This window comes from Aegilops tauschii, chromosome 6 (genome assembly GCF_002575655.3).
Source record: "Aegilops tauschii subsp. strangulata cultivar AL8/78 chromosome 6, Aet v6.0, whole genome shotgun sequence".
In the NCBI taxonomy this organism is placed as follows: Eukaryota; Viridiplantae; Streptophyta; class Magnoliopsida; order Poales; family Poaceae; genus Aegilops; species Aegilops tauschii.
The window spans coordinates 62832003-62904091 of NC_053040.3; the positions used below are offsets into that span (position 1 = coordinate 62832003).

Genomic DNA, 72089 nt, shown 5'->3' on the forward strand with positions numbered 1-72089 from the left:
GTCTTCTTCATGGACTCGTTCTTCTTCCTTGCGGGATTTCAGGCAAGATTTCCATACCCACGAAATCACTTCTATCTTTGCTTGCTAGTTGTTCGCTCTATTGCTTTGCCGCGCTACCTACCACTTGTTATATCATGCCTCCCATATTGCCATGTCAAGCCTCTAACCAACCTTTCCTAGCAAGCCGTTGCTTGGCTATGTTACCGCTTTGCTCAGCCCCTCTTATAGCGTTGCTAGTTGCAGGTGAAGATTAAGTTTGTTCCTTGTTGGAACATGGATATCATGAACTTTGTTGGGATATCACAATATCTCTTATTTAATTAATGCATCTATATACTTGGTAAAGGGTGGAAGGCTCAGCCTTATGCCTGGTGTTTTGTTCCACTCTTGCCGCCCTAGTTTCCGTCATACCGGTGTTATATTCCTTGATTTTTGCGTTCCTTACGCGGTTGGGTGATTTATGGGACCCCCTTGACAGTTCGCTTTGAATAAAACTCCTCCAGCAAGGCCCAACCTTGGTTTTACCATTTGCCTACCTAAGCCTTTTTCCCTTGGGTTCTGCAAACTCAAGGGTCATCTTTATTTTAAACCCCCAGGCCAGTGCTCCTCTGAGTGTTGGTCCAACCCGTCAGTCACCGGTGGCCACCAGGGGCAACTCTGGGCTCGCCTATCGGAAGCTTGGACAATCCGGTGTGCCCTGAGAACGAGATATGTGCAGCTCCTATCGGGATTTGTCGGCACATTCGGGTGGCTTTGCTGGTCTTGTTTTACCATTGTCGAAATGTCTTGTAAACCGGGATTCCGAGACTGATCGGGTCTTCCCGGGAGAAGGAATATCCTTCGTTGACCGTGAGAGCTTATAATGGGCTAAGTTGGGACACCCCTGCAGGGTATTAACTTTCGAGAGCCGTGCCCGCGGTTATGTGGCAGATGGGAATTTGATAGTGTCCGGTTGTAGAGAACTTGACACTTGACTTAATTAAAATACATCAACCGTGTGTGTAGCCGTGATGGTCTCTTCTCGGCGGAGTCCGGGAAGTCAACACAGTTTTGGGTTATGTTTGACGTAAGTAGGAGTTCAGGATCACTTCTTGATCATTACTAGTTGACGACCGTTCCGTTGCTCCTCTTCTCGCTCTTATTTGCGTATGTTAGCCACCATATATGCTTAGTGCTTGCTGCAGCTCCACCTCACTACCTTCTCCTACCCATAAGCTTAAATAGTCTTGATCTCGCGGGTGTGAGATTGCTGAGTCCTCGTGACTCACAGATACTTCCAAACAGTTGCAGGTGCCGATGATACCAGTGCAGGCGATGCTACCCAGCTCAAGTGGGAGTTCGACGAGGACCTTGGTTGTTACTATGTTTCGTTTCCTGATGATCAGTAGTGGAGCCCAGTTGGGACGATCGGGGATCTAGCATTTGGGGTTGTCTTCTTTTCTTTTGGTTCCGTAGTCGGACCTATGTGTGTACTCTGATTGATGTATGATTTATTTATGTATTGTGTGAAGTGGCGATTGTAAGCCAACTCTTTATCCCATTCTTGTTCATTACATGGGATTGTGTGAAGATGACCCTTCTTGCGACAAAACCACAATGCGGTTATGCCTCTAAGTCGTGCCTCGACACGTGGGAGATATAGCCACATCGTGGGTGTTACAAGTTGGTAATCAGAGCCATCCCCGACTTAGGAGCCCCCTGCTTGATCGAATCGCTGACATTGTTGAGTCTAGAACAAAAATGTTTTGAGTCTTAGGATTATATATATCGGAGAGTAGGATTCTTTTTACTCCTCAGTCCCTTCATCGCTCTGGTGAGGTCTACTGACGTAGAAGTTTTGACTTTTCTCTCCTCAAATTTCACTAAAAAAAAATTAGGATCACGCGGGTATCTTGGAATCGTTCTGATGGTTTTGTGACGAGAACATTGTTCTTGGTGCCTCCTGACATTTAGGGGTTGCGGCAGTGTCCCGGGGAGTTGAGCTCCAAGGTGTTGTCGTCACAATTTTATCGTTGCAGTTCTGGAATACCTGAGTTTCGCCGACATCGAAAATCTCTTTTATGCAGTTGTTGGTGAGATCACCTCGACGCCACCTAGTACTGGGGCGGGAGTTCGGGAGTATTGCCATAACTCGTATAACGGATGCTTTTCGAAGGTTGAGGTAAATGATTTCCGAAGGTTTCTTGGTTATGTGTTGAAGGATGGATACAGCTGGATCTAGGTATTGTTAGTTTGGGTGAGATATATTGTGTCCCCTGTATCCCCAACACCTGATTGCATAACCAGAAAGTTTTGGGAGTTTATAAGTGGGAATTCAAGTAGCTCCTAGGATATCTTTCCGACAGATGCATGATATGAGATTGGGGTTCGACGTCTAGTGGTCCGCCTTTCCACGGTTGGTTTTACAGTGGTCTCGTAGTGTCTTAAAGAGTCCTTGGCTATGCCGACTCGGGGACGCTTCGTATGTCATGTGCACTGCCTTGTACATGATGGTGCTATATGATCGAGCCTGTGTGGGCCCCACCACGAAAACTTCGAACGAAATCTCTATCATATGTTTGTTTCGGCTTATTTTGCAGGCCAAATCCTTTGTTTTTTGTTTTGTTTTGTGGTATTCGAGTTGCTTCAATGCGAGGTGTTGATTCCATACCTTCCCTAAACGGTGTTCTCATATTTCTATGTGAATACTAATCCTTCTTGATCATCAAGGTTGCCATGTTAATTCCTTTCCAACCGACGTGCTCTTTTTCAAGTGCATCCGATCATTTCAACATTCGCGAGATCAATTCTTACTTCTTTGCAACGGTGTTTGCTTCATCCGTCCCAAGTTGTCTTTGTTTTCCCGCCCTCCCACCCTTTTCTTCAAGGACTCGGATTTCTTAATCAAGTATCCTTTTTATTGATGCGAAGTCTCTTTTTTTCTCTCAATGTTCTTATCCGGTGATTCTCAGGAAGATACTAACGGAGCCTTAACTTCATCATTATTCGTTCTCTTTCTTCTCCAGTGGACTAAATTCAAGCCTTCAATGTTGGTCATATTCATTTCCTTGTTTCAAATGCTTTCTCATGCCAATGCAGCTCGTAATCATTCAGCTCTCGCTATTCATTTGTTCCGGAGTATTGAACATATCTCAAAAGATTCGTGCTTTCCATTCTCAATCCGTTCAAGGGATTTTGAGGTTGTTATATCATTCAAGCCATTTAATTCAACCGGTGTAATCTCTCTTTCAAGCAATTCTTTCCAACGGTGTATCTTTGAGTGGGCCATAACCCACATGTCTTTTCCCAGGATCTTACCTAACTCTTCTAATTCTTTCCAGAGTTATTCTCAAATTCATTGCAAAGTTTGACGTGAGAATGAATTATCATCAGTCAAATGTCTTTCTCCAAGATCTTTCAAATTCTTTTCATTGTTGGTTCAACCTTTCTAATTTTCATCCCGGAGTATCTCAACAATTCATGGTGGTGTTTCTCGTCATCATTCTCAACATTTGAAGACTGAAGAAGAGTTTCTCTTAAATCTTGCTCCATTCTCTTCAAGATTCATGGTTCTAGCTTCATGCCATCCTCTCATAATTGTTTTCGATTGTGAGAATTCTTTTCACCCATCCGGAGCATTTCAGGAGTCTTTTCAGTTTGATTCTCCGGAGCTCATCATCTCAGAATTATTCATTCAAGCTTTCAGCTCTCGTTCTCCAAATCATACCGGTCATCATTCAAGTATTATCTAATCAGCTCGGGATCTCTGCGTTCACTTGTATCTAAATTCTCTCAAGTATCTTCGTTCATTTTCTAATTCGTCCCGATGTTTCTTTATCTTTTCTTCGTTCATTTTCAATTCTTACGGTGGTTCGTTCAAGATGCCTATTCCTTTATTATCGTATCATTTCATTCGTTCTTTCCAACCCTCCCGGTGATTCGGCGAAGAATTCTTCAAGTTGGCGCTATATCCCTCTTCAATCCTTGCAAAAGAAATAAGTGGCATGCCAAATCCGTTGCTTGTCATCAATTTAAATTGGTGAAGGATATGCATAACATAATTCTTATTCTTGTTTCATCGAGTAAATTCAATTCCTTATTCCGGAGGTTCATCAAAATTCTTGTTTTCATTTGTTCATCTTTCTTTCCGGAGTTCCAAGTTTTCTCGGTTATATCATTTCAAAGCTCCACCCAAATCATTGCAAGGCTTCACCTTGTGTTATCAACTTCTCTTTCTTTTTATCATCCTTTTATTACCGGAGTTCTTCATGGAGGCTCTACATGGTGCTTCTTCAAGGATTCCTTTCATTCTTCAATTGTTCTTCAAGATTTCTCTCGGAGTCAAGATCCGTCAAGCTATACTCTAAAATAAACATGGTGTTCAACACATGTTCTGTTTTGAGGAGTTCAAGCATTCTTCATCTTGCATTCTAAAGTGCAATTCGTTCTACCTTATCTTTTGAGATGGTGTTATGTCATTCTTGATAATTTTCCCTTCGCGTTTCATGATTCACAAGTTTTCAAGAGTGACATATTTAAATCCATCATTTTCTGTTTGTTCAAGAGATCTTTTCAACCAATCAATCTTTTTGTTGGAGTTATATTGGGTTATATTTCACCTACAGCCTTCCCTAAGGAATGTAGCTATTTGTGGTGCTTATCTATGATCCAATTTTCTCCTTCTCATCTCGATGAAGAAGTTTTTCATCTCTTTGGTGCTCTCAATCAAATCAATGGTTTCCATTAGTGGCCGGCTGTCACCTCATAGTCTTGAGATGTTTTTCCATAAGTCCACTACAAGCTTACTCGTTTCGTTGTTGGTTTTCCATCAACTCCATTATAACCTTCTTGGAAGGGTGCTTTCCAAGCTTAGTTGTGGCAGAAGTTGGCATTTTCTTCTCCATTCTGTTATTCCAATGATCTATCTTCTATTTTTTTCCGGAGGCATTGTGATGTTGCTCTCTTCACTCATCATCTCGATTTGTGAGGATCGTGTTCTTTTCATGCTAACCATTTAACCGGAGTGTTGTGTCATCTCCTCAATTTCCTTTCATCTTATCAAGTTTTCCTTCTCGTTTTCAATAGTTCCGAAGGCAGAGTGTTGTTGATTTCATCAAGTATCATCCCATCTTCTCAAGCTCATGTTAATTCCTTCCATTTTCTATCGGAGTGCTGTCCAAATTATGTCATTCTTGTTCCTTGTTTCTCTTTTCTACCGGTGTGCTTTCATATTAATTTTGATCCGTTAAGCTCTTATTTCCATGTTTTTCAACCTACAAGGTTCTTGTAATGGTCCTTGTTCCTCTTGCTGAACGGAGTGTTTTAAATTTTGTTCACCTCTGTCGTGTCATTTCTTCAAGCTTTGCGACCTCTCAAGGTTCTTCGGTTTCACTCGTTTGTCAAAGAAGCAACTTTGTTTTACCTCTTCCTCTTCCGCTTCTCTCCGGTGCCATCCTAGATCTCGGGACGAGATCCTCTTGTAGTGGTGGAGTGTTGTAACGCCCCGAGACCGACGCTCCAGACACTTTCCATGTTTTGCATTGTTGCCGCGTGTTATTTTTGTTTGTTGCGTTCATCATAGCATCATCCGCATTGCATCGTTGCCGTCATTGTTTTTAAAACTTGCATCCGCTCATAGTTGCCGCGTCCCCCCTTGCTATCGTTGACCGTTTCGAGACCAACCACACTTGCAACGTTGCTCCTCATTTTCTCTCTTGTCTTCTCCGGGGCCTTTTGTCAGAGACTTTGTCTTGGTCGACCCCTCTCAGACCACCCCTCGCGCGCGTCCGAAAATTGTCCCGAACCCGACCCGGGTTGTTGTTACCGATGGGTCCGGATCATCCCCTAACATCTATAAAACATCACCGTTTTCTTTGTTGGACTCTCCTAGCTTATTTTTCTTGACCGTCCGATTTAAATCGAAGGGACCAAATATCCCCTAACCTAAATTCATCTGCTATATATATTAGTCTAACCCGAGACCAAATCCCTAATTTCTAGTGATCCTCCTAGCCGCCGCCATTCTCTCCCGCATCTTCCTCGGGATCCCCCCGATCCACCCACCTGCCCGATCCACCCAACCAGCGCCGCCACCTTCCCTCTGCTCCATGTCGCCACTCCCGCGCCTCCATGCGCCCGCATCCACCAGAGGAGCCCGAGTTCCCCTGCCCTGAGACCGCGCTGCCTCCACCTCGTCCTCAACCCCGCACCGAGCGCCGAGTTCCACCCTGCGCCACCCGTCGGCGAGCCGTCCGCCAGGAACTGCGTCACGCCCTCGCCTCTTCTTTCTCTCCTACTTCCTTCCTCCTCCTAAGCATCTCTCTCTCTTTCTCGCAGGCACCTGTCGCCTGCCATGGCCGCCGAACCCTGAAGCCGAGCCGCCATGAACAGCTCGCTCCGGACCAGCAGCAGGTCCATGCCGCCCCGCCCCAGCTTCTCCTCCTTCCTTCCTTTCTTTTCTTCTATGCGTCCCCAACTCCCTCTCGACTCTCTCTGTACAGGAAACCACCATGGCCACCGACCCCCTGCCTCGCCTTGGATCTCGCCGGGTTGCCGCCTCGCTGCCTGGACCCGCCGTCCCCGCGCCTTCTGGCCTCCTCCGCGCCCGATTCTCGCCGTTCCCGAGTTCCCCTGCTGCCATGGACGCCAAGCCGACCTTCTTCGAGCCCTGCTTCCCCTGTAGGCGGCCCCGTTCGTCTCTAGCCGTGCGCCTGCATCGATGGGGGCAACGCTCCCGAGCGCGTTGACTACGCCCTGCCTCGCCCCGATCTGCCTGCGTGGCCCACAGCCAGCGCCAGGCCTCCTCTGTTTCCAGTCGAGCCTCAGCCCATGGGTGGGCAGCCCCCGGCCTTTTCCCTCTGTTGGGCTTCGTGTCCAGATTCGGCCCAGAGTCTTTTTTTTTAGGCTCTGCGATTTTGTCCATTATCCAGAGTATTGCAGATTTGCAGAAAAACCCCTATATGTTCATGCATCTAATAACTAATTAACCGTGCATCGGTTTAAAATGATTTTAATATGTAAAATGCTTAGAATTCTGTCTAGTTTCACAATATGCTGCTCTCATCCATGTTTAAAATGTTTAAATTGCTGTTTGATTAAATTTGCTCAAATGCCATGCTAAAATGATTTATTTCATAACTAAATAACCGTAGCTCGGATTTTAATAAACTTTATATGTAAATGGGGTAGAAAAATGCCTAGTTTAACATGGTGCACTTTATTTTTCTGTTTAACAACATTAAAATTGTTTTTAGGGCAGAACAGTACCAAATCTAAAATATGCATATGAGGATTTTCCGGAATTGTTGTTTATTGTTTCCGGCCTCTTTTAACTTGCTTAAATAGTTAGTTTTGTTATGCTTCACCCCTTGCCATGTTTAACAACATTTAATATTGTTGGGTACATAACCAAGAGAGAACTAAATAATCGTATGTGGTGTTTCGTCAATATGCAACTCGTTGCATATTGAGCTCCACTTAATTTGTAGTGTTGTTTGTTGCATTTGCCATGCCATGAATCATTAAACCGGACATGCATCATACTTGATTGTGCATCATGCCATGCTTATGTGTTGGTGGTTTACTATGTTGTTTGTTTCTTTCCGGGTTGCTTCTCTCGTTAGCTTCGGTTTCGTTCCGGAGTTGTGAGGATTCGTTCGACTACATCCGTTTGTCTTCTTCATGGAGTCGTTCTTCTTCCTTGCGGGATTTCAGGCAAGATGACCATACCCACGAAATCACTTCTATCTTTGCTTGCTAGTTGTTCGCTCTATTGCTTTGCCGCGCTACCTACCACTTGTTATATCATGCCTCCCATATTGCCATGTCAAGCCTCTAACCCACCTTTCCTAGCAAGCCGTTGCTTGGCTATGTTACCGCTTTGCTCAGCCCCTCTTATAGCGTTGCTGGTTGCAGGTGAAGATTAAGTTTGTTCCTTGTTGGAACATGGATATCATGAACTTTGTTGGGATATCACAATATCTCTTATTTAATTAATGCATCTATATACTTGGTAAAGGGTGGAAGGCTCAGCCTTATGCCTGGTGTTTTGTTCCACTCTTGCCGCCCTAGTTTCCGTCATATCGGTGTTATATTCCTTGATTTTTGCGTTCCTTACGCGGTTGGGTGATTTATGGGACCCCCTTGACAGTTCGCTTTGAATAAAACTCCTCCAGCAAGGCCCAACCTTGGTTTTACCATTTGCCTACCTAAGCCTTTTTCCCTTGGGTTCTGCAGACTCAAGGGTCATCTTTATTTTAAACCCCCGGGCCAGTGCTCCTCTGAGTGTTGGTCCAACCCGTCAGTCGCCGGTGGCCACCAGGGGCAACTCTGGGCTCGCCTATCGGAAGCTTGGACAATCCGGTGTGCCCTGAGAACGAGATATGTGCAGCTCCTATCGGGATTTGTCGGCACATTCGGGTGGCTTTGTTGGTCTTGTTTTACCATTGTCGAAATGTCTTGTAAACCGGGAATCCGAGACTGATCGGGTCTTCCCGGGAGAAGGAATATCCTTCGTTGACCGTGAGAGCTTATAATGGGCTAAGTTGGGACACCCCTGCAGGGTATTAACTTTCAAGAGCCGTGCCCGCGGTTATGTGGCAGATGGGAATTTGTTAATGTCCGGTTGTAGAGAACTTGACACTTGACTTAATTAAAATACATCAACCGTGTGTGTAGCCGTGATGGTCTCTTCTCGGCGGAGTCCGGGAAGTGAACACGGTTTTGGGTTATGTTTGACGTAAGTAGGAGTTCAGGATCACTTCTTGATCATTACTAGTTGACGACCGTTCCGTTGCTCCTCTTCTCGCTCTTATTTGCGTATGTTAGCCACCATATATGCTTAGTGCTTGCTGCAGCTCCACCTCACTACCTTCTCCTACCCATAACTTAAATAGTCTTGATCTCGCGGGTGTGAGATTGCTGAGTCCTCGTGACTCACAGATACTTCCAAACAGTTGCAGGTGTCGATGATACCAGTGCAGGCGATGCTACCCAGCTCAAGTGGGAGTTCGACGAGGACCTTGGTCGTTACTATGTTTCGTTTCCTGATGATCAGTAGTGGAGCCCAGTTGGGACGATCGGGGATCTAGCATTTGGGGTTGTCTTCTTTTCTTTTGGTTCCGTAGTCGGACCTATGTGTGTACTCTGATTGATGTATGATTTATTTATGTATTGTGTGAAGTGGCGATTGTAAGCCAACTCTTTATCCCATTCTTGTTCATTACATGGGATTGTGTGAAGATGACCCTTCTTGCGACAAAACCACAATGCGGTTATGCCTCTAAGTCGTGCCTCGACACGTGGGAGATATAGCCACATCGTGGGTGTTACATGACCATCTTCCTAATCCCACTCGCTATCGTCACCTCGTTGGCAGCCTTGTCTATCTTACTGTTACGCGTCCTGACATCTCCTATCATGTTCACATCCTGAGTCAGTTTGTTTCAGCCCCCACCTCTGTCCACTATAGTCATCTCCTCCGTGTTCTACGATACCTTCGTGGCACGATCTCTCAGCGCCTTTTCTTTCCCCGCTCCAGCTCACTTGAGTTCCAGGCCTACTCTGATGCTACCTGGGCTAGTGATCCCACTGATCGACGCTCGTTGTCTGCTTACTGTGTCTTTCTTGGTGGCTCTCTTATTGCCTGGAAGACAAAGAAACAGACTGCAGTTTCTCGCTCGAGTACAGATGCTGAGTTGCGAGCCATGCCTATGCTGACGGCTGAGGTGATCTGGTTACGGTGGTTACTTGAGGATTTTGGTGTGTCTGCTACCACCTCGACTCCCTTACTGTCTGACAGTACCGGTGCTATCAGTATTGTCCGTGACCCGGTGAAGCATGAGCTTACCAAGCACATTGGAGTGGATGCCCACTTTGTGCGTGCTGCTGTGTAGGATCAGACTCTCGCTCTTCACTATGTGCCCTCTGAGTTACAGTTGGCGGACTTCTTCACGAAGGCACAAACTCGAGCGCAGCATAGTTTTCTTCTCTCCAAACTCAGTGTTGTTGATCCACCATGAGTTTGAGGGGGGTGTTAGATGTGTATAAGTCCTTTTAGTGCATCCCCATTGTATAAGGGGTCTTTCTGCACTTTACCATACATGTATATGTTCTGGCCTTTGGCCCTCAATAAAGCAAGTTGTTGTTTATCCAACAGAAACATCATGAATTAAAGATCATACCAGGAAGGGAGAGTAGGAAGGGAAACCCCCGCCTGATCAGATCGAGCACCACCTCCCCGCCCTCTCAATGCACCAGGCCTGAAAGAATTGACTACTGATATTTCTGGACATTTTTTTTATTTACTGCCGACCATAGTACATGTCATTAACATCACCATGGACAATTACTTGTGATGATGAAGCAAGCAATGTCATGACTACCCTTTGCACATATAGCAATGTCTCTATGACTAACTGAATCTCTGCTGAAATAGATGTGTGGTGCACCAATATTGTTCAGGGCACTACTTGGGTCTCCTGTTGGAGCAAAACTTGCTCGCTGTAAATGCACCGTGAGCAACACACAAATCAATCATACATGCTGATGATTTTAAACAAGAAATGGTAAAAGTAATTTTTTTTTATATAGCCGAGATACAATATCAAATAAAAATATATAATGGATGGTAATAAAGGAAATACAGGCAAACGAGACATGCGACTGATTTTACCCACCACACCACACCAGCATGGAAGCAATCAATAAAGTCAAGTAGTATCTGACTCCTCCATCTCAATTTGCCTGCAGTATGGTATGCTAGCAGTAGTTAGCTCGAAAAGATGTCCTGCGCTGAAATCATCTTTCATGAGGCTGATACTGCGCTCCACGTCTCCAGTACGCCGATGCGCCATGAGCAGCCAAACAAAGGTAATGAGCTCTCCCCCAGTGCTCAGCCACCGGGCATGCTCTTCGGGGCGGGACTTTCCAGCTGCGTACACGAGCATCCGCACCCACACCTTCTCGAGTCTCGCCAGCTCGGCATTGATGCCCTGTTGATTTGCGAGCACCACCCTTTGCTCCTCCCAGAAATCCAGGCCAGGACCCTTATACTCTGAAGCCAACCACTCAAGAAAATACTCCTTTCTGGAGGCAACATCAGCTGCTACCATAAAATCCTGCACCTTGCTGCCAGAGGAGGAGACACCCCTGGACCAGTCTGAGGCAGCCGCTGCTACCATAAAATCCTGCACGTTCCTGCTCACAGGTAGCATGGCAGGTTGCGCCAACAGCAGGTACAACATGTACTCAGATAGCCTCTTGCAGTTATCCATAAGACGCCGCCGCCTCTGTGCTGCCTCTTGGTCTTGCTCTTGGGCGGCCATGTCAATCGGGAGCCGACCACTGCTGCTCACCATCATCGACTTCGCCACCTTGTGCATCACCACATCTGTCCAAATGTGTAGCGACAGCAAGGCCTTCTCGAAGGGGAGGACAAGTAGTGATCTATAAGCACTTGGAACGCAGATGTGCTCAGGAAGCCACCCCCTATCATGACCTATTGTTTCGTGGATAAGCTCCTTCATCTCCCTTGTGACGTGGGCATGTTTGGTGTTGCTTATCTTGTTCCACAGCTCACTAGCTCCAAATACGCCTGCCATCTTTGACATGATGACGGTGTTACTCCACCTTCTGTCCGTGCTTCTGCTTTTGTTGCAGCAGGAGCTCAAGAAGTTGTACTGTCCCATTGAGTTTGACCACCATGGCTTGGTCTCTGGTTGGATCCTCATGAACATAGGCCAGGCCACTCGAGTGAGCAGCACACGACACCATCCAGCTCGAGCTTCCAACAATGGCCACTCCAACGGTGACATGATCATCACAACGAAGAATGAGCAAGCTTCCAAGCAAACTGCTCCAATGAATAATATGTAGGTGATGGCAGCATCAACTCTACTTCTTCTGTAGTCGACGCTGTTGTATACTGATGTTGTTTGCTCGGCATAGGCACTACTACTCACCATCATCTTGACATAGAGCACAAAGGCAACCACTATGGAGGCGAAGGAGACACACCGAAGGATGGCGCCAGACCTTGTTTGAATCACCCGAGATTTTGTGTAGAGGCTGTCGTACATTATGCTAAGCTCGATCTCCGCCCTCTTGAAATTCAGTTGTGCATCCCCTCTCGGAACCTCCCGATCGTATTGATACAGAAAGTACTCGCGAGTTAAATCGTCCATGTCGAAGAGTTTCCGTCCAGCGAATATATCCCGCACGCCTCGCTCCCTGAGAAGAGCATACCTAACAATTTCTTGATAGGTCTGCTCTTTTCTTTCAGTACTGAATCCTAGTCCAAATTGAAGGGATGCTTTCTTAGCTTCTGTGCTAGTGGAACTCCTTAGGCCTTCCTGGCTCCCCAACTTGAGTGCCCAAATCCTCTCCCCATACTTGATGATCCCATCAACGAACAACAATGCAGCCGAGATTAAAAGTTGGTAGTATGACAGTGTCACCCATTTCCACAGCACATAGACAACTAGGCATGCTTGGCCTAGCAGCATCAGCAGGTGCCTCAACCACAGCTCATTGTCCTCCAATGAAAAAGCAGTCACAGTGTCCTGTCCTCCAAGATGGATAAGAAGGAATGGTGCCCACAATACCATGAGCTGATGAGGGGTTTCACTGGGCATTGATTTATGATGATCATCATTGTTGTCTGTGGTGGAAGTGGTAGCAACCTCGCGTGAAAGAAGGCCCAGAGCATATGCTGCAGTGAAATCAGCTGATAGGTAAGACAACCATGTCATGATCCTAAGCAGCCTATGGTCGTGGCGGCGCCGAAGGCTGCCGGAGAAGAAGAGGAATAGTTGCAGGCAAAAGCTCAAGAGAATCAATACATGGATTTCCCAGTCGCTGAATAGTTGCATAATGGTAATGAACTTTGAAGCTTCTGCCATGGATCGACTTACGTACTCTTGGCAATGCTAGTTAGCCGGCTCTCTCTTGATTTGCAACTGCATGGACATCAGCGGTTTCTGATAATTAGATACAATCAGGGTATGTTCTGCATCTAGCTAGCTAGACTAACTAAGCAAGAAAATAACATCAGATAGCAGAGAATTCATGACTCATGACTAAAGTACTTTCGTCAAACTACATATCAAGTATGTTGACCGTGTCGTATGCATGATGTGGGTAGGTAGGTAGATGATGTCTTCCATCTAGTATATTTTTTAGATTTTTATCCAAAATTTATTTTTCTGGGAAATTCTTGCAGTTTTTTTAGGAGCTGTTTGGACATACATATATGCAGTTGAACGGATATATCCCAATCCCACATTTCTACTCTTCATATCTACCTCTTAATCCAAACGGCGCCTTAATTTAGTAGTATCAGCATGACGTTGCAATGCAAACATAGCCTCTAATTACGTGATGCTCAGCAAAAACCTAGCAATATATAATATATGTGAAAATTGGAATTGGTGTATCAAGGCATACCTGTTGGCTGAGACACTGAATACTCCAGTAATTCCGTATTTAGCACCCAGCTCACATGCACCACCTTTAACTGGACATATGTGTACCTAGCGTATGATCATATCTATTGAATGTTATAGGTGGGATGATTTCCTCTGTGTCATCATTATATACATGTGCTCAAATATCTCAAGATACCTAGCAGGTGTTGCAAGCTAGGGTCTTTATTCCTTTCTCTTTTTTGGATAATGATTCCCTTCTCTTTTTAGACAGTGGAAGCATTTATTGATTCTATTCCTTTCTTGTACTAGAAGCCATAGAAAAGTCAGCGTACAGTGCTGGGGCACAATTATCTGCATAAATTAAATGAACTCTCACTAACAAAAGTAAGCCTTCAAATCTGTGCAGTATTCTGTAACCCCTATTTTCGAAACATACCCTTGACCCAACTGTAGTTTGATCTAATATATTTTTTATTTGTTTGGATGAGAATAATATTAAAGCATAAACGAAGAGCAAAATTAGATTGGTATTTCTATGATCTGGAGCAGAAGATCAATAGATTGTTTGCATAAGCCTACTGAAGATGTAAGAAAATGTTGTGATAATAAATAGTAGCACCGACTATGATAGGTATTCCAGATCTTGTAGCTTTGCCTTCCTTGGATGCCTTAGCAAGTTGATTCTTGCTCAAAGCAAGAGAATTATTGATCTAGCCTTCTTTCCCATCATCCTTATTGCAAATCCTTTTCTTTTACCTTAGACCCAGGTTTCCTCTCCACTTATTTAACATCCATTGACTTTTTCTTTGCAGGAGATTCATCGGGTTCTTCACTCCAAGCATGGCATTTCAGTCTCATCAATTTCCTCTCCCAACGATAAATTCTCAGAACCAGACAACTAGTGTTGTCTTGATCATCATTCCTTTCTCAGACTCAAGTGCTTGCTTCCATCTCCCACTCCTTTTCTGATTATAAACCAAACATCAGTATTCTGGTAGGTCATACAACTATACAAGAGTTAAAAGGACTGTCGTGAGACACCACTGTTTTGATCATTGGATAGTACCAATCTGTTATTGGAAATATAGGTGAAATTTACCATGATATGCTATTGTCAACAATAGACAGAATATCCAGTCAATATATCAAAAAGATTAGGGGTCTACTATTCGTGTTCCCTTTTCAGAAAGTTATTTTTTCTCTTTGTCCGAAAAGTACGTATAATTATGAAGTACAGAAAGAGAAGGTGAGAAATAGAAAGGGATAGATAAGTAGAATGGAAATGGAAAAAGGCGAGGCAAGAAAAAAGGTGTTCAGCTACAGTACAACAGAATAAGCTAACATGTCGCTTGTTACATATACAAAATTTCAGGTGCTCATATTCTAGTAGATGAAAATGCATTACTCCTTAAACACAGTTTCCAAAACAATTGACAAGGTGGTGTGAGAGCATCATCTCAAGAGGTAGCAACATCAACTTCACGGCGAAGTTGGAAATGTTCCTAGAGTCCCAACGGAAGGTAGCAAACACACACTGCGAGGAGTTAGTTTGTGGCAATGTCCAGTTAGTAATTTCTAGACACATGAAGGTAATAGATATGAATGACAACAATGCAAAAAAAGGAAGCACGAGTGCTCAGTGTTCTCCAACTAGTTGGATGTGCTAAACATGTACTCAGAGTCATATACTCAGCCCAACTGAGCTAAGTACTCTTTATTTTGGGTTCAGGCCACAACGACAAACAGCTTCAATTAATATTCAGGTCACAAATGACACAAAGCTTCAATTAACCCAAAAAAGAAATATACAAAAATAAATGTATTATTATTACTTTATGTTCTATTATTTTCGAACGTTCTGATTAATATTTGGAACCAGATCAAAGGGTAGCATATGGTTCAAATATAAAATGGTTCATTTTTTGAAGTGGGATCCTGAACCCATTTCTGTTATGATAAACGAAAGTAACAGTGTCTTGCAGTCTTACAACTTGGAACAAATACATAACAGAGTGACCACACATACAGCTTTTGGAGAAAACATACACCCTACTGCTGATCTGTAACAGCATGTAGAGTTTCTATACTAGACAATGAAAAAAATAGCGTGCTACAGTAAAATAGCGCCGAGCTCAAAATATGCTATTAGCGTGCTATTAGCGAGACGTTGTACATCAATATATTTAGCGAGACGATTCTCAATATGCTATAGCGTGCTATTAGCGACGCTATAGCGCGCTATTTTTTTCAGTGATACTAGATAGTGTAAACTTAAAATTCTAACTACACTGAGTCACCTCTAGCTCTTTCCTGCCAAGAGACATTTAAATAAAGTACCATAAAGACCAGTCAGTACCTCTATAGCCCCGGTATTCATCTCTTCATTGATGGCTTCTGTCAGGCGGGCTGCACCACCCCGTCGACAGCAAAACCACCAACGGCCAGTTCTTTCTGCTTATTCCACTCTCAGCCTATTCACAATAGAGTAAGCTTGAAGGTATTCTGGCAGAGCTGTCACCTGCAGATAGAGTAGAATAAACCCAGGGCTTGAGATCTCTATACAGTTTGAACAACAATGACAGTAAACATCAAATCTATAACTGGTAATCTTGTAAGAATTAGTATCAATAAACCAGATACTGCAAAGATATTATTTCCGATAAACCACAAAGGGGATGAGAATATCTGTTTGCCTGTGTAATTTATGTGATCATGCAACAATGGTAGCTACTGTATTTACTTTTGTGAAGAAAGAAATATCAAGATAGCAGGTGGGAGGGCGAGTCGGAACCGGAGAGCAGGAGGAGGTGGCAGAGGTAGAGTTGACAGTTTAGGCAGGAGAGCAGCAAGGCGCGGAGGACCAGGCGAACACCAGACTGCAGCATTTCGTAAGAACAAAGACTGCGGCATTTCATCAAACAGGACGCGGGCAAGGTTGAGCTGATGAATGTTGACAAGAGAGAACGGTACGTGAGAAGCAGAATATTGGTCCGGAGTGATTCTGGCGGGTAGTGACAGGTGAAGGACGGCGGCGGAGGCGGAAGTAAGAGGAGGCGAGAAGCCGAAGCGTGGCAGCGGCGGCGGTGGCGGCCGGTGGGAAGGAGGAGAGGGATGAAGCGTGCGACAGGGACGAGAATGAGGACGCGGACTGGGAGGAGGATGCGAGGAGAACGAGAGGGAGGCGCCGTGCGGGGAGGAGGACGGCGAAGCGGAGAGCGAGGAGAGCGCGAGGAGGGAGACTGGGAGAGGCGGAGCGGGTAGACGGGGTGTTGGGCAGGAGGAGGAGAAGCGAGGGCACGCGGTGGGGGCACGGCGGCGGCCGACAGGTGGAGGGCCGGGTGTGGTGCCGGCGCGGCGGAGGGGCCATCGGGCCGGCGGTGAGAGTCGCCGGAGTACGTGACGGACGCGGCGGGTGCGAGGTGTGAACTGTGTGGCCGATGCGTTCAGCGCTGTAGAATGTAGTGTGTTCTGTGTTGACGACTCGAGGACTCCCCGCTGGCCGTTGGATCAGGAATCAACGCTTTAGATTGAATCTTCGGATCATTCGTTGAGTGATGAAACCATGTCTGCGGCCTGCGGGCGCCCAAATGTGAATTGGATTAATCATCTGAATTTTTTGGTTGAGAAGATGGTGGGGGATGATCAGCTTGCATGCGAGGTAAAAAAGGTCGCTCGAAATGCTTCCTGCAAAGGTGCAGGGCTTTCATGTTGGCGAGTTGTTTGTTTCTCAGCTACGGCTTCCGCTCGATATTTTCCAGATTTCTCAGCTGCTGCGAGGAGCAAACCGGTCATTCGTCATTTTAGAGCCGGCTGCGAGAAGCAAAAGCAAGATTTCCCAACTGCGGCTTCCGCTCGATATTTTCGGAGCGCTCCACGAAAGGGCTGCATGGAGCTCGAAATGCTTCCTGTAAAGGGCTTTCATGTTGGCCAGCTCTTTTTGCCAGCTTCTACAGCTTCTGGGCCAAAAAAGCTGGAGCCCAAACAAACAGGCCGTTTCAGTACCAGCTCCATGCAGCCCTTCTGTGGAGCGCTCCGAAAATATCGAGCGGAAGATGCAGCTGGAAAATCTGGCTTTTGCTCCTCGCAGCCGGCTCCAAAGTGACGAATGACCGGTTTACCCTCCCGCAAAAGCACATACTACGGCACAAATGCCCTTACCGGTTCGGCCTGTTCCCATCGACCCGAGCAGTTTTCCTCCCCCTCTCTCTTTGTTTGTGGTGTCCCTGAACAAAGTCGCCGCCGCTGCAGAGACGGCGACTCCCTCCCGGTGCCAACTGTGACGCCCGGATAATTAAGCTACAGTAATCTCTGCTAATGATGCCACGTCACCTCTGTTACTGTTGCTAACCCTCGCATTAGATCAAAACGTTTCAAAATCAAATTATATTTTTGACAAACAATAAAAGGTTTTCAAATATCAAAACAAAAATGTTCGAAATGTGACATAATTAAGTTTACTAAATTAGGTGCAACCTATGCATTTTTCCAAAACTATAATGTTTAGGAGATATGAGAAAACAGGAAAAAAAATAAAGAAAAAGAGAAAGAACAAAAACAGAAAATAAAACTAACAAAAAAAATGAAAAAGAGAACCCCCCGCTGGGCCAGTCGGCCCAGCTGGCCACCCACGCGACCCAGCCGGCCCATCCCGGCTGTATAACCCCCGCACACCAGAAACCCTAGCCCGATCCATTCCCCACTCTCCCCTCTCGGTCCACTCCCCCTCCCCCCACGACCTCGCTCTCTTCCCCCTCCCCCGATCTGGATCGAGATCGGGGGCTCGCCCTTTGCTCGGTGCCGAAGCCCCCTCGCCAGCGCTGCCTGTCTCCGACCCCGTCGCCCTTCGCTCGAGCCGACCGCGTCGCCCACTGCCCCCCGACGCTGCTGGACCCCGCCGTCGTCGGAGCCACCTCGCAGAGCTGCCCGGCCGTCCTCCTCCTCGACTCCTCCTCGCCGGACTCCATCGTCGCTGTCGTCTTCGTCCACGCGACCGTCCCCGTCTTCCTCCCCGAGCACTGCTGCCCCGAACCCTACGGCCCCCGTGAGCTCCCCCTCTCCTCCTCTTCCCCTGTCCTTGTGCCCACGCACACGCAGCCGCCCCGCACCACCGGGCCGAGGCCACGACGCCGCACCCCAACCCTGCACGGCCCGCTCCGACCGCGGCTGACAGCGCGCGCTCGAGCCCACACTCCCCGCTGCCGCTCTCGCTCATGCATCTGCCGCGCAGTTGCGCCCCCTCCGCCCGCTTCCTGCATCGCCGTGGCCCGCGTTGGCGCATGGCCTGGCCGCGCCCAGCTCCCTCTGCAGTGCGCCCCGCCTCCGTCGCCGCTTCGCTCCCGCGCCGTCCCCCCTGCATCCTGCCGCGCGCGCGCATGCCCATCCGGCCCGCTGCGGAGCCCCTCACCGCCGAACCGCCACCGGTCGTGCCCTTGGCCGCCGGCGCTCCGCCAGCGTCGCCCCGCGGCTGGTCTGGGCGAGCTCCCTGTCGGGCGGGCTGGCGCCCGTCGCCCAGCAACGCCCGCTGCCCGCCAGCGCCGCAACCGCCCCGTAACCGCTAGCTCGTGCGCCCGCTAAGGCCAGCCCTTGGCCAATGACAGGGGGCCCAGCCCCAGAACATTTATTTTAAAAAAAAGGAATTAAAAATAAATAAATTAATAAATAATAATTACAATATTAATTAATTAATTAAAGAATTAACTTAATTAATTCTGATTAGATTAACCTAATCACTGGTTAATTTAATTAAACCTAATTATCTAATTACTAAGCTAATTAATCTGTTAATTAGGTTAATAGTCAATGAAAGAGCGGACCCACGCGTCAGTTTGACCAAGTCAACTGACTGTTGACTCCTGACATCACCTTGATGTCATGTTGATGTCATAATGGCAGTTCCTAGTTAAACTAATTCTGTTAATTCTAAAAATGAATTAAAACTTTGAAAAATAATATAAAATAAACCGTAGCTCGGATGAAAATACTTCGTACATGAAAGTTGCTCAGAACGACGAGACGAATCCGAATATGCAGCCCGTTCGTCCGCCACACATCCCTAGCATAGCAAACACGCAACTTTCCCCCTCCGGTTCATTTGTCCGAAAATGCGAAGCGCCGGGGATACTTTCCCAGATGTTTCCCCCCTTCGCCGGTATCACCTCCTACTGCGTTCAGGCACTCCTAGCACCGTTACTTGTCATGTCATGCATCGATATGCGTCTGTTTGCATTGTATTCATTGTTTCTTCCCCCTCTTCTTTTCGGTAGACTTCGAGACTGACGCCGCTGCTGGTGCCCCGATCGACTACTGTGTGGACGACCCCTCCTTCTCAGCTGAGCTTCCAGGCAAGCCCTCCCCTTGGTCACTAGATATCGCATATTCCTTCTCTCTACTGCTTGCATTAGAGTAGTGTAGCATGTTACTGCTTTCGTTTAATCATATTCTGCTGCATAGCCTGTCATTGTTGCTACAGTTGTTACCCTTACCTGCAATCCTAAATGCTTAGCATAGGATGCTAGTATTCCATCAGTGGCCCTACACTCTTGTCCGTCTGCCATGCTATACTACTAGGCCGTGATCACTTCGGGAGGTGATCACGGGCATATGCTATATACTTTATATTGTTACATTACTTATGATACTGTTCAGAGATGGGGGCTGAAGGGGCAGGTGGCTCCATCCCGGTAGAGGTGGGCCTGGGTTCCTGACGGCCCCCGACTGTTACTTTGTGGCGGAGCGACAGGGCAGGTTGAGACCACCTAGGAGAGAGGTGGGCCTGGCCCTGGTCGGCGTTCGCTGATACTTCAGTTAACACGCTTAACGAGATCTTGGTATTTGATCTGAGTCTGGCCACTGACCTATACGCACTAACCAACTACGCGGAACAGTTATGGGCACTCGACGTCGTGGTATCAGCCGAAGCCTTCGTGACGTCAGCGACTGAGCGGCGCGCGCCGGGTTGGACCGCGTAACGCAACTTCCTTTGTAATGGAGGTTGCTAGGTCTGCTCTCCGGCCGCCCACGCAACGTGCAGGTGTGCAATGGGCGATGGGCCCAGACCCCTGCGCGCATAGGATTTAGACCGGCGTGCTGACCTCTCTGTTGTGCCTAGGTGGGGCTGCGACGTGTTGATCTTCCGAGGCCGGGCATGACCCAGGAAAGTGTGTCCGGCCAAAGGGGATCGAGCGTGTTGGGTAATGTGGTGCACCCCTGCAGGGAAGTGTATCTATTCGAATAGCCGTGTCCCTCGGTAAAAGGACGACCCGGAGTTGTACCTTGACCTTATGACAACTAGAACCGGATACTTAATAAAACACACCCTTTCAAGTGTCAGATATAACCCGGTGATCACTCTCTCACAGGGCGACGAGGAGGGGATCGCCGGGTAGGATTATGCTATGCGTTGATACTTGGTGAACTTACCATCTACTCTCTTCTAGATGCTGCAAGATGGAGGCTGCCGGAAGCGTAGTCTTCGACAGGACCAGCTATCCCCCTCTTATTCTGGCATTCTGCAGTTCAGTCCACCGATATTGCCCCTTTACACTGTAGGGTAACGCAGCAGAAAACAAAAAATTTCCGACCTACGCACCAGCCCAGGACCACTATGGAGACTGCATACATGGTTTGATCTTTTTCGTTACCGACTCGTAGCGCAGCGGGAAGTAGAGTCGATGACGATCGGCGGTGCAGATCCCCGCAGCTAGGATTTACAACCTCCCAACCGCGAGGATGTATACCCTCATCTGCTCCTCAGACAGCCCTCCGGGAGGCGGTCGAACAGCCCCCCGGACGGTGTCGCGGACAGCCCTTCGGGAGGACCTTCGAAACTCGAACGGTCACTCGGACAGCCCTTCGAGAGGACCTTCGAAACTCGGACGGTCACACGGACAGCCCTTCGGGAGGCACTCACGAACTAAGACCGGAACTACAATCTCTCTACAGAGTTGCACACATACGGTGTCATCTATCCAGCAGGGCTTCGCCGTCCAGAACTAGTTCCCACCGGAACCCAGACAACCTTTCGGCTCTACGAAACTATTTCGCTGGGAGGGAGAGAGAAGCCAGATCATGCATGGCACTTGTATGTGAGAAGGGATGAGTGTGGAGGGCTGCCCCTCCACCTCTATTTATAGGAAATCCCAAGGGGGTAGGGTAGTTTCACAAAAAACCCAAAATGCACATGAATGAAGTCCTTCCACAAGGACCTAGGAGTGAAACCAAGGAACAAGAGGGTCCCCAAGGGGGGAATACCCCATGTGGCCGGCCACACCCCCATGAGGGGCCCAAAAAATGGCTCCTATCCATCCATGTCATCCCCAAGATCTTTTGGAGCAAAGCCCCAAAAGGTGGCTTTCCATAAAGTAACCATAAAGCTGATTTTCACTATTCACGACGACTTTTTTCAGCGTCTGATCGAACTGAAAATATTTATGTGGGCTAAGAACATTTCATGTACCCACTAAAATGATTTTCAACGCGTTCCGAAACAATTCCGGTTTTAGTGATTTTCATCTGCGAAACGCATCTGAAGTGGCTCCGGCAGCTCCGGAACATTTCCGGTTTTTATCTCAGAAAATTCCAAAAAGCTTCCAGAATGATTCTGGCATCCTCCAAGAATTATCAGGCATGTGCCGAAACCAATTTGACTTAATGGTGTATCCCGAAACAACTTTTCGGTATCATCAAAACTTATCCGATGACCTCTCTCTGCGGTACGATTCCGCTGTCCGAAACTTTTCGGTGTCCGAAACTTTTTCGGTGATTTTCTCTCAGACTCCCTGTCTAGTATTCAGCAGATAGATGACCCTTAAGCGTGTGACCCTATAGGTTCGGTGAAGTATAGACATGACCCGGAACCCCTTCCGATCAATGATCAACATCGGAGCCGTGGACACCCATATTGACCCCTATACCCACACGAATAAATATTCAAGTGAACCTCCAGTTGCCGTGTGCTATTCCTGTTGCTTCGCGATATGTTACAAATACCCGAGGTGAGACATGTTGGCATTCCCGTGGATCAACAACTTGTCCACTATGCTAGTTACCTCGTTACCGGTATTGTTCTCTTTTCTCGTTATCGTGTTCCGGCATCCCCGTGATCAAATCACAAAGTGTCTGGCCAGACGATGATGGATACCGTAACACCGAGAGGGCCCAGAGATATCTCTCCATCGTCGGAGGAGCAAATCCCAATCTTGAGCTATCAAGTTACTTGACACACTTTTCCATGAACCCGTAAGCCGCCGTAATAGCCACCCATTTACGGATGACGTTTAACAAACCCCAAAGTTCATGAAGCAAGCATGAAGAAACTCGATACTCTCATGGTCTAAGGAATCATGCAAATGTTAACCATCTTTGTGTTATGTACCAATAAACTTGTGACGAATGAATCTCATAGCATAACATCAATCCGGGTCGATTCAACACAAATGTTCTCTTAACATTGTACCCTCAAGGTTGCTGACATAGACATGCCCATGATCAGGAAAACATAACCATCATGCAACACTTGAGCTAGTCTTAGAGGCCAGACTAGGAATACATTTTACCGTTTATTATTCCACACGTGCATATGAGTCTTCCTCCGAGCCTCGTGGTTATTGCAGACTCGAGAACCATAGCAGTTATAGCATGGAACATAAACATAATTATGAACTCGGAGATAAATAATATCATCTATTATTGCCTCTAGGGCATATCTCCTACATACACTCATACCCATGCATATGTAGTGTAGATCCTTGCTTGCGAGTACTTTGGATGAGTACTCACGGTTGCTTTTCTCCCTCTTTTTCCCCTTTCCATTTCTTTCTGGTTGTCGCAACCAGTTGCTGGAGCCAAGGAGCCAAACGCCATCGTCGACGACGACTCCTACTACACCGGAGGTGCCTACTACTACGTGCATGCCGTTGACGATGACCAGGAATAGTTTAGGAGGATCCCAGGCAGGAGGCCTGCACCTCTTTCGATTTGTATCCCAGTTTGTGCTAGCCTTCTTAAGGCAAACTTGTTTAACTTATGTCTGTACTCAGATATTGTTGCCTCCGCTGACTCGTCTATGATCGAGCACTTGTATTCGAGCCCTCGAGGCCCCTGGCTTGTATTATGATGCTTGTATGACTTATTTTATTTTTAGAGTTGTGTTGTGATATCTTTCCGTGAGTCCCTGATCTTGATCGTACACGTTTGCGTGTACGATTAGTGTATGATTGAATCGGGGGCGTCACACCAACCCCGCTGGCCGCCACCACGGAGACGGCGACTCCCTCCTGCCGCTGACCATTCTGGCCTCGAACCCCGTGACTTCCTCACTCCCGTGCCCCGAGTCCCTCGCCAACAGTGCCGCCGTGACGAGTTGCCTCGGCAATCACGGCCGCCGCCATGAGATTCCTCTCCTCCGTGCCGAATCGAGCCAAGGTGGCTGGATCGATGGTGGTCCACCTCGGGTCAATGCCGGACACGCACAGCTGCTGGTGAGCCGCTGGGCGTTCCTATGCTTGCCGACAACGCACGTCGTCCCGGTGCAGGCTCCACCTTGTCTTTCCCGGGCCAACGTCTGTGTGCGTTAATGCGTGCGTGATCTGTGCGTGTGCTACATCTACACGTGCTGTCTGTTGAACATGTGTACATGTACGTAGGTCTGGGTTTTGTATGCCGCACCTGTAGTGTCTCTCTCCCTCTGTATTTACTTGTATCTTGGGAGACAAGACACCGGTCGCACCCCTTATACCTATATATATATGTGCCTAGTGCACGATTAATCAATTATCGATGCACCAAATCATTCTCTACATGGTATCAGACGCAAGTCGATCCTCCCGCTTCCGCTAACCCTAGCCGCTGCCTCGGGCCGCCGCCCCTCCTCCCCGCGCGCCTTCTCCTCCCCGCGCGCCCTCCCCTCCACGCCACGCCGCCCGTCCTCCACCACCGCGCCGCTTCTCCCCAAGCCGCGCCGCCTCCCTCCCCACGACCTCGCAGCCATGTCGTCCAACGCCTCCACCTACTCCAACCCCTTCGCCGTCGACCCTGCTAAGATCCGCGACATCAACGTCCATGCACGCGTCCCCGTGGTCCTCGACGCCTCCAACTCCACGTACTTCGCGTGGAAGACGTACTTCTCGTTGCTCTTCCGCGAGAACAACCTCGTGGATCATGTGGATGGCACCGTGGACTCCCGCGCCATGGTGGACGACGCCGAGTGGACCGCGATCGACGCCACGATCATCCAGTGGTTCTTCACCACCATCTCCAAGGACTTGTTCCACACGGTCGTGAGCGCCGGCGACGACGCCCGTGCCATGTGGGTCAAGCTGAACGACCTCTTCACCGACAACAAGCTTCAGCGCCGCGTTTTTTTGCAGCATGAATTTTTTGACTGTCACCAGGATGAACAGTCCATTGATGACTACTGCCGCCGCCTGAAGACGTTGGCGGATGAGCTCCGTGACATTGGAGCCAAGGTGGATGACGACCTCCTCCTCAGCACGCTCACCGCCGGCCTCAACGAGGACTTCGGCAACGCCGCCTCCAACCTCACCTTGATGCCGGAGCCCTCCTTCCCCCAAGTTTGTGGCGTACTTGCGGTTGGAGGAGCGCCGGATGAAGGGGGTCAAGAAGCGTGTGTAGCATCACGCCCTCGCCGCTGGCACATCACGTGGTGCCCCTCCACAGGCCGCCCCACCCGTGCCGCGCCAGCAGCCGCCGTCCCCCGCGCCTCCGGGGTATTTCCCCCTCCCGCGCGCCTCCCGCCCCTCCCGCCGCCCCCCAGCAGCCGGGCGGCGGACGCCGCGGCAACCGCCGCGGGGGCGGCCGCAAGAAGCAACAGACGTCGGGGGGGGGGCCTCGTCAGCAGCAGCAGCAGGTGACTCCCCCATGGACATACGGCACCAACCCGTGGACCGGCGTCGTCCACGCGTACTCGATGCCGGTTCCTCGGGCTCCTGCTCCGGGCATCCTTGGGCCTCGCCCGGCGGGCCACCAGGCTCTCCTCGCCGTGCAGAACGCCACTCCCTACAGCGGCTACGGTGTCCCCCCCCCCCGCCTGCGCCCGCCTACGGCGCCACCGCCGCGTCGGCCTTCCGTGCAGCTCCCGCGCCGGCCTATGGAGGGTTTTACTCTCCTCAGGTGCCTCCGCCGTGGGACTCGGCCCTGCTCGCCGCCCTGCACTCTGCCCCGTCACCGAGCTCCTATGGTGGCGGTGGTGACTGGTACATGGATTCGGGCGCCACCGCTCCCATGACTGCTCATCCCGGTAACCTCACGTCTGCCACTCCCGTTCATACTCCCACCCGTATCACCGTTGGTAACGGTTCCTCCCTACCCATTACACATGTCGGTCATATGTCTTTTCCGTCTACTCCTGTCCATATGTCTAATGTTCTTGTGTCTCCTGACTTAGTTACTAATCTTGTTTCTGTTCGTCGCCTTGATCGTGAGAACCCTATCACTGTTGAATTTGACGATATCGGTTTTTCTGTGAAGGACACCCGTACACGGATGGTACTCCACCGATGTGACAGCCCGGACGAGCTTTACCCAGTGCACCCCTCCGGCGCCACCACTACCCGTCGTCCCGTCGCCCTCGCCGCCAGTGTCGATCTTTGGCATGCCCGTCTTGGTCATCCCAACTCCACCGTTATGCGTCAGATTCTTCAGAGTTTTTCTTTCTCATGTAATAAGGTCGACGATCATACTTGTGAGGCTTGCCGTCTTGGCAAGCACATTCGTATTCCCTTTAGCGAGTCTACAAACATTTCCACCTTTCTGTTTCAGTTATTACATAGTGATGTTTGGACGTCCCCGGTTGCTAGCAACACGAGCTATTTATACTATCTGGTGATATTGGATGATTTTTCTCATTATGTGTGGACATTCCCTCTCCGTCGCAAGTCCGACGCTCGTGCCACACTCACAGCCTTTTATTCATATGTCACCACACAGTTCGGTCGTCCTATTCTCGCCTTGTAAACTGACAACGGCAAGGAGTTTGACAACGTCGTCGTCCGCAATTTACTTGCGTCCCACGGCACCATCTTTCGCCTCACATGCCCCTACACGTCTCAGCAGAATGGCCGCGCCGAGCGCGTCCTTCGCACTCTTAATGACTGTGTCCGCACGTTGCTCTTCCACTCCTACGTGCCTCCTCGGTTCTGGCCGGACGCGCTCGCGACCGCCAGCCTCCCCATTAACATTCGCCCCTGTCGTTCCCGCTGGAACTACACTCCTCACCAGCTCCTCTTTGGTGCGGTTCCATCTTATGATGGTCTTCGCATCTTCGGGTGTCTCTGTTATCCTAGCACCGCGTCCACTGCTCCTCACAAACTCGCACCCCGGTCGCTTCCTTGCATTTTTCTTGGTTATCCTCCCAACACCAAAGGTTATCGGTGCTATGATCCAGTGTCCCACCGCGTTTTCACTTTGCGGCATGTGTACTTTCATGAGCTGGTGTTCCCGTTTCAGCAGGTACCGTCACCTTCGGCGTCTCCAGCGGCGCAGTTCGCCTCTGCCCCCACCTCTGGCGGACTGCCCAGCCGTGCCCCGAAGTCGGCCCTGCCCGCGCTCCCCGCGCCGGCGGCCCCTGGCGCTGCGGCCCCTGCCATGGCCCCTGTCGCCGCGGCCACTGCAGCTGCCCCCTCGGCCGCTCCCGCCGCGGTCCCCCCGGCGGCCCCCGTCGCCGCGGCCCTCCCGGCGGCCCCCGTACCCGCCGCGGCCCCTGATGACGCGGCCTTCTCGGCCGCCCCCGCCGTGGCCCCTGTTGCGGCCCTCGCGGCCCCCGTCGCTGCGGCCGCCCCCCTCACCGGTGTGGTCACTCGGGCTCGGACCGGGACACTTTGTCCTAGCACGCGCTACCCGTCGGACGAGTACGCGTGTGCTGCATCCACCTCGGCGCCGTCTCCGCTACCCACCTCTGCTCGTGCAGCCCTTCGGGATCCGAACTGGCTAGCTGCGATGCGTGAGGAGTTTGACGCCCTGCAGCGCAACCGTACGTGGCAGCTTGTTCCGCGGCCTCCCCGTGCCAATGTCATCACTGGCAAGTGGGTCTTTCGCCAGCGTGCCAGTGTGGACTTCACCGACACCTTCGCCCTGGTTGTCAAACCGGGCACGATTCGAGCCGTCCTCCAGCTTGCTGTCTCTCACGCCTGGCCGGTTCACCAGCTCGATGTGTCTAATGCTTTCTTGCATGGTCATCTCGACGAGCAGGTGTTCTGTCAGCAGCCTACTGGTTTCGTCGGCACCGACTATCCGGACCATGTGTGCTTGCTCTCTCGTTCTCTCTACGGGTTGAAGCAGGCATCTCGGGCCTGGTACCAGCGGATCGCAGCCTTCCTTCAGCAGCAGGGGTTCCGGTCCACACGGTCCGATGCCTCCCTGTTTGTCTATCACCAGGGCCCCACCACCGCGTACCTCCTATTGTACGTCGACGACATCATCCTGACTGCTTCCTCGCCAGCGCTACTTCAGCAGATCACAGCTCGCCTCGGCACCGAGTTCGCCCTCAAGCACTTGGGGGCTCTCCACTACTTCCTCGGCATTGAGGTAGTGCGCCGGGCTACTGGCTTCTTCCTGCACCAGCAGAAGTACGCCTACGAGCTTCTGGAGCGAGCGGGCATGCTTAACTGCAAGCCTGCTCCTACGCCTGTCGACACGAAGGCTAAGGTGTCCGCCGTCGAGGGTTCTCCGGCGTCCGACACTCCCTTCTACAGCTCCATCGTCGGTGCGCTTCAGTACCTCACACTGACGCGTCCGGACATTCAGTACGCTGTCCAGCAGGTGTGCCTTCATATGCATGCTCCTCGTGACACCCATTGGGCTCTCGTGAAACGTATACTTCGGTACATACGTGGCACCACAGCTATGGGTCTCACCCTCACGGCATCACCTGACACCAGCCTTGTCGCCTACTCCGACGCCGACTGGGCTGGGTGTCCCAACACTCGCCGCTCCACTTCCGGCTACTGCGTCTACCTTGGGCCCTCTCTGATTTCGTGGTCGTCTAAACGACAACCCACGGTCTCACGATCGAGCGCCGAGGCCGAGTACAGGGCCGTAGCCAACGCCGTTGCGGAGTGCTCTTGGCTACGACAGCTACTTCAGGAGTTGCTATGCGAGGTTACCAAGGCGACGCTTGTTTACTGCGACAACGTCTCCGCGGTGTATCTCGCTGCCAACCCTGTCCATCACCGACGGACGAAGCATATTGAGCTCGACATTCACTGCGTCAGGGAGCACGTCGCACTTGGTCGTGTTCGAGTTCTCCATGTGCCCACCGATCAGCAGTTCACCGATGTCATGACGAAGGGACTACCCACCTCGACGTTTGAGGGCTTTCGGTCCAGTCTCTGCGTCACCGGCGACGCTTCGACTGCGGGGGGGGGGGGGGGGGGTGTTGAACATGTGTACATGTACGTAGGTCTAGGTTTTGTATGCCGCACCTGTAGTGTCTCTCTCCCTCTGTATTTACTTGTATCTTGGGAGACAAGACACCGGTCGCACCCCTTGTACCTATATATATGTGCCTAGTGCACGATCAATCAAATATCGATGCACCAAATCATTCTCTACACTGTCCAATGTCCACGCGTCTGCTGCTCCTTGTCTGTGTGCCCGCTGGCTGTCAAGTGCCAAGGCGCCCTGCGAGAGTGTGCTAATGTTTGTTGGTGCACTCATGTTGTATGTGTGCTCGAGCGGCCAGTACAATTCTCTATACGATCTAATATGAGTGGGAAATCTATCATCATATGTCTAATATATCAAATTCGCTCAAATACATTGTCTATACCATCAAACTTGTGTGATTCAGTTCAAATATGTGAAACTGGCCGTCTGCGACAAAAACAGCTATTAATAAGGTCATTTATATTTTTAATACAGTACAATCAGGATTAAGCCTAATCAACGGACATTTTGATCATTTCAGCATGTTTCAGCAACAGCTGCAGCTGCTACAACATAACTACCAAACGGACACACCTCAGCTCCAACCATCCAGCCACAGCTAGCAGCTACAGCTGCTCCTTCCAGCCGGAGCCGTTGCAGCTGCAGCCGAAGAAGTTGCAGCCCAAACAAACACACCCTAAGGCCCGCCTCCATATGAGATAGAGTAGACTGGCTTGGTGCAACTGGAAAAGCTTCAGGTCAACACTCCTCGAAGTCTGGGCCTTCTTTGATTCACGGGATAAGAATATGATAAGAATAGCAAAAACATAGAAAATGAGATGACATGCATCTAGATTCAAAGACATGTCATTTGATGCATATGATATGAATTATTCCATTGAATCTAGGCTAATGTTTGTTTTCCTTTGAAATGTGAACAATTGGTTTTTATCCTACATAGGAATAGGAATCGGGCTTCGTAGGAATTTTTCTTTGAAAATTCTACCCTATAAGATTTCAACAAACCAAAGGAGGCCTTGAATGTCAAAACTGATGGTTCAATACAATATGTATTTTAGAGGCGGAACTGATCGATGTTCTGTTCTGATCACTAAATCATTGATAATGTTGTTAGAAAAATGGGTGTCAAGAAGTATTTAAAGCCAGAAATAAAGACGTATTTAAAACAACAAGGGAGGTCTCAAATTGATGGTCAATTTCCCCTTTTTGGTGTTGTTTCATCTCGATTTTTATTCAAAGAGTTCCAATTTTCATTCTTTTCATATCATTGATGTCCTAAATTATTAAGAACTTCTTTGATTTAATATTTGCATGATCTGGGTATTCCGTCTTATGGAGTTGGAGCTTGCTTACACAGAGGTGCTATGTTATTAATATCTAATCTACTAATGCTAAGAGACTTAATTTCGGGACAGTTGCCTATACTAATTGTTTTCCATTTTTGATGCAAATGAACTATATATGTGATATTAGTTAATATATATGTTGTATACATGATCATTTTTAGTTTAAAATAGATCATGAGCATAATATTTATTTTAAGCATAAAGTTTGGCCTTGATTTTTTTCTTCCAATAATATAGCAAGGCATGTATATTAAAAGAAAGAATGATGTTATGCTCCAAAATTTCTTAGATAATGGGAAAAAGTCATCATGCTCTGATTGCTATATCACATTTGTTACCAATGTTGTACACTAAATATTAATTGAAATTGTTCACTATATCACTTCTCGAGTTGTTTGTAATTGTGGTAATCTACTAAGCAGAACCATGCCTGGACTGGATATGGGGGCAGCAATGTGACACAAAGATAGAAATTAGATGTTGAATATAATCATATTGACCAATGAAAGGGTGAGGAGGGAATCATCTATAAGCTGTTATATAACTTCAACTCAATAACATTTATCGGACGACCTGCGAGCTTTTGGCTGCCACTTAAGAAACTTTGATAGTGATTTCAGCTAAATTTGCTCCCATAAGAAAGTATAGAGGATTAATTGTACAAACAATATCAAATCCATCGTTGGTGTTATGTGCGTGTGTATTTTTCCTTCATGCCCACCTTTCTCGTGACATGCCTCTTCCTCCCCTCGCTCGTCACCTCCACCCTGTGACGAAGTGAAATTCGACATATCTCGGGTAGGGGATCCCGAGCTAGTAGCCTTGACATGATGGTAACAGAGAACAAGTATTTACCCAGGTTCGGGCTCTCCTTAGAGATAATACCCTTCATTTTGCTTGTGTTTGTATTGATTTGGGGTTAAGTACAAAGTACAGGTGATCTATCATGAGATCATTGTGTGTCGTCTACGAGCCCTACCCCTCGGTTTATAGGGGGTGCTTGGTGTTGGGCTTTTACTTGGCTTATAAGCGAAGAAAGCACCTAAATAGCTGTTTTTGGCTTATATTGTCTCTAAAGCACCTTATTAGCCAAAAAGGCAAAACAAATCACATATTTAGGTGTTTTTTGGCTTATAAGCCAAAGTGAAGAAGCCAAATAAAAGCCCAACCAAACACCCTCATATAAGTACCAGGGGGGCTAGGGTTAGAACCTAGTCAGTTACATGTACGGAAAACGGGTTGTAGATGACTTCTAGTATCTCAGGAGCATTCCTTTCATAGTTGCCTTGATGTGGTCCATTGATGAACCGACATGGGGTGCTCGGCCCGACCCACCAGGTCAGAGACGAAGTGGTGAGTGACCCCAATCTGGGACATCGTCACCCGGCCATCCTGACACCTGTGCCGATGGTGGACTACAAGAAGGTGTTCACGCACCTCGGTGGTTGTCTCGATTGCGTGTCTTCCGTAAGCAACAAGGGCTAGCTTTACAAGACCTACCGCGGGACGTTGAAGATAGCTTCCATCAACCATGAAACATAGACTGCCTCTACACCGCCATATCCTCCAAACAAACGAAATTGGGTCAACCTTACTCAAGTGCTTGCCCTTCCCACCTCCTGTGGTGCATATCCCTCCGTTTTCGGCAAGAGCCATGGTTTTGGCTAAGTTTGTACTAATGTGCAAAGTCACAACATGCCCAATTTTCAAAATAACCGCTTCCCATAGAGACACCTGACCTAAATCGTGTCCTCTATTTTTAATGGCGCTTTTAGTATAGAAGATGTATTTTGCCAACTTGCATATATTTTTACCGCCAACTTGTTGACCCTTTACTAGGGCAATCACTACGAGGAGAGAGCAAAGTGAAGATGGTATATTAAGGTGGTTAGTTGTAATTGTCAACATGATGGGGAATTTCAAATTTCTGAATGTGCTTGTTGGTTCTATTACAGTAAGATGTTCTATTGTATTTTTGTTACTTTGATTTTCATTTGAGCATAACAGTTTATCTAGTTGTGTTTTCTGAATGATCGTACTTTGTTCAAATCCATGCACTTATCGTAAAAACTTCTTGCTGATATCGCGAATGCTTTTTTTCTCTTTTGGTGTTGTGACCTATGTGTTTCTTTCTTGTGCTGATGCATGATAGATATTGTTCTCATGATTAAGCATCTACATATATGCTTGTTAGGTTGATATATGTCCTCAAGCATTCAGTAAGACAATGGGAAATAGCAGTTTTTCATGTGTTGGATCTGAATCTCAAAACTAAGCTGCGTCTTGGAAATTTCAGCCTACCTCAAAATTGAGTGGTCATCTAAGAATGGACATGGCTTTATAGTAATGTGGAGGAATAAAAGTATCAAAGGATATCGGCTATGCATAGTGGCAATTATGAAACATCATGGCTTGCTCGCAGTTCACATGAGGTAATCATTATAGGACCTTACCTATATAATGGCAATGATCTCGGAGTAGACTATCCCTATGCAAAGTTCTTTGTTATCATGGCAACGATGAGGGTGATATCCACAAATCCTTAAAGTATAGTATATGATCAAATTTCACAAGTGGAAACAAGATGGATTATGCATATAGGGATGGCGGTAGAATAGCTAAGAGGAAGTCTACAAAGCGTTCATTCAACTCCTTTTTAGATACTTTTGTGCTCCTCGGTTCAATTATCAAATTATAAACATGATTTGTGAGGTAAGTGGTAGTCTTGCATTTTTCTTGTTCTTTTCCATGAATAGCTTTAATATATTCAATTTTTTTGTTTGGTATCTTTGTGTTTATAGTTCAATTATCATTTTTTAGATGATGATTTGTCAAGTGAACGGTAGCGTGGACATATTGTTGGTGTGGCCTGGATGGTTGGTCCTATCGATTTTAATAAGGACATGCACTTGTGCCAATATTTGTTTTGGAATGTCCCCAAGTGGTAGTTTAAAAAAAATTAACATGGGAAGAAGATATATTGGTGTCCTCTTTTGTACTTGGCATAAAATATTGTGTCTTAGTTAACTTCAACATCCCCATAAAGTCTTACATTTATTTTTACCACTTGTGTTTTTTTTGTTGAGTAACAATGAATGGAGTTTGGGAAGTAGGCTTTTAGTAACAATGAATCTATTATTTGTTGTTCTTGTGTCATTGAGTGGCCAGACAAGTGATTGTTAAACTCATTGTATTTTTAGTGAATGTGCAAGTCTTTCATTCTATTTTACTCATTTAGATAATACAAGTAATCATGTATGCCCCTAACGCATGGGTGACTCGAGGATGCACAGAAACCATCTCATTTTCTTGGACTAGACTCAGTCGTAGCAATTTATAGAGAACTTTGCAGCTTCATGTAGCTGTCACATGTACATTATCAAGTATACGATCACATTATTTTTCTTTTGCTACTTTACATGGTAAGATTATTTTCTTTAGGTGTTGTGTACTAGTAAATTATGTATAGGACCAAAATGTTTGCTTTATTATGCTTAGTTGTTTTCTGGAAATATTATAATTGATTTTTATAATGTACCGATATTGTCATCTAAGACTTGCAGCACATCAACAACGCACGTACCCTTCTAGTAAAGAGATGATCATTCACCTTCCCACTTGCCACATGTCCTTTGTTTCTGTTTTTCGACCTCAATTTGGTCCTTAATTATAGTACAGGGTTATAGGAAGATGAATCACCTCAGGGGGATGGGTTAGCCACACATGCCAACATGTGGCCTTATAATAAACCTACGAGCTAGGGAGTGCGCTTCTCCGTAAGGTCGGCATTCAAAGATGATCTACACTCTCAAAAGAGAGCAGCTTCTCCTTTTTTTAGTGATGATCTTTCACCATGGGCAGAGATAGGACCCAGGCACATGGGGTGGCGCCCGGTTTTGACACCAAAATCATTGAGTACTATAGCTATGATCGCTTAATGTCTTGAAGGTGGCCGAGGGCCTAACGTCGGCATAGCTCTGTCACTATCATTCACAACAATGTAGATGACTTATAACCGAGAATTGTGTGCCCAGGATTCTCACGTGCGGCGTGCACCTACTCATATTGTGGTGCATGGTTAAATTCCCTTGGAACAGTTTAGGCTATAATTATAGGGTTTATCATATGGAAGGCACTTTGGATCAAAGAAGTGAGACAGAAGAGTTTACATGGATTGATCTTTCCCATGCTCATAGTTATTATGATATGATGTATATTAGGAAGGTTTGCTTTGGAGTGGTGAAGGTGTAGTTGCAAGCAACATGCTGAATAAGTCAACCAATTGACTCCTTTTGTCCTCTCTCACAAGGCAATCAGGGAAAAGCTTTCCTCCCTTAGATCTTCATCAATGTGCCCATGGACTCACATCCCCTCTATCTGACACTCTGGCTGACGGTAGTGGGAACGAGAATCATGGTAGCTCTTCTCCGAGTAGTAGATAGGTTAGGATTTTAGTCCTTGCAGGGGTGGCACTCATGCAGATGGTGACACTTCATCTTCTAGTTGGTCTTCTGGGCTCAAATCCTCCTTGAGTTCATCCATCAGAACAGATGAGACAAAGCTCCGACGTAGATTCATGTCAGCTCCTTGGGGCGGCGAGGTTAGGGTTTCTTGCCGCGCGTACACGACAACGATATTTGGTGTGAGGTTATTAAAATAAATTCAAAGGTTCAATGACAACGTCTATGGCTCCGGGACTCTGATCCTTAGGGGCACGTGCAAGAAGACTTCCTGACTATCATCGACAAGGTCAGGAGGGCTTCGGTATGGGGGCGGCGACAGTGCCGTGTCGGCGGCTCATTCTGGTGGTGACAATGATTGTTTGATGGTCCATGGACCTCAATATAATCTCTATTATGTGTGGGGTGCTTTATACTTATGGTGAAGCTTTGTAGTAGACTTCAATCCTTAATATGTTGAATCGGGCACATCCGTATATGGCGGTGATCACGCTTATCTGTAGGCTTGGGATCCTCCTTAATATATATATATATTTTTGGCATGAAAGGCAATGAATTTTTCTTTGCTTGTTGGTTGGCAACCCTGGGCTTGCCCTAGCAGCAAACACCAACTACAAAGCTGCGGTACAATCACACAAGCAATATAAATTTGTTGTCTCTATGTTTATTTATGCAAAACAACTTTGTAATTTGGGTTTACCATTGACCATGGATTCCATCAACATATTATTATGTCACATGCCTAAAAGATATATTCGTCATCAACAGTAAACCGAATACAATCATACCCAACATGACTTGTTTTTTTTGCAGCAGTACCCAACATGACTTGTACCCTATATGTACTTGTCTTAAAGCACAATGCATCTTTCTTCATGACCCTTACATTTTTGCTGCGAAAATTATCTCACTACATACTTTTACGTGGTACTATATTGAACATGCAGAAACGCTTAGCGTGAGAAGAGGTGAGGAGTGAATACATAGTAACCACAAACTACATGTGTTTGTTTCTTTGCATTTTTAGTTGACTGTTTAAGTCAAATAGGATTGTCGAGCCGTGTCCATTGTCAACACAGGATCCACAAATACACCTTGCATCCCTCGACCGAATGCTCACACAGCTTGACTATGGTCCTTCCCGCAAAAAAAAAGCTTGAGTATGGTCCAATACGATCAAGTATCTATCGCTGGCAGCTGGGGCCCGAGTGGGGTAACCCCCAAACTTTCAAAGTTCCCGCCACAGAGACGTCGGCTGGCTCCTCCTCCAACTGCTACACGCACGTTTTCGCCACGTCACCGATCCGCGTAGAAGTGCATCCGGTCCCTCCATCCGAAATAGCGGGTAACGGCTGATATCCCTGCACGTCACCGATCCGGGGCTCCCATCGCTCCACCAATCAGCGCCCACCTGTCTCCTCCTACCTATAAAGAGTCCGGCCCATCCCACTTCCAATCCGTCGCCTCTGTCTCTCTACTACTCCATCCCAGCCAAACTTTTCTCTCGCCCTCGAAGCAGCAGCCGCCGCAGCATCCATGGCACCCAAGGCCGCCGAGAAGAAGCCGGTGGAGAAGACCCCCGCGGGCAAGAAGCCCAAGGCGGAGAAGAAGGTGCCGGCGTCCAAGGAGGGCGGCGACAAGAAGGGGAAGAAGAAGGCCAAGAAGAGCGTGGAGACGTACAAGATCTACATCTTCAAGGTGCTCAAGCAGGTGCACCCCGACATCGGCATCTCCTCCAAGGCCATGTCCATCATGAACTCCTTCATCAACGACATCTTCGAGAAGCTCGCCGGCGAGTCCGCCAAGCTCGCGAGGTACAACAAGAAGCCCACCATCACGTCCCGCGAGATCCAGACCTCCGTCCGCCTCGTCCTCCCCGGCGAGCTCGCCAAGCATGCCGTCTCCGAGGGCACCAAGGCCGTCACCAAGTTCACCTCGTCCTAGGCTCCTCGTGCGTTGAGTCTTGTGTTTCTTTCTTCTTCCTCGTCTGAGGAACTCTGTAGGTAGCTGTGTGTTTTCTGACAGTGTCATGTTGTAACAATGGTGCTGCTGAATAAATAGTCATGTTGCTGCTTGAATGGATGACTGTCGCCTTGGATTCTTGTTTCCAACATGTTTTTTCAGTCTCATCTTGGGCTTAAAGCCAGGAAGATGGTTTTGCATCTCTGAAAGTATTGCACAAATGCTTGTCTGAAACAAATGGTTTGATCCTTCTTGAGAAATGGAGCTCCACTCGGGTAGTAAAGAAAGTATGACCAGCCTTTTACTATAGTGAAACTAATTTCATAGGCGTGTAAGCTGTGTTTGTGTGCGTGGCAAACTTGATTAACAACGTTTTGCTGCTTCACGGAACTTAAAGCTTGCATTCGAAATTGATGCTGATAATTGACCACTTTCAAATCAGGGATCTGGAATGGTTTGGATCTCCCGGCAATTTTTCTTTGAAATTTCACCGGGGGAGATTTTTCCCCACCTGAATTTTATATCATTAACAGGGACACATGTACATCTACACACTTGATTTGATTGGGAAGATGTGAAGTATGCATCTGATCATCAAATTCTCCTACTTTTGTGACGATTTTCTTTAGCTAATTTATAAAATAAGTTCAACACATTATATATAGTTCAGTGACCGCAAACTAAGCCTCGATCGTTGGATGAGCTGTTAAATTTTTAGCCCATGGTTGAACAACCAAGTCCGATCCTCATTGAAAGCGTGAGTGAAAACTCATGCATATGCGCCGTGCGATCGTTGTCTTGCGGTTGAAAACAAATAGAATAAATAAAATATATACATAAAAAAACAAATATGGAATCGGAGGCAAGAATGGCTACTAAGCTTGGTTGACTGAGACTTGACAGAAACTAAGTCAATCAATGGGGGAATAGCAAATCCGTTTTTACAATGATATGGGTAAGGCCACTAAAACCAAGAGAAATTCTGCATTAGGCTATCCCGTCACAACGCTTTTGCCAAGGCCAGTATTAAGCGCGAAATGGAGCATATAGAAAAGGGATCACGAATGTTATACACTACATGAATTCTTTCAACAAAATAATGGATGACAAAAATATAATATGGCCATCTATTCACAAACATTGAAACCATATATATTACCATTCCTAGAAATCTGCAATGATTAAGTTAGTAGATTAATTAATACATGTACATTGCTCAGGGTGCATTTATCATTTTTTACAAAAAAACAAATATCTAGAACTTAATTGTGTTTTTCCAAAACCAAATAAAATAATATGAGAAAGAAAACTCTACTGCAAACATAAATACTTTATTTGCACTTGGCACACTTTAGTTTATATGTCTCCTATTAGATTCCCATAGGTTGGATAGATTTTTTTAAGAATACATAATTGCGATTGCGAAATTCAATCATAAAATATTTATAAAAATCGATAGAGTTTATGGATTCTCCGACATGACAATATTTTTTGTAGAAAATAATGAAATTTATATAATGCATATATTTCCCAAGCATATATTCTTCAGACTAAATTGTTAAAATTGACTTCACGCTTTTATAGAAAATCATCTATTTAATAATGAGGTAGCACATTTTATTGGATTTTCTTTGTTACCTCCCCTACTTAAAAAGAACACAAGGCTCTGCAGTCCGCTCTTCATTTGTCCAACATTACGTATGGTTCTTTCTCTCTTCCTCCATTTTGAATTTTTTCTCGCATCTCTTGTTTTTCTCACCGGCGGCTTTTCACAAAATTTCCTTAATTGCCTCACATTTTATTTAATTACCAAGTGAAATTATGTTTTTTGGTAAGAAAATAAATGCTTACCAAATAAGTGCTTATGAAATAAATCTTATGTGTTTACACAATCAAATTAACATGGACAAGTAAATTACGGGCTACCTACTATAATTTTTATACCCCGTTGCGACACACGGACAATTATCTCAGATGAAAATTGTAATTATTTTTCAGTTTTACCTACCATTACCTATAAAATTATTTAAATCTTTAAGGAATTAACATATTATCAAAGACATTGCCACGAATGATAATATCATAAATTATATTTAGTACCAAAATCAAGAGATCTCTATGCAGCTATTGTATATAGTCGCCCTGATACTAGTGACAAAGCAAACGCTGGTCACTAGTAACTCAACAATTACCAGTGGTATGGGCGTATACTCGGTTGTTGCTGGTTAGACCCTATTAGAAACACAACATGTGGGGTGGGATAACACATCCTATACAAGTGTTTCCAAGTACAGGTCTACTAAAGTTCGATACACGGGATATGTAACATTTGGCACATACCCCAAAGATAGCATATATTCTTCAGACTAAATTGTTAAAATTGACTTCACGCTTTTATAGAAAATCATCTATTTAATAATGAATGTTCGCTCATTAGGGTTGGGAGGCAACAGGTAACTAAGGCGTCGCTTTTGCCGGATCAAGTCCTAAGCGAGTTCTACAACGTACTCGCTTACACAAGACTCGATTTATCCAGCGTTTTTCAGGTTAAACGCTGCTCAAACTGAGATTCCATTCAAGTTCAACTCACGCTGAGCAACATATTCTTGATGCCGAGTTGCCTGGCTAGCCATGCGCTCCCGTACAAACCAACGTGCCATCTCTGCATGTAGGCGCATGAGCTGATATAACACCTTCTCATCCACTTTCCATTTGCCAGCGAGGTGTAGGCTTGTTACAATGTTGCTGCTTGTGGTTATTGTTCCGTCTGAAGAAACAAGCACGTTGCTGCTTATTTCGCAAATAAAAAAAAAGCACGTTGCTGCTTGAGGGAACGACCTAAGTATGCTTGACTGTCACATCGGATTCTTGCTTCAGACATGTTTATTCAGTTTCTGTAACCAAGAATCTGAAACCAAGCATCTGAAACCAAGCATCCTTCAACCAAGCATCTGAAACGGTTTGGATTTCTGTAAGTAAAGTTCAGATCATCAGATATAGAGCCTTTGCAGCAGTGATTGGCAAATTTGATACACACGTACGGTCCCTACTGCTAAACACTTGATTTCGCCTGGACCTTTTATTAAAATGGCTGTGTGCATAATGAGATGCAGAGGCGGGGGGTATTCCTCCTTTTTTTAAAAAAAAAAGCTTCATTACGAAATTCTCCTACTTTTGTGATGATTATTCTCAGCTAATTTATATAAGTTCAACACTATAGTTTAGCAACCACAAACTAAGCCTCGCACATCGGGTGAGTAGTAAAGTAAAGAGGGCACCATGGCGGCTTCGGATGGCGGTTTACATGGTTGGCTCTTCGGCGGGCACCATGGCGGCGGCGGTGGCTCCCTTCTTGGTCGTGAGAGCGACAAGAGGGGTAGAGGCTGGTGGCTCGGGCGCATCCTCTGTTGGACGTCGCCCAGGTCTGGATCTGGGGTTTGGGCACGTCATGTTTGCCCTAGGGCCTCGGTGACTTTGGCGGGGTGCCGAGCGGAAGCTCTACGCTTTTGTGCCGGCGACGGCGACGCTTGCGGGCGTCGTTCTCTTCTTGAAGACGTCGTCGTGGATCTCCTCTCCACATCAGAGATCCGGGTGAAGACCCTTGCCAAGTGGGGCTAGCCAGCGACGACGCTCTGCGTCGTTTTCCTTCTTGGCTGCGTTGTCTAGGAGCTTAGGTTGTCGTAGGGTGTTGCGTAGGGTTGTTCTCAGTGTCTCCTATGTTCTTCTTCGGTAGCACATTTGCTTGTCCTCTTCGCGATCCGGGTAGCCTAGGATCTGCTTTGTAAGAGAGTTACCTCACCACCTTGTATCGTTCGTCCTTGTACTTTGCTCGGTTTGTGCTTTTATTTATAATAAAGGGGGGCGAAAGCCTATTTCGAGGAGTAGTAAAGATTGAAGATAAAGGTCTTTCCTAAAAAAAAGAAAAAAAAGATAAAGGTAGGTCTTGTTGGACCAAGCTGGCAGAACCTGGCTGGGTGTGCCTTTAAAATGACTTTGGCCCAAGTATGGACCAACGAGGCCGATCCCGTCACCGACCAACAAGTTTGTAGGTGATCACATCCAAAATCGTGTCTAAAAGGATCTGTATCCAAACAATCCGTGCATTATGAAAGAGACAACCTAACGTGCAGTTACACCATAGAACAGAAGAGGCACTATCGAAGCCAACGACAAGCCACAGCCGCGCACAGAGGCGGCGGGGATTTGGGGATCGCTATATCAAATAACCGGGAGCAAAAACATGTATGTGCAAAGCTAGCAAGCTTCTTTTGTGGGGTTAAAAAGATTTCATTGCTCAACTGTTGGAATATTCATTCCTACATAGCAAAGGAATGTCTGCAGGTACAGAGCAAAGCTAGCAAGCTAGTCGACGGGAACATCTCCTCTCACTGAATGTGCATCCCGAAAATTCTGAAATAATTCAGGAATAAATGCGAGCACCAGGACTTGAACTCTGATGGGCTGGGATACCACAGTCTCTCTAACCATCCAACCACATGTTGGTTCGCATCCGGAGACTTTGTTGATAGCCCATGTCGCTCCTGCCTTTTTCCCCCTCTTATTTCCTTATTTTCTGCCACTCAAAAAAATTCCTTATTTTCTGGTTGTACAAATCCACCCTGCCGTGCTTATTTATACGTTCATACAAGATTGGAACTCGACTAGGACTTTTTTTAATACTACTAGGACTCAGCCTGACTCCCAATCCTATATGTACACAACTACGTAGGTTAACTTTTTTTTAGAAGAACAGGGAGGCTCCTCCCCGGTTCCATTACTCAAATGAAATCACACAAAGTCGTTCGCACACCTCAGCTCACTGAGAGGAGCAGTTCAGAAAGAACGAAAGGAAACTACATCAGGTTCTGATAAAAACTACAGCTATAGTATGCCCGCAAGGCTACAAACATCGCGCCGTAGATGCAGAGCAGCTCCTAGGAGGCCTTGCGAGTCTTCAACAGGGGTGCTGCCGCAGCTTGAGGAGACAAGGTTGCTGTCAGGGTCGAGATCGGGCTTGGGAATGCGGTTGCTCCGGTCTCACACTTCTTGGAAGGAGAGGCAAAGCCATAAGTGTTGTCCGTGATCTTCAGCTTGATCCATGGGTCCACCAGAGGGGCTTCATTGGGAAGTCCCATCATTAGCCACTGATCATCAAGGGACGTCTCAAGAAGTTTGCAAGATGTGCTGAGAAGGCCTCCAGCCTTTCTGCAATCTCGCCCGAGGACAGCACAGTCCAGTTCTTGATAGTCCTTAAGATCAACCTCAGCACCTGTTTAATCGAGATCCATAAGGTGTTATTGAAAATGATAGAATTCCTATATTTTCAAATACACCAAAGTACAGCAGCGCTGACAGAGTTGAGTGCTGAGTGTTTTTTACTAGAGACCCAAAATTTAGCAACTGATTCAAAGTCAGTTCCTATGTCTACCCTAAAATGACTTGTAATCAGTGGCCAAATCTGCCTAGCCACCACACATTCAAAGAATAAGTGGGCACATGTTTCAGCCTCAAAGCAGAAAACACAATCTAGAGGTTTGATAATCTGTTTTTTCCTGAGGTTATCTCTGGTCATCAGCTTATTGTTAGAAAAAGCTAGAGAAAAACAGGAATTTGATAAACTTCTACACTATATACACGGGAAGGAGAGAGGGGAGATCCACCGAGGCAGCATGGGGAAAAGAGCCAGCTCAAACGCGGGGAAAACGGCCGCCGTCGGCGGCGGGCAGCATGACGAGACGGAGGCGCAGAAGGTAGAGCGGCTGCAGGCACTGCCGACGTTTGTCAAGGCGGCGCACGCGGACGCCATGCTCTACATTGCCATGGAGGAGGAGTACCGGAGGGCGGGCAAACTCCACACTACGACGAGGCCAAGGAGTGGAAGAAGCGTTTCGCCAGGGTTGCCAAACTGCACCCGTCTCCCAAGCACATGATGGAGAAGATCAATGAATATACCAAGTACCTCGAGGAAGACGAGGACGACTTCAGGATAGGCCTTTGTTCATTCATCGAGGTGAATTTAGATTTTGAGAAATCTTTCTGGTGAACAACGCTTGTTCATATTAGTATATTTGTCGGATCTTTATGTCGGTTGGTTTCCTCTTTAAATTTGTTGTTATCGTGTTAATAGATGCTCAATACAACTTTCTATTAAAGTTAGTATAAAGTAAAGACACTTATTTTAGGACGGATGAAGTACTGTATTAGAAAAGATTCTGTCATTTATTTACGATTTATTATCTATCTCGTGTAAGATGTTATTCCAACGATTTTGCCATCTATCTTTATTTTAGGACGCTATAAGGCATCTTCAATGTCGACCCTCAAACCGATTGCATCCGTTTGGATGGAGTGTTTTAGACCGATTTTGTTATCCATTAAGGTACCTCATTGGTCCGTGGGGACCTATGTTTTTCCGCAAATCAAAGACAAATCAGGGGAGCTTTGCGGGCGTCCGGACCGGTGCCACGCATGCGACGGACACCCTGGACCCACCCCAAACCCTCTCCCGTGCCAAACGGTTGCCGCGCATAGCATTTATGCCGCCCCAGAGCGGACGCGATCTCTTACTGGTGTCAGCATTGAAGTGACACACAGGACGAGAGCGCAATCCTCGCTGCGTCCCTATGTCGGCGCCTATCCAATGCCGGAGAATGTAACTGGATGGGACGAGAAGGATATCTAGCGCAATCAAACGGGCTGCCGGTCCACCCGCCTTGTGTCATTAAACAGGCACACTGGACGAGAAACCAACTCCGGCACCCCCATTGACACACTCCGCAGCTTGGCCTGGCCGGCATCCGCTATTCAAATAAGGCCAGCCTGGTACAAACTGCACCACACTACGTCCCGCTTCACATCCTCCTACGTGCACCACCTCCTCCATGACTGTGAGTTCTAGCGCATTGTGGGAGAGCCTCTCGACGGAGCAAAAGCACGAGTTGGCCGCCCTTGTAGCTAGCTGGCAGGTCCACCGTGCGATGCGGATAGAGGCCGCCTGCCGCTGTATACTTTGACTAGATTTAGGTCCAACCGCTTTTTTAATGAAATATGTGAAAAATATAATGAATTTGCTCATGTTTAGATGAAAGTCATCTGATTTGCAGGTAATTCATTCGGTTGTTAAAATCCGGTTCGGAATGTATGCATGCATGGTTGAATGGCCGGCTCTCGTGTCACTATCCGCGGACGGATACCACTTCCTAAAAGGGGCCAACGTTTAAGATGCCCTAATACCGCGCATATGTTTCCTTCAGATCCACCCCTCCCACCCTTTCCAGCGACCCAATCACATGTCTTCTTGCTACCTAGTTCCTATTCCACTTCAGCGCCGAATATAGTACAAATCACAAACCGACAAAGACCCTCCACTGCACTATATTTGTAAATGGGTCAGCCCATATATATCTTTTTTCCACCACTTTTCGGGATCCTTTTTCAGTGATTTGTACTGTGTTTTTTGGGGGATTTTCTTCTTGGTTTCCCCAACCGGTTTTCTCATTTTATTTTTCATTTCGGTTCCTTTTATTTTCTTCTTTTTGGTTTTAGTTTTCTTTGTCTTTTTTATTTTTTTATCAAATTCATGAACCTTTTCATAAATCCATGAACCTTTTTCAAAATTGTTTTTCTTTTCAAATTTCTTTGAGCTTTTTCCCAATCCGTAATTTTTTTCAATTTTCATGAACTTAAACTTTTTTCATTTTTTAAAATTATGAACTTTTCCAAGTCATAACTTGTTTAAATTGGTGTTTTTTTTTCTGAATATTTTTTTTCAGATTTCACAAACGATTCCAAATTTGCTCACTTTTTTAAATATCTATGAACTTTTTCTAAAGCCAATTTTTTTAAATCCATGAAGTTTTATTTTTCAAAATCGTGTTTTTTCGAAATTTATGAACTTTTAAAATTTGTGAAACTTTTAAAATTCACTAGTTTTTATTTTTTTATTTTTGTTGCGTTTTTTCTCTTCAAAAGTCAACGGGTGATCAGTCAACTGGTCATCCGTTGGCTGGTTGACCATTGACTGAAACCCAAATGCGCCTTGGCGAAAGCGACCGGAACTCCTTTTTTTTAGGGGAATGCCGGAACTCCTAACAGGTGTAGAAGGCGCCGATTAGGGGCTCTTCTTTCTGGCTAACGTGATTATAAACGTGCCAGGTTAAGGGGCCATAAAGAAACAGGCCCAACCTAAGCACCTGATCATATACACAGTAACAAGTTTCTTCTGAAAAAAAGTCCCACTAACAAGCCTGAAAAATTGAGGGATCTACACAGAATGGGCTGAAAAGGCGAGAGATCCACATATGATGGCCTGAAAAGCTACAGGATCTACACAGTACGGTATGTGCATGCCATGGAATCAAAAATTCTATTGCCATATATGTGCAATTCTCTACAAACAAATTAAGGGAGAAGTTTCCTATAATCTACTAGTAATAATTGGGGGAGAAGTTGCCCTTATTAAGCCAATGGATTTGTTATCAAAATCACGTGTGATCTGCCTGGGCAAGAAGATGCAATTTACATGTACAATGATCGGTTGCCATTGCGAACTGAGTGTAGCTCAGATGATTAACTTTACTTTATGTGGTGGAACCAACCAACCAGGATTCAAGTCCTATAATTGGCATTGGTGGTTGCATTTTTCTGGATTTATTTCAAGCCTTCCGACGATGTGTGTTCAGTGGAAGGAGACGACGTCCCCATCGACTATGAAGGCATCTGTGACGACTACATCAATCTCAAAATGGTGTGCCGGTTCAGTCTCTCGGAGATGCTCACAGGGTGGGGTGTGCATGCGTACGCTCATAGCGATGAGTATATGTGTGTATGTGTCTGTCCTGCGCTAAAAAAGATCAGTTGCCATAAAAATAAAGGGGGAGATTTGTCGTGACAAGAAGCACTCAATATATGATAAACGGAAATGGCAAAAACTCTGTCTTCCCCTTGCCGAATGGATGTCCTTGCTAAAAGTTCCCTCATACAATTGCCATATACGGGTTTGGCCTATAACAAGAAAACACACAAAACCAAATTCAAAACCGCTGGTAAAAACTGAAGAGAAAGAAGAAAAAAAATGAACCCTTTTGCATCAAATGCTTTTGCTTGAAATTTTCCAACCAACTGCTGCTGTCCTTCCACAACTTCGTACAGATGAGAGTAGAAAATCAAAGATGGGAAGAGCGATGGTTTGGCATTGGTCTGGAGACGGGGCCTAAATGTTACGGTAAGATGGATGGGGTGTATGCACATTGATGCAGTTGTGAAGGAGAAGGATGGTTTCAAATGGCGCTTAACTGGCACATATTAGGAGTCACACATGGAGAGAAAGGTCGAGACTTGGAGGCTCCTTCGTAGATTACATAACCGGATTCAGCTCCCGTGGGGTTGCCTTGGTAATTTTAATGGAGTACTATTTAGTCATGAAAAGCAAGGGGGTGCACCTCGTGATATAGATATATGCGAAATTTTCATGATGCCCTAGACTACTGTATTCTGCTATGACCTCGGTTCCGAGTGAACGTCTAGGCCGTGTTGTTGCAACACCAGAGTGGTGTGACTGTTTCCCGACGTATAAGATCAATAATGGGGATCCCCATCACTCTAATCATCGACCGTGGTGCTGTTGCGGGATGGTAGCCTGAGGGTGCAGCGGTCTACTGGTGGGAGGCGCAGGAGAACCTGGGAGGGTGTGGCGGAAAAGCTTGAAGAACGGGAGGACCTTATGTGGTAGCAGATAGATCATGCAAATTGGCTGGTTAATGGAGGCCGTAACACACACTATTTCTAGGCTTTCGCATCAGAACGGTAGAAAAAGAATGTAATTAGTTGAGGAGGGAGGATGGAGTTCTGGTAGAGGAGGAGAAGGCATAAAGGCACTTATTACTAACTACTTTTCTTCCTTGTTTACCCCTGTGACAGGTGCTGATACTAGTGACATCCCGAACCATATATCCCCAAAGGTGACCATGCAAATGAACGAGTTTCTATCGGCAGAATTCACCCCGAAGGAGGTTAAGAGAGCCCTTGATGATATAGGGGATCGAAAAGCTACTGGAGTGGACGGTTTCCCAATGGTCTTCTATAAACATTATTGGCATCTTGTTGTTGATGATGTGGTGCGTGAGGTGTTGCATGTGTTGCGAGGCAGTAGTACATCGGACGGAAGTGGAAGTGCTGGTGCGGTGTGGAGAAAGGGGAAGAAATGGGGCGGGCTAGGGTTCTACTGTCGCCGTCCGGCTTAAATAGCCAGTTTCCTCCCTCAGGCGGCATGCCAAAGCGGCACCACGTGACGCAGCGCGAAGGAGGCGCCCGTCGGATCAACGGTCTCTCCGCGTTCCTGCGTGGGCCCTATCCGTCAGTCCGATGTGACGGGCATGCTCGGGTGCGTCCGGGCCTCCCTATATCTGTCCCAGATTTTGACCGGATACGGGGAGTGCCCGTCAGTCCAGGCTTTTGGGCCGGCTATGGAGAGGCTGATTGGATGACGTTTTTACATACGGACACTGACCGGGCAGCTTGTCCGGACTTTTGCGGCTGGTATGGGGTCTGGTTGTAGATGCTTTTAGAAGAACAAAGATCAGGCGATTTTGTTTGTTCGTACACTCCTTACATAGTCACATAACCCATCCATACCCAGTACGGTGTGACAGAGAACAGCCCCCTCAGGTCAGCGTTGTGATGAGTTCATTTTCAGAGAAGAAGATCACTCAACAGACGAAAGGGCGCGTGCATGAAAGTAATCAAACAAGTGCGGTTTCACCTCGAAGATTTCGTACCATATCAACATTCGAAGATTATTAGTATAGTTCACTCGACGACCTTTGAATCGATCAAGGCGACTGAAATAAAGTTGAAGTTTCAGCACGGTTCCCAGACCCAGGTAAAATGCCTCCGAAGCATAAGAATCAGGTCGGGATCAACTTCAACTCTCTTTTCACTCGGACCTCAATCCATTCGGGGGCTAATGACGATGCCATGGACCTAGGGTAGGGTCATAGGCCCGACCTAGACATCCTACCCAAGGTCACTACCCTAGAGTCAAAAATATTCAAAGTATAACAAAAGATACCGACTGAAGTAACCTTGGAGTGCAATCCACTCGACCAGTTATCCCACTCGGATACCCCAATTTCATTCGACCAAGATGAAGTCACTCGGCCATATAAGAAACCACTCGGAGTACAGAAGATCTAAAGTCACTCAGGATGGCAACGGTCAGGCGTTCATTCTGTAGTCTTAAAGGTCATTTATAGCTCTTTATAGTTGGCGTTACCAGTAACGCCCTGTCTTAATGTACATTGAACCCTGTGTAACGTGTGATGGTTGGGGTCCTGGCGCACTCTATATAAGCCACCCCCTCCACGGGCACAAGGGTTCGCACCCCCTGTAACTCTCACGCATACTCCAGTCGACCAAGCCTCCGGACACCGAGACGTAGGGTTGTTACTTCCTCCAAAAAGGGTCTGAACTCGTAAACCTTGCGTGCACAACCTCACCGTAGCTAGGATCTTGCCTCCTCCTACGTACCCCCTACTCTTACTGTCAGACTTACTCCCACGACAGCCGTTCGACTTAAATAGCCCGCTTCCTCCCTCGGGCGGCATGCCGAAGCGGCGCCACGTGACGCAGAGCCGATGAGGCACCCGTCGGATCAACGGTCTCTCCGCGTTCCCGCGTGGGCCCTATCCGTCAGTCCGGGCATTTGGGCCGGCTATGAAGAGGCCGATTGGATGGCGTTTTTGCATCCGAACACTGACTGGGCAGCTTGCCCGGACTTTTGGGGCGGGTACGGTCCGGTTGCAGATAAGAACAAAGATTAGGCGATTTTGTTCGTTCGTACACTCCCTGCATAGTCAGATAACCCATCCATACCCAGTACGGCGTGACAGACAACAGTCCCCTCAGGTCAGCGTTGTGATCAGTTCATTTTCAGGGAAGAAGATCACTCGACAGACGAAAGGGCGCGTGCATGAAAGTAATCAAACAAGTGCGGTTTCACCTCGAATTTGCAATGGATAATACAACAACATTAGAGACCGTCCATGGCGGCGTCCAAGCGCACGCAACGCGGCCCTATGCATCTAAGCTCGAACTTCGACAAGAGATAAAACCGTACGTAGTACAATATTTACCGCCCACCCGCATCATCATCGTCCCCTCACCCCGGATCAGTTGTGGCAGATCTTGGCGGTGGGCATGGTGATGCAGACGGGGGCGTACTTCTTCTTGGCCTCGGGGCTCCCCTTCTTGACGTCCGACTCGGCGAAGGCCACCCCGCCAATGGCCGACAAGGCCGCAGCGGCGGCAGCAAACACCACGGCACGGCGGCCGTCGGTGGCGGGCTCCACGGCTGCCATCTTGGCCGCCGGCTCCTGCTGGCTCTCGACCTTGGCGGCCCGGGCCACCACGAGGCCGCGGCGTGGAGCGGCCGCGCGCCGGTCGACCGCCACGGCCGCGGAGAGGGACGCCATCATGGTGAGCGACGCCATCGGGACGGAGCTGCTGAGGTTTTGGGACGATCTGCGCTGGGAATGTGTGATGACGATGATGCTAGTGGGGTGCGTTTTGGTGCGGGGCTATTTGGTTATGAAGATACGGCCGGCTGGGCTGCAAGGCAAGGGCGCGCCTTATCTGTCGCGGGGATGGCGTGCCCACTGGCGAGCGGCCATGTGGCGGCGGCGCGTGACATGGCTGAGGCGAGGAGAATTCTGGTTGGATAACGCTGGGGTACGGTGGATAACAAATGGGAGGACCTGGATGGAGGCCGGATGCGGATTTCTGGACCGGATGGCTGCGATCGCCATCGTGGCCCTTCGACCTCTGGTACGTCCATGATGCCCAAGAGTAAACAAAAGTGCCTTCACATGTCAGTGGTATCGAAGAGTTAATCGAGCGCGTCTAATCAGAAACATGGGTGTTCAGGCATAGCATTTTCTTTTCCACACAAAGTACGCATGGCATAGGGGATTAACGGACCAAAATGGAGTTTTGGAACGAGCAGTATTTCAAATATTTGGCATCCATGAGAATTTATGAGTACCCAGGACCTCTATGAGTTTCTCGGGGCCGGCTTATGTTTGGTTGCAGTCGATTTCGAAAAAGCTTTCGGGGTTCCTTTGGGAGTCTTTTCCAACATTGCTTTGCACAAGATTCAAACACGGTCTACACCGGTTGTTGATACGTTGGTTTGACACCATTTCCCAAACTAATTCAGTTGCAGATTACATCGAGAGATTTGAATTAGTCATCAACCATTTATCTGCTTACTCTAACTCCATCCATCCTTATTACTATCTTATTGTGTGGAGGGACTCCGCACTACTGTTGGTGTAGGGCCCACCATACATCGACACGGCGTGTGCCTTAGCGCTACTCCAGGAGGAGGTGGTGTAAGGCATCGCCATGCATCAAGCAGTCGTGGTCGTCTGCCTCTCGGCTGGTAGAAACGGTGCACTGTGCAGGGGTGACCATGCCTTTGCCCGCTCCATGGATCGTCACGGCATCGATGGATCATCCCGGCATCGATGCAAGTCATGCTGATGGCTCCAAACTCCCTGTGGGAGTACAAGTATGGATGCAACCTCTGCTTCAACTGCGGAGAGCACTGGGGAAGCGGCCACATGCCATCACCATGCAACTTCATGTCGTGGAGGAGCTCCTGGAGTTTTTCATCATCGATGTTGTCTTCAAACCGACAGGCAGTCTAAGCGTGTTAACCATCGCCTCAAGATCTTCCTACGTTGCTTCACGCATACCTGTCCAAAAGCTGGAGCCACTAGATCCCCCTTTCTCAGTTTTGGTATACCTCTTCTGTCACTCGACGATTGGAATGTCCCCTTTTAAGGCCATATACATGCATGAGCCACGACACTGGGGGGTTACAACGACAAGTTCATGTACGTCCTAACTCTGCAATCATGCTTCAGTGAGCGTGCAATTATCCAGGACCTACTGCAGCAACACTTGCAGAGAAAGTGCATGCACATGAAGCATCAGATGGATAAAAAGATATTGCACCGCACCTTCATCATGGGAGATGTAGCCTTTTTGAAGCTCCAACCATACATTCATAAATCCATCGCGAAGCACGCCAACCATAAGCTCTCTTGCCGCTACTATGGCCCTTATCAAGTCATAGTCAAGATCAAAGATGTGGAGTATTGTCCGCAGCCACCAGATAGACATTTGTGCATTTGTGTTTCATCTTTCGCAACTCCGGCGTGCACTACTCCCAGGTACCGTGACTGAACCTGAGCTGCGACTTCAATGGGCGTGCTAATGGTTCTAGCTGCCATACTTCAATAACATTAGAACAAGAAACACTGAAGCATGATCGAGCAGGTTCTGATACGATGGTTGGACACGTCGTGGTCACCGACACTGGGTAGACAAGGTCATGCTCTAGGCTCGTTTCCTCGGTGCGGAGCCTTGGGGGCAAGCCTCTTCGCAACAAGGTGGGATGTCATCACTCCTGACATGCATACCCCCACCTGGAAGTACCACGTTTGCCTCGTTGGACGCTTGACCCATCAAAAGGCAGTAAGGCACTAGCCCAACCCAAGAGTCCAGTGCCTAGAGCGGATTTGAGTTGCTTCCTTCCCCTCGCACCTACTTTTCCCTCTCGAAGGAAGGCATCTAGTGGATCATCGAACACGAAAAATGGTGGCGGCTTACCATTTCCCTTCCTAGTTTCTCCTATAGTGGCTAGTAGTTCCCTTGTAGTCGCTACACTGAGCTTAAATTAACCATACTTGTGAGTGATTAAGGAGAAGCAAGAGTCGGTCCCTAACAATAGGTGACACGTCCAATGATCCAAATGCCCCGAGACAATGGACATGGACATTCGGTTTCTTCCTGTGCCAAGCCTCGTACGGCATGACACCGTTGAGACTCCACAACGGACCTTTGTTGAGCAGGTACACCGTTGTCTCATCGCTTCTACCAAAGGCTTCTACCAAAGGCCCCATCACGACCATGGACTTCAAGTGGTAGATCACCATCTCACTTCCACTTGAAGAAGTAGCTTTTTTTAGGCGAGTATGGTATGATGGTGTAATGCTTGATACCGCTGGCCTCGTAGAAGTTGACGAAGTCGTTGGAGTTCGACTCGCCACCACGATCGGATTGGAACGCGGGGAGCTTGCACTAATGTTCATCCTTGTACTGGAACCTAGGGATCCCGCATACCATCCTCTTCTAGGATAAGCTACGTAGCCCACCAGAAGTGGAGTTGGCCTTAACGCCTGATGAGTGTAATTTACACCCATATTTTTTCTTAATATAATCTTGATATTCCTAAGTAATTTTGGGTGTCTCGGCCTTGTTGTGGCCTTAGCTCTTTTGTACTCCATTTTGCAATTTTTGGATAAAAAGTAAGGAACGAAAGAAAGCAGTGGGCCTCTTGCAGGGACCTTATCCGGTGCACGGGATGCCTTCGTTTCGGCCACAAAGTGCGTTTTTGTCACGCTGAGTGCCGCTTCGATCTGACTACGAAGCCGCATCATGATGCTCCAACGCTTACCCCACTGCCTGCACTAGAGGTTGATGCAACACCGGGTGATGTGCAATTGCAGCCCGTCTTAGCTGACGAGACCGAGTTGCTTCGCACTGAGCTGCGCGATTGCCTTGCGCGAGTTGGGAGTGTTCTGGGGAGGGCGGAGGCTGCTCTCGCCAAACTAGAGGTTGTGCCAGTTGTGTCAGATTGGGTCTTCAGTTGGGGAGGAAGGAAACCTCTACGGACATTTCTCCCCTCGTGCTACATCATGTCCGTCATCGATGCCTGTCATCGGTGAGGCAAATCTTTTGCATCCGTTTCAAAAAAAAAGTTGGCATGAATCGATGCAAAGGCTTCCCCTTTCATCCTCTTTTCAGAAAAGGTAACTACATCATGCAGCTCAATTGCTTCCAGTGCATAACTATAGTACAAGTAGGTAGTGAATTACTGCATTCATGGTGATATCTGCACATATATATAACCAGATCGAATAGCAGAGAGAGCTATGGATCCAAAGCGCAGACCACTATATATACTCTACAAGTAGACTACTAGTAACCACATCCATCAATCAAAGCCGAACGTTAGTAGCTATGGCTGTCTATCTAGAGATGGAGCACATACTAGTAGGTGATAACATGCATGCAAGGTGTGTGTATATTCCCTTGTAAATTCATGCGTTCGGCCTGGGAGACAATGGGAATTTATGGATCTACACGAGAAATCAAGCTTGCACTGGTTCGACAGTCTCAAGGAGTGTGTCTCTGTAGGCATTCTACTAATAATTTGTAAGAAAGAGACCTTACGAATGCTCATGGACGATCTTTCTTCCACGCAGACACACTTTTCAACACGAAGGCACAACTATGCATTGGACCAGTGTGGATACGATCACCGAGCTTGCAACAGAAGAAACGCTGCTGGGTCCTACCGAGACTATTTCATTGCAAGGAATAAATGTTCAATCTGTGTTTAAAAAATGTTCATAGTGTATTTAAAAAAAATATTGAACCTGCATTTAACATATGTTCAACAAGTATTCAGATCACCAGGTATTTGAAACTTCTTCAACGTGTATCTGAAAAATTGTTCAATGTGCATTCGAAAAAATTTACATGTATTTTGAAAAATAGAAACCAAAAGAAATTAAAAGGAAAAAAGGAAAAGAAAAAGAAAATAAAGATGAAAACTGATAAAGAAAAACACACAAAAAGGAACTGTGTGGAACCTTCCCAACTAGTAGAAGGTTCCACGAACCGGTCCGCGAAGCATCCCAAAACTGCTAGCTAACACAATGTATTTGGCTTGCCCACTTTGTCGATTCCGGTAGGCGAAGATGGATGGATGTCTCGCAACAAGTGAGACATGGCTTTTGCACTGGATAAGCGTCACACCATGAGGGAGGGAGAGAGGTAGAAGAAAGGTTGAGTGGGCTGGGCCTTGTATTGAGCGTAAGTGCACAATGGACCTGATTTTTTTCCTTTATCTTTTTGTCTTTCTATTAGCAAAAAGGCCCGTGCGTTGCAACGGGATAATAAATTCGTGGTCTTCAAATCAAGTTCCAAATATTCACACTATGTGTATATACAAGTATTTGAATATTTTTTACACCAACCGGCGTGCATGTGGATATAGGACACGTGCATTCTAACATGCTCACAATGGATTGATGTTGGACTTGATCCTTGATGCGAATTTTTTTTAGTACATCCTCGATGTGAGTATGAGAAGGAAAAGAAAAGGTCAGTCTCACTATGGATGAAAACTGGAGGGTCCTATAATGTACGGATAATTCGGAGGAATGCTCAATTTTTTTTACTTTTACGGGTGGTGAGGTGGGTAATTTACTTCAACTTTAGTGGCAGTTTCAATGACAGATGGAAAATTTAGAGAAATAATTAATGAAGAGTTTTTTTTTCACTTATGGGTAGTGGGGTGGGTAATTTATTTCAACTTTAAGGGCAGTTTCAGTGACTGGAGGAAAAACAGAGGAACAATTAACGAAGAGTTTTTTTTTCACTTACGGGTGGTAGGGTGGATAATTTATTTCAACTTTATGTACAACTTAGGGTAAATGGACGGACCAAAAAATTGGAGAAACGCACCATCCTTTAATATTAGATTAGAAAAAAATAGCTATATATATAGTTTATCAAAAAAGGTAGGTATATATATAGATATAGATTTTACAATTAATTGAGGGGGCAAATCACCTCCAAAATATGATTATTTGTTTTGTGCAGCCCCTCTTGTCCAAGACAAGGCCACCAAAAACTAAGATTTTTTAGTTCATATTTATATTTTCCATAGAGTTCATGATGGGGCCATCTTCACCGCCCTCTTGGAGGAGAGGAGCTACACCGACATACTCGCTTCAACAGAGCTACCTCTTGAAGAGGTCGTGATGGTGCGCTGCCTCTTGAAGTCCAGGACGCGGTGGTGAAATGGTTCATACTGGTGTGCTTGTAGAAGTTGGCGAAGCCGGCGGAGATGAACTCACCGCTGCGATCGCTGGAACACGGGGATCTTGCAGTCACGTTCAACCTCGGTCGACCCTTTCACCTTTCTGAAGAAGTTGAGCGCCAGTCCTTCGACCTGATAACTTGAAGCCACATGGACCTCAAGTAGTCATGTACGATTAACAAGAAATACCTCTTACCATCAGCGGTCGGCGACGAGATTAGTGTGTACAAGCTCGGCTCGGTGCGTCGTGGCCTGGGGAATGGCATGTAGTGCTGCTTCCCAAGGGTGCACCAGTCGCAGAACTCCCTCTACGTGCTTGGTCGGAGGGATCCCATATACTAGGAGTAACTAGCTATGTTACTACATGTCTCTATTTTTTCTTTAATTACTTGCCACATTATCTATTTTGCCTAGATATGTGATGTTACCATCTATGTTATTTTCACCGTGGATAGTCTAAGTGCAACACTCGCCCTCTAATTAGATCCGCATGGTGCGTGTGAAATACAACTGCATGACTTGTTCCTCTCTGTCTCATCTTCATAAATTAAATGTGGTGTGAGGCTCAAAGCACTTCTGACGCGAAGTAGGACTAGTATAATGACAATCTGAAAAATGAGATGAGCTCTTTAAACCAGAAATAAGGGAGTAACGAACAAAAGATGAGGATCAATTCTCTAACAGAACAACATTAACATTCAAGACCTATAAAATAAAATGGCTTTTGAGCAGACAAATAATGATAAGAGACGTTGCGCAGGTGGACACTTCAGAATAATGGACACTTTTTTAGAGTAAACTTCAGAATAATGGACATTGCGGTGTCGTCTGAATCATTTTTTGAATTTTGATGAATCAATAATACCTTAAAATGTTTTTGAGAAAAAGAGATGTGAGAGTTAAATTGGGCTAGAAGCACACAATGAAATCTATTTATAGGTTGGATGGTGTGATCCAAATAAATAGGTAGAGTTGTAGCTCCATGAGGCCGCTGACTTCCAATTACTAGAACCCATACACATAGCGCAAGATCGACACTTACGTATAATTCGCCTCATGTTAGATTTGTATGTGCTCAATTACCTGATTCTCTTCTATTTTACTTTTGAAATGTTGAGCATGGGAAGTGTCCAGAAAGGTCACATGTGAGTGCACAAATATTTGAACTACCTATTGACCCTGGCAGGAGTCCAACAGATGGGCATATCATGAGAAGAAGTTGTCGTGGTGTGCTCATGGCAAATGCCATGGGTATACTTATCAAACGTGGTTGGGGCTAGAGGACGTCGGTGGGTTCCGGAAGCGAGGTTGGGGACAAGCGGTGCAAGACACACGATGTACCCAAATTCGGCGCCCTCCGTGGGAGGTAACACCCCTAGTCCTACCAGAACTGCTATATGGATCACAAGAGGACTGCAATGGTGCTCCTGGAGCTGTTTTGGGTGGAGGAGGAAGAAGAGGCTAGCTCTCTACTTCACCATGTTGGTGTGGGTGTGTGAGAGGTCAAGGCTCCAGCCCTTCTGCATGGAGGGTTACCGGGGGGTCTTATAGGCCGCTCCCCCGGGGTACAAGGGTAAATCTGAGAGAGGAAAGAACGAGCGTCTGCGAGCCTGTTGCTGCGAGAGGCTCCTGGGGTATTCTATCAACTGACGCCCAAGAAACAAGGAGCACTGTAGATGATGATTGATAACCCACAAGTATAGGGGATCGCAACAGTTTTCGAGGGTAGAGTATTCAACCCAAATTTATAGATTCGACACAAGGGGAGCCAAAGAATATTTGAAGGTATTAGCAGCTGAGTTGTCAATTCAACCACACCTGGAGATTAATTATCTGCAGCAAGTAATCAGTACCAAAGTAATATGATAGTTTTGATAGTAGTGACAGCAGTAACGGTAACAGTAACAGTGATAGCAGTAATTGTGTAGCAAGTGTAACAGTAACGATAGCAATAGTAACTTAGCAAGAACAATATAAGATAAATTCATAGGCATTGGATCGGTGACTTGTTGGATGATATTCATCATGAGACAGTTATAACCTAGGGCGATACGGCACTAACTCCAGTTCATCAATATAATGAAGGCATGTATTCTGTAAATAGTCATACGTGCTTATGGAAAGAACTTGCATGACATCTTTTGTCCTACCCTCCCGTGGCAGCGGGGTTCATATTGGAAGCTAAGGGATATTAAGGCCTCCTTTTAATAGAGAACCGGAACAAAGCATTAACACATAGTGAATACATGAACTCCTCAAACTACGGTCATCACCGGGAGTGGGCCCGACTATTGTCACTCTGGGGTTGCCGGATCATAACACGTAGTAGGTGACTCTAACTTGCAAGATCGGATCTAAAACATGGATATAATGATGAAATCATAAACAGTTCAGATCTGAGTTCATGGCACCCGGGCCCAAAGTGACAAGCATTAAGCATGGCAAAGTCATAGCAACATCAATCTTAGAACATAGTGGATAATAGGGATCAAGCTCTAACAAAACTAACTCGATTACATGATGAATCTCATCCAACTCCTCACCGACCAGCGATCCTACGAAGGAATTACTTACTCCCGCTGGGGAGCATCATGGAATTGGCGATGGAGAAGGGTTGGTGATGATGAAGAATGAAGATCCCCCTCTCTGGAGCCCCAAATAGACTCCAGATCTGGCCTCCCGATGAAGAACAGGAGGTGACGACGGCCCCGTCTCGTGGATCGCGATAATTCTTTCTCCCCTATTTTTTTCTGGAAAAATAGGATTTATAGCGTCGGTTTCAGGGTCTGCGGGGCCACCAGGTGGGGACGACCCACCTGGGAGCGCCAGGAGAGGGGGGCGTGCCCTGGTGGGTTGTGCCCACCCAGGTGCCCCTCTCCAGTAGGTCTTGGCTCCAGAAATTCTCTTTTATTGCATAAAAATTCCTCGCAAAGTTTCGTTCTATTCCGGGAATTTTTATTTCTGCACAAAAACAACACCATGATAGTTCTGCTGAAATAGCGTCAGTTCGGGGTTAGTTTCATTCAAATCATGCAAATTAGAGTCCAAAACAAGTGGAAAAGCGTTAGGAAAAGTAGATACGTTGGAGACGTATCAATGATGCATGACGAGTGCACACTGTCCGCCTATTCATCAACAGTGTACCACCGCACGGCGTGGCCGTCACATCCGCGTAGGTACAGCGTGACGTTGTGGTTGACTTTGGGCAGCCGGCGGGCCGGAGCAGCCAGTTGCGGGCGCGAGCTAGAGCAGTCGGCCTGGGCAACTAGGAACCCTGCCCGGCTCGCCGTCTTGGGACTACCTGGGGGTCATCCCCCCGACAGAAGTGGTTTGTTTATGTTATTTTGGCTCTCAAACACATGGGCTTGCATGTATTTCTTAGGATAGCTAAGCCACGAGAGGTAATAGTCACTTGTATCATGGGCGAGCCACCATAGTGCTCAAGAAGAAAATAGAGGGGTGATATATATGGTTTAGGCTACACCTACATAGAGACCTTTTATTTGCTGCAATTGTGGTTAGCATCTTGAATATACTCATGTAAGATGTTGTCTTGGCCTATTTTAAACTAGCTCATGTAAAAAAATATGGTGATCTAGTTAGTATGCATGTTGAATTTAATCAGGCCATGGATGATGCATGTGGACCAACCAGGTTTGAACCAAATATTTATATCTGAGTCTTGTCATGTACCTAGGTTGATTATAGCATGTATACATGCTATATAAAACAAGAAAAGGTATGAGAAAAGCATAGTTGTTGCACACAAGTCTCCTCCTCCAACCCTTGTAGCTTTCCAGGTTTTGCTCAAATTTAGAATTTCTTCGTCTTTCTACAGATCAGTTTGGCTTTTGATCCAATACAAATGCCACACGGAAACATCTACTAGCTACATATTGCTGAGAAGTGGGAACATATTCTTCAAGGTTAGCAGAATAACCTATTTTGGCAAGGAACAAAAAGTTAAAGAAGTGCCTCACAACAACATAACCAAATAATCACAACGATGTGTAGATGAACTAAAAATCTACTTTAGTTCCCATTTTATCAAAAGACAAGGGTAAAAGTCCCCGACCTCTGCATCAAACGATGTACACGACCATATATTTGAAAAACTTTGGGTCGTCTTTCTCTATTCTATTGAAAGTGTATGATCCGCACAAAAGCTACAAGTTATGGACAAGTTTGGTATAGTTTGACATCTTAATTTTCTCCAAGTCCTATAGTTTCTAAACTTAGTTTTGATCATGCTTCATAATTTTGGAATTTAGTCTTCTCCAAGTAGTATAGTTTAGTTTAGAAACTTAGTTCTGGCCAAGTTTCATAGTTTAGGAACTTAGTTTGTGCAACTATTATGTTTAAAAGCTTAGTTTGGCTTTATCCTCTATAATAAAATGAGTGAGAACAATGTACTTAGGTTATAAATGATGGTCTAGTTTCTAACATAATTGTATGGTATCATATCTTGGTAGCCATTATCTTCCTCATTGGACGGTCATTGTGGAGAGAGAGAGAGAGACATAGAGTGAGAGACGGCTTTGCATTTTTATTTCTCTCACTAAAAGTGTGCCCCAAATATGCTATGTGCATTTAGTTTTGTATGTTGTATGTTTTCTATTTCACAAAACAGGCCAACTAGACTGGTGGATGAAGGAAATATGCCCTAGAGGCAATAATAAAGTTATTATTTATTTCCTTATATCATGATAAATGTTTATTATTCATACGAGAATTGTATTAACCGGAAACTTAGTACATGTGTGAATACATAGACAAAAACAGAGTGTCCCTACTATGCCTCTATTTGACTAGCTTGTTTGTCAAAGATGGTTATGTTTCCTAACCATAGACATGAGTTGTCATTTGATGAACATGATCACATCATTAAAGAATGATGTGATGGACAAGACCCATCCGTTAGCTCGGCATAATGATCGTTTAGTTTTATTGCTATTGCTTTCTTCATGACTTATACATGTTCCTCTGACTATGAGATTATGCAACTCCCGAATACCGGAGGAACACCTTGTGTGCTATCAAACGTCACAATGTAACTGGGTGATTATAAAGATGCTCTACAGGTGTCTCCAAAGGTGTTTGTTGGGTTGGCATAGATCGAGATTAGGATTTGTCACTCCGTGTATCGGAGAGGTATCTCTAGGCCCTCTCGGTAATGCACATCATTATGAGCCTTGCAAGCAATGTGACTAATGAGTTAGTTGTGGGATGATGCATTACGGAACGAGTAAAGAGACTTGCCGGTAACGAGATTTAACTAGGTATGATGATACCAACGATCGAATCTCGGGCAAGTAACACACCGATGACAAAGGGAACAACGTATGTTGTTATGCGGTTTGACCGATAAAGATCTTCGTAGAATATGTAGGAGCCAATATGAGCATCCAGGTTCCGCTATTGGTTATTGACCGGAGATGTGTCTCGGTCATGTCTACATAGTTCTCGAACCCGTAGGGTCCTCACGCTTAACGTTCGATCACGATTTGTATTATGAGTTACGTGATTTAATGACCGAAGTTTGTTAGGAGTCCTTGATGAGATCACGGACATGATGAGGAGTCTCAAAATGGTCGAGATGTAAATATCGATATATTGGAAGGCTATATTCGGACATCGGAAAGGTCTAAGTGGTTCAGGTATTTTTTGGAGTACCGGGGAGTTACGGGAATTTGTCGGGGGAAGTAGTGGGCCTTAATGGGCCATACGGGAAAGGAGAAAGGGGCCTCAAGGGGTCGCCGCCCCCCCATGGCAAGTCTGAATTGGACTAGGGAGGGGGCGGTGCCCCCCTCTCTTTCCTTCTCCCTCTCCTACTCCTTCCCTCTCTCCCATCTTGGAAAAGGAAGGGGACTCCAACTAGGATTGGGAATCCTAGTTGGACTCCCCTTATAAGCGCGCCCCTCCTAGGCCGGCCACCTCTTCCCCCTCCTTTACATACGTGGCAAGGGGGCAACCCAAAGACACACAAGGTGATCTTTAGCCATGTGCGGTGCCCCCTCCATAGTTTTCCACCTCGGTCGTATTGTCGTAGTGCTTAGGCGAAGCCCTGCGTTGGCACTTTCATCATCACCGTCACCGTGCTGTCGTGCTGACGAAACTCTCCCTCGTCCTCAGCTGGATCTAGAGTTCGAGGGACGTCACCGAGCTGAACGTGTGCAGATCACGGAGGTGTCATGCGTTCGGTACCTGATCGGTTGGATCGCGAAGACGTTCGACTACATCAACCGCGTTACTTAACACTTTCGCTTTCGGTCTACGAGGGTACGTGGACACACTCTCCCCGCTCGTTGCTATGCTTCTCCTAGATAGATCTTGCGTGATCGTAGGAAATTTTTGAAATACTACGTTCCCCAACAGTGATATCAGAGCCAGGTTTATGCATAGATATTATATGCACGAGTAGAACACAAAGAGTTGTGGGCGATAATAGTCATACTGCTTACCAGCATGTCATACTTTGATTCGGCGGTATTTTTGGATGAAGCGGCCCAGACCGACATTACATGACGGCATTCATGAGACTGGTTATACCGACGTGCTTTGCACATACGTGGCTAGTGGGTGTCTGTTTCTCCAATTTTAGTTGAACCGAGTTTGACTAAGCCCGGTCCTTGTTGAAGGTTAGAACAACAAACTTGACGAAAAATCGTTGTGGTTTTGATGCGTAGGTAAGAACGGTTCCTTCTAGAAGCCCGTAGCAGCCACGTAAAACTTGCAACAACAAAGTAGAAGACGTCTAACTTGTTTTTGCGGGGCTTGCTGTGATGTGATATGGTCAAGACGTGATGATATATAAATTGTTGTATGAGATGATCATGTTTTGTTTAAGTTATCGGCAACTGGCAGGAGCCTTATGGTTGTCTCTTTATTGCGTAAGATGCAAGCGCCATATAATTTCTTTACTTTATCGCTATGCGATAGCAATAGTTGCAAAAGCAATAGTTGGCGAGACAACCATGTAACGACACGTTGATAGAGATCAAGATGATGGAGATCATGGTGTCATGCCGGTGACGATGGAGATTGATACGTCTCCGTCGTATCTATAATTTTTGATTGTTCCATGCCAATATTATACAACTTTCATATACTTTTGGCAACTTTTTATACTATTTTTGGGACTAACATATTGATCCAGTGCCTAGTGCCAGTTCCTGTTTGTTGCATCTTTTATGTTTCGCAGAAACCCCATATCAAACGGAATCCAAACGGGATAAAAACGGACGGAGAATATTTGAAAAATATGGGAAGAAGAATCAACGTGAGACGGTGCCCGAGGTGGCCACGAGGCAGGGGGGCGCGCCTGCCCCCTGGGCGTGCCTGCCCCCCTCGTGGGCCCCCCGTAAGGCGGTTGCTGCTCTTCTTTGGCCGCAAGAAAGCTAATTTTCGGAGAAAAATCTGGGCGAAGGTTTTAATCCAATCGGAGTTACGGATCTCCATATATATACGAAACGTTGAAAGGGTAGAATACCAGAACGCAGAAACAGAGAGAGACAGAGAGACAGATCCAATCTCGGAGGGGCTCTCGCCCCTCCCATGCCATGGAGGCCAAGGACCAGAGGGGAAACCCTTCTCCCATCTAGGGAGGAGGTCAAGGAAGAAGAAGAAGAAGAAGAAGGGGGCCCCTCTCCCCCTCTCTTTCGGTGGCGCCGGAACGCTGCCGTGGCCACCATCATCATCACCACGATCTTCACCAACACTTCCGCCATCTTCACCAACATCTCCATCACCTTCCCCCCTCTATCTACAGCGGTCCACTCTCCTGCAACCCGCTGTACCCTCTACTTGAACATGGTGCTTTATGCTTCATATTATTATCCAATGATGTGTTGCCATCCTATGATGTCTGAGTAGATTTTCGTTGTCCTATCGGTGGTTGATGAATTGCTATGATTGATTTAATTTGCTTGTGGTTATGTTGCTGTCCTTTGGTGCCCATCATATGAGCACGCGCGTGGATCACACCATAGGGTTAGTTGTATGTTGATAGGACTATGTATTGGAGGGCAAGAGTGACAAAAGCTTCAACCTAGCATAGAAATTGATGCATACGGGATTGAAGGGGGACCAATATATCTTAATGCTATGGTTGGGTTTTACCTTAATGAACGTTAGTAGTTGCGGACGCTTGCTAATAGTTCCAATCATAAGTGCATAGAATTCCAAGTCAGGGATGACATGCTAGCACTGGCCTCTCCCACATAAAACTTGCTATCGGTCTAGTAACGTAGTCAGTTGCTTAGGACAATTTCGCAACTCCTACCACCACTTTTCCACACTCGCTATATTTACTTTATTGTGTCTTTATCTAAACAGCCCCTAGTTTTTATTTACGTGATCTTTATATTCTTGCAAACCTATCCAACAACACCTACAAAGTACTTCTAGTTTTATACTTGTTCTAGGTAAAGCGAACGTTAAGCGTGCGTAGAGTTGTATCGGTGGTCGATAGAACTTGAGGGAATATTTGTTCTACCTTTAGCTCCTCGTTGGGTTCGACACTCTTACTTATCGAAAGAGGCTACAATTGATCCCCTATACTTGTGGGTTATCAAGAGCTTTTTCTGGCGCCGTTGCCGGGGAGCCATAGCGTGGGGTGAATATTCTCATGTGTGCTTATTTTCTTTATCACTAAGTAATTTTTATTTGCTGTTCTTAGTTGTTCTCTATCTTTAGTTATGGATATGGAACACGAAATACCAAAAAAATTAGGTGTACTTGCTACTCATGGAGATGGGGAACCTCCTAAAACCCTCGATGATCATTATGTGAAAAATATTATGTACCACTTTGATAATCCTGAGAAAACCTCATTCAATTATGTAATGGGAGACACGTTGGACCAACGTGAATACTTTAGGGATTATCGCTTGACTCAAAAAGGGAAACTATTATGGGATCAAATTTATATGTTGAAGTGGTATGCTCGGCAAGTATGCTTGAGATGTGATTATACTTGTTGCTCTAGGATGAAGGCTCCACACCTTCCCTTTTCATGCAAATTTAATGATAATGAAACCTTGGCTTCTTATGCTAGAGGTATATATGATTACTATGATGTGGAACAAATAGAAGAATTTGTTGCTTTTATGTGTGCTTATGAAATTGAATCTATGTTCGAAAAATTTGAAAATCTTTATGATGCTGTTTATAGACCTGAAAATTTAGCTATCCTTAAATACTGCTATGCCAATTATGAATTCAATTCCGATATTGATGCATTTATTGAGAAAGTCTCCGTTGTCCAAGAAGAGACTAACATTTTGCAGGAATCTATGGAAGAAGAAATTGATGAATCTGTGAGCTCATTGGATGAAAAATATGAGGAGGAGAGCGAAGAACAAAAGGAGGAAGAGCGGATTAGCTACCCGTGCCCACCTTCTAATGAGAGTAACTCTTCAACTCATACATTGTTTAATTTCCCTTCATGCTTACCGAAGGATGATTGCTATGATGATTGTTATGATCCCGTTGATTCTTTTGAAATATCCCTTTTTGATGATGCTTGCTATGCTTGTGGCCATGATGCCAATATGAATGATGCTTATGGAGATGAACTTGCTATAGTTCCTTATGTTAAACATGAAATTGTTGCTATTGCACCCACACATGATAGTCCTATTATCTTTTTGAATTCTCCAAACTACACTATATCGGAGAAGTTTGCTTTTATTAAGGATTATATTGATGGGTTGCCTTTTACCGTTGCACATGATGATTTTGATGAATATAATATGCATGTGCTTGCTGCTCCTACTTGCAATTATTATGAGAGAGGAACTATATCTCCACCTCTCTACGTTTCTCACATGATAAAATTGCAAGAAACTGTTTATACTATGCATTGGCCTTTACTATGTGTTGCATGAATTGTTCTTTTATGACATGCCGATGCATAGGAAGAGAGTTAGAGTTCTTCATTGCTTGATATATGTTACTTTGTGCTCACTACTAAATTACAAATCATTGTTAATTAAAATTGGCTTTGATATACCTTGGGATCCGGGTGGATCCATTACTTGAGCACTATATGCCTAGCCTAATGGCTTTAAAGAAAGCGCTGCCAGGGAGACAACCCGGAAGTTTTAGAGAGTCATTTATTTATGTTGAGTGCTTTCTTATAGTTTAAAAACAAAAAAATAAAGAGGGGAACCCAAAACTTTTCAAAAAGAAAAGTGAAAGTGAGATAGACGAGCATTGTGAAAGTGGGGGACGTCCTTGAACTTTGTTCATGCCCATGGAAACTTTGTAAATCTTAATTACAGTAAATTTTCAACAAAAATAATTATCCCCTTGTACAATTCCATTGTATTATAAAAATAATGTGCCAAGGTTTGCCTTTAGGATGTTTACAATGCTTGTTGGTTTGTGCGGTGCAGGACAGAAACTTTGTAGTGCGCGATTTTATATTTTTTACTGGAATGTCAAACGGTTCTGAAACTTTGTGCACTGTCTTTCTATACAAATTGTTTATTTTTCCTAATTTTGGCAGAATTTTTCAAGTATCAGAAGTATGATGAATGTTCAGATTATTACAGACTGTTCTGTTTTAGACAGATTCTGTTTTTGATGCATAGTTTGCTTGTTTTGATGAAACTATCGATTTATATCAGTGGATTAAGCCATGAAAAAGTTATATTACAGTAGCTAAAATTCAAAAACAAAATATGAATTGGTTTGCAACAGTACTTAGAGTAGTGATTTGCTTTATTATACTAACGGATCTTACCGAGTTTTCTGTTGAAGTTTTGTGTGGATGAAGTGTTCGATGATCGAGAAGGTCTCGATGTGAGAAGAAGGAAGAGAGGCAAGAGCCCAAGCTTGGGGATTACCAAGGCACCCCAAGTAAATATTCAAGGAGACTCAAGCGTCTAAGCTTGGGGATGCCCCGGAAGGCATCCCCTCTCTCTTCAACAAATATCAGTATGTTTTCGGATTCGTTTCGTTCATACGATATGTGCAAATCTTGGAGCGTCTTTTGCATTAGTTTTCACTTTTATTTTATGCACCATGCTGGTATGAGATAGTCCTTGGTTTATTTATAGAATGCTCTATGCACTTGACTTATATCTTTTGAGTATGGCTTTATAGAATGCTTCATGTGCTTCACTTATATCATTTGAAGTTTGGATTGCCTGTTTCTCTTTACATAGAAAACCGCCATTTGTAGAATGCTCTTTTTCTTCACTTATATTTGTTAGAGCATGGGCATATCTTTTGTAGAAAGAATTAAACTCTCTTGCTTCACTTATATCTATTTAGAGAGATGACAGGAACTGGTCATTCACATGGTTAGTCATAAAATCGTACATAAAACTTGTAGATGTGCTAGTTGAGTAATTGTGAAATTGAGGAATACTTGTGTTGAGGTTTGCAAGTCCCGTAGCATGCACGTATGGTGAACCGTTATGTAACGAAGTCGGAGCATGAGGTGTTCTTTCATTGCTTTCCTTATGAGTGGCGGTCGGGGACGAGCGATGGTCTTTTCCTACCAATCTATCCCCCTAGGGGCATGCGTAGTAGTACTTTTCTTCGAGGACTAATAAAATTTTGCAATAAGTATATGAGTTCTTTATGACTAATGTGAGTCCATGGATTATACACACTCTCACCCTTCCATCATTGCTAGCCTCTTCGGTACCGTGCATTGCCCTTTCTCACCTCGAGAGTTGGTGCAAACTTCACCGGTGCATCCAAACCCCGTGATACGATACACTCTATCACACATAAACCTTCTTATATCTTCCTCAAAACAGCCACCATACCTACCTATCAAGGCATTTCCATAGCCATTCCGAGATATATTGCCATGCAACTTCCATCATCATCATATACATGACTTGAGCATTTATTGTCATATTGCTTTGCATGATCGTAAGATAGCTAGCATGATGTTTTCATGGCTTGTCCGTTTTGATGTCATTGCTACGCTAGATCATTGCACATCCTAGTACACCGCCGGAGGCATTCATATAGAGTCATATCTTTGTTCTAGTATCGAGTTGTAATATTGAGTTGTAAGTAAATAAAAGTGTGATGATCATCATTATTAGAGCATTGCCCAAGTGAGGAAAGGATGATGGAGACTATGATTCCCCCACAAGTCGGGATGAGACTCCGGACTTTACAAAAAAAATAAAAGAGGCCAAAGAAGCCCAAATAAAGAAAAGAGGCCAAAGAAGCCCACCAAAAAAACAAAAAAAATGAGAGAAAAAGAGAGAAGGGGCAATGTTACTATCCTTTTACCACACTTGTGGTTCAGAGTAGCACCATGTTCTTCATATAGAGAGTCTCATTGAGTTATCACTTTCATATACTAGTGGGAATTTTCATTATAGAACTTGGCTTGCATATTCCGATGATGGGCTTCCTCAAATGCTCGAGGTCTTCATGAGCAAGCAAGTTGGATGCACACCCACTTAGTTTCTAGTTTGAGCTTTCATACACTTATAGCTCTTAGTGCATCCGTTGCATGGCAATCCCTACTCCTCACATTGACATCAATTGATGGGCATCTCCATAGCCCGTTGATTAGCCGCGCCAATGTGAGACTTTCTCCTTTTTTGTCTTCTCCACACAACCTCCATCATCATATGCTATTCCACCTATAGTGCTATGTCCATGGCTTGCGCTCATGTATTGCATGAGGGTTGAAAAGGCTGCAGCGCGTTAAAATGTATGAACCAGTTGCTCGGCTTGTCATCGGGGTTGTGCATGATTTGAATGCTTTTTGTGGTGAAGATGGAGCATAGCCAGACTATATGATTTTGTAGGGATGAGCTTTCTTTGGCTAGTTATTTTGATAAGACATAATTGCTTGGTTAGTATGCTTGAAGTATTATTGTCTTAATGTCAAATGATAGACTATTGCTTTGAATCACTCGTGTCTTAATATTCATGCCATGATTAGATTATATGATCAAGATTATGCTAGGTAGCATTCCACATCAAAAATTATCTTTTTATCATTTACCTACTCGAGGACGAGCAAGAATTAAGCTTGGGGATGCTGATACGTCTCCGTCGTATCTATAATTTTTGATTGTTCCATGCCAATATTATACAACTTTCATATACTTTTGGCAACCTTTTATACTATTTTTGGGACTAACATATTGATCCAGTGCCTAGTGCCAGTTCCAGTTTGTTGCATGTTTTATGTTTCGCAGAAACCCCATATCAAACGGAATCCAAACGGGACAAAAACGGACGGAGAATATTTTTGGAATATTTGGAAAATATGGGAAGAAAAATCAACGCGAGACGGTGCTTGTCGTGGAATAGTCACGGCAGATGCCCTTGTGAAAGGACTTAGTCGTGGAGCCATCGCAACTAGGAAGCTTAAAGGGGTTGAAGCGGGACAAAGGACACGAGGGTTATACTGGTTCGGCCCCTTACGGTGAAGGTAAAAGCCTACTCCAGTTGAGGTGGAATTACTAGGGTTTCGATGACCAGGGAGCGAATCCGCTATGCCTGGCTACCGATTTGATGTTATCTCCCTTAAGCCGCCGGCGGGTCATCCCCTTATATACACGGGTTGACGCCCCGTGGCCTACAGAGTCCCGGCCGGCTTATAAACAGTATCCGGCTCGGTAACTAGTTAATCTTGCCTTACAACACAAGTCACGCCATTACGACGGTTTATCACTACGGGCCTTAAGTCGCCTATGGGCTTTAGGCCCTTTATTGAACCGCCATCTTCAAGCTTGATATTGGGCTTCATATAATGAATTGCTATAGCGTAACCCGGCCCCTCCTGGGCAGGTTACACCAGTAGTTATATCCCCAACATTAGGCCCCAGATTGATTTGAACCGGTTCATGTCAATCTTCAATACTTTAAGAAAAACTTTCTGTCTTCTGTCTGTGCAAAGTTATAACCCGCCATGACGTCATCTTCTGAATTCATGATAACCCGCCATGACGTCATCTTCCATTAAATTCATTTTATTCTGTCATATCTCAACGGATCTTTATCTTAATGACCATCCCGAAAATCGAGGCGTCGGAGTAGCTGGATATCCATGTCTGGCCTCCTCGTTTCTCGCGCCCTCTCTGTCAGTCCTTCCTTATAAATAAGCACGACCTTTAGGTCTTTCTTCATTCTCCCCCTTTCTGTCATCTTCTTCCTCTCGCGACTCCGCTGCTGCTCGAGCTCCGCCGCCGCCGCAGCAGAGCACCTCATCTTCGTCGATCTTGGCTGCTGCATCAACCTGAATCGACCAGAGAACGGCGGCGATCCTCCGTAGTAGATCTACAGCCGTAAGTCTTCACCTTCCCGCACTTCAGATCTGCATTTAGGGTTTTGAAGTTCTTCCGTGTTCTTCATGGTTCAACACAGTTTCTTCGTAATTCCTCCACCGCAGCTTTATTTGATCCAAAAGTAGTATGGAACTCATGCGGTAGTTGCTTCGCATCCATTTTCAATACTAGCAGATCCCTTTTGCTTGTAAAAAGACCTCATTAGAGCTCACGAACTCATCTGTACTAGTTTTTAGGTCTAGAATATTTTCTTTTCTGAACCACCGTTTGATCCAAAATAGCAACTGCAACCTGTGAAACCTGTTTGTGCGATACTTAGGCAAAAAACTGTATCCATTATCCATGACGGCTCTTACCGCCGGCTTAACGAGGCAATGCTCAATGAATGATCTTGATCACTCATAGTGGATTTAAATAATTTAATTGCTACTGTTTCCCATGGCGGCTTAAACAATCTGACACAATTAGCCATATATCATTAGGCCCCTTCGTAAGACGCCATCTTGAATATGAATTGAAGTATTTTCTCCGGCTTAAATTTGAACCGGAAATTTTTATTTTGTCATAGGCTTCCATCCTTCATAATGCCGCCCAAGGCTCCCAAAGCACCCATCACATGCAACTGGGTTAAATCCACCATCACTGATAGCATCTTAGACGGTTTTGTGAAGAGTGTTCATCTGCCGAAGAAAGAGATCTTGTCTTATCGCGCTCCTGACCCGTCAGAAGAAAAACCTCAACCCAAGGATGGGGAAGTTGTCATTTTTACTAATCACATGAGCCGGGGCTTTGCTCCACCCGGCTCAAAAATTTTCAGAGACGTCTTACACTTTTTTGACCTGCGGCCTCAAGACATCGGACCCAATTCCGTGTCAAACATCTGCAATTTCCAAGTATTCTGTGAGGTGTACCTTGGAGAAGAACCCAGCATACTACTCTTTAGAGAGTTATTTTATCTGAACCGTCAAAACGAATGTGCCCACAGGCCCAGTTTGGAACTTGGTGGGATCTCAATCGAACGACATAGAGACCGCCTCTTCCCTTATGCCGAGCCGCCGAGTCACCCTAAAGATTGGAACCAGACTTGGTTCTACTGTCAAGACACTTCTCCGGCTGATGAGAACCCCTTGCCCGGCTTTCGCGCCCTGCGCCTGGAGTCAACTCACCCTTTACTAGATAAATTATCTCCGGCTGAACGTCAAACACTTGCCCCCACTATCAACAAGATCAAAGCTCTTCTGGGGAACGGCCTAAACGGCATTGACTTGGTCCGGGTTTGGATTGCCTGGCGGGTGATTCCCTTGAGCCGCTGCCCCGGCTTGATGTGCGATTACACAGGCCAGAAAAATGATCCTCTACGGCACAGTCCTGACGACTTACCTGAGGATGTCGTTGATGACATGACCAAGTCTCTTCTGAACGAGAGCCTGGCAGATTGCAGGAAAGCGGGCTTAAGTCCTTTCTGACCCGGCTCCAGTGGTAAACCATTAACTTGAGCATCTTACTTTCCATTTTGACAATTTCATCTTTACTCAAAAACTCTTGCTATATTTTACAAGCTGGTGATAAATTCTGGAAGGTCAAGTATGACCATGAGGCTGCAAAGAAGGCCAGAAAGGCCAAGAAAGCCGCCAGAAAAGCCACTGCCCGTAAGAAGGGGAACGAACCTAGCGCCTCGGACATGTTTCATCTGGATGATACCTCCGAGTCAGAGGTAACTCTTGACTCTTTAGACTCCTTCTTTAACCATCTTATTGACACTGATTATCAGCAGGAGGATACAGGAGCAAGTCATGCAGTAACTGAAGAGGTAACTATAATTTCCTCCGACTCCGAGCCTTTGCCAAGACAGAAAATCCGAAGGGTAACCCGGAAAGTAAGATTTTCACATCCTTTAGCTTATCAAGATCCTCAATTTCTTTTGAAGCAACAGATTCACGAGAGTCGGAGGCAGACCCGGACCAGTAAAGATGCGGACCTCTCCTCCGGCTTACCCGATGCAACAAGAAAACGCCGGGCTGAGGTTATCTCTGATTTATATTCTTTGTATCCTTTGGCGGGTTTTACTCGTCAACCACTCAATTCTTCTGACTCAAACTATCAGGGAACTTCACCTTCCTCCGATGAATCAATGCAGTCCAGCATGCCGGCTTTCAAAACTGCTCCAGGGTAATGATAATCTGTTTATCTTGTGCTTATCTTACTCATGCTTTTTGTACTAACCCTTTAATTTTCAGTGTACAAGTAAAGCCCAGCAAGAGGACGAAGAAAAGTAAGCCGGCCGAAGAACTAGTCTTTGCTGAACCGGAGCTCAGAGCGGCTGCTCCTGATACTTCCGCTCATGAGCCATCGCCTGAACCAGCCCATGACACTCCAACTCTCACCACTGATCCGCTCGTCGAACAAGCCATGGAAGGTTCTGAAGATCCGGAGAACCCTAGCCCGGCCAAGGCGGATGACCCGGACGTCGAAATCACCCGGTCTGACTTCGTTGAACCGGGAAGCCCCACTGCGCTGGCCAAGTGCTCCGCCAAAGAAGAACTTCTGGAACGTCGAAAAACCCGGCTGGATGTCACTGATTATGCTCATCTGAGTATTGGAGAAATCGTCTCTGGTTATGTAAACCAAGTGCACAACAGCCGGGATCTGGAAGTTGATATGGTGAAACAAATACACCAAAAATCTGAGGTATAACTCTTGTTGCTTGTTCCTTAGTTATCCTTACTAGGCCAGCCCCCAAGTCTATTACTTATGATGAAATATGTTGTAGACTTGTCATCAGCTTAATAATCACTGTAAGAAAACCGGCTTATCCGGTAGCACCCAAGGGCCGGCTTAGACAACATGGTTGAACCAGTCTTCACCGTATTTTAACCAAGTACTTGAACAGCAATATGCATTAGCCCCCAAGTGCCAAGTATCTTTGCTTGCAAAGTGCTTGGGACTTTATTTCCATGAACCGCCACTGTAATTAGAGCGCTTTAGCATACATTAGCCCCCAAGTGCCAAGTATCTTTGCTTGCAAAGTGCTTGGGACTTAATATTGCATTATGATAATCCTAACTGTAACCCGGAATTTATACAGACCGCCATTAAGCAATTTGAATCGGAGATCTCCGACTTGAAGAATCGCCTGAAAACTCAAGAAATTGAAACCCAAAAGGCGAATTCCAAGTTTGAAGTCAGTATATCCGCACAAGAGAAATTGAAAAAGAAGTTTGAGGCAGAAAGAAAGGCCTGGGCGGATGAAAAGACCGCTTTACTCAACCGGGCTGAACAAG

The 72089-nt window shown here is 46.0% G+C and overlaps 3 protein-coding genes across 4 annotated transcripts; 1 reads left to right on the plus strand and 2 right to left on the minus strand.

The window, feature by feature from the left end:
- Window positions 1-10545: 10545 nt before the first annotated feature.
- LOC109764239 (uncharacterized) lies at window positions 10546-14011 on the minus strand. Of its 2 annotated transcripts, XM_040391911.2 has the most exons (3): window positions 13423-13543; window positions 12819-12935; window positions 10546-12688 (listed from the first exon to the last, which is right to left on the minus strand). In XM_040391911.2, the coding sequence occupies exon 3, from the start codon at window positions 12609-12611 to the stop codon at window positions 10689-10691; it is 1923 nt and encodes a 640-aa protein (XP_040247845.1). In that variant the 5' UTR covers window positions 12612-12688; window positions 12819-12935; window positions 13423-13543; the 3' UTR covers window positions 10546-10688. The 2 variants fall into 2 exon arrangements, with proteins under 2 accessions (XP_040247845.1, XP_040247843.1); XM_040391909.2 differs by having other exon boundaries at window positions 10546-12935; window positions 13423-14011.
- A 22046-nt stretch (window positions 14012-36057) lies between these two features.
- On the plus strand, window positions 36058-36689 carry LOC109764240 (histone H2B.4). Its single transcript, XM_020323087.4, has one exon. The coding sequence runs from the start codon at window positions 36148-36150 to the stop codon at window positions 36553-36555; it is 408 nt and encodes a 135-aa protein (XP_020178676.1). The 5' UTR covers window positions 36058-36147; the 3' UTR covers window positions 36556-36689.
- An 11859-nt stretch (window positions 36690-48548) lies between these two features.
- LOC109764241 (photosystem II 5 kDa protein, chloroplastic) lies at window positions 48549-49247 on the minus strand. The gene has a single exon (XM_020323088.4). It carries the CDS (start codon window positions 49059-49061, stop codon window positions 48741-48743), a length of 321 nt encoding a protein of 106 aa, XP_020178677.1. The 5' UTR covers window positions 49062-49247; the 3' UTR covers window positions 48549-48740.
- Between the last annotated feature and the right edge of the window lie 22842 nt (window positions 49248-72089).

Coding starts and splice junctions, on each gene's coding strand:
- LOC109764241 (XM_020323088.4), bottom strand. CDS start 49,061: ATGGCGTCGCTCACCATGATGGCGTCCCTCTCCGCGGCCGTGGCGGTC.
- LOC109764240 (XM_020323087.4), top strand. CDS start 36,148: ATGGCACCCAAGGCCGCCGAGAAGAAGCCGGTGGAGAAGACCCCCGCG.
- LOC109764239 (XM_040391909.2), bottom strand. CDS start 12,878: ATGGCAGAAGCTTCAAAGTTCATTACCATTATGCAACTATTCAGCGAC.